Source organism: Heloderma suspectum, chromosome 4, assembly GCF_057233095.1.
Source record: "Heloderma suspectum isolate Gila_16-S chromosome 4, 16-S_ref, whole genome shotgun sequence".
Taxonomy (NCBI): domain Eukaryota; kingdom Metazoa; phylum Chordata; class Lepidosauria; order Squamata; family Helodermatidae; genus Heloderma; species Heloderma suspectum.
Genome location: NC_139461.1, coordinates 214,899,716 through 214,971,804, shown reverse-complemented (window position 1 = coordinate 214,971,804; position 72,089 = coordinate 214,899,716). Strand labels below are relative to the sequence as shown.

The 72,089-nt window shown below is 43.2% G+C and overlaps 1 protein-coding gene across 1 annotated transcript; it reads right to left on the bottom strand.

Moving 5' to 3' along the window:
* Nucleotides 1-39,796: 39,796 nt before the first annotated feature.
* Nucleotides 39,797-63,455, bottom strand: PTGER3 (prostaglandin E receptor 3). The gene is made up of 2 exons (XM_084852230.1): nucleotides 62,083-63,455; nucleotides 39,797-40,717 (listed from the first exon to the last, which is right to left on the bottom strand). The coding sequence occupies exons 1-2, from the start codon at nucleotides 62,944-62,946 to the stop codon at nucleotides 40,430-40,432; spliced, it is 1,152 nt and encodes a 383-aa protein (XP_084708356.1). The 5' UTR covers nucleotides 62,947-63,455; the 3' UTR covers nucleotides 39,797-40,429.
* Between the last annotated feature and the right edge of the window lie 8,634 nt (nucleotides 63,456-72,089).

Below are 72,089 nucleotides of genomic sequence, written 5' to 3'. Positions count from 1 at the left end.
AAGAACTACAAGACCAGACACTGACTGTGTCTCACCTTCTTTTAATAAAAAATAGATCCCTTAATGAAGGGTTGCCCATGGAGCCAGGTGAAGCCATGTGAAAAGATGAGACTCTTTCCGTTCCATTGAGTAAACTAAAATGGCTATGTTTTTCTATACATGACCAGTTTATTTTTTTTTAATATAGTTAAATTTTTAATCTAAGATTGGATGATCTCACAAATTGATGTCCAGGCAAGAGAGTTTAATGTCACTAAGGCATTTCTGATGTGATATTACTACATATTTATTCTCAGAAAAATTGTATTTGAATTTTGAGAACAGAAAATATCGGCACAAGATAATAAATGTTATAGTTATGCTCAAGATAATAAATGTTATAGTTATGCTTTTTTCCTTTGGTGTTGAATATATATCGTAATAGTTTCTCTGCTACAGTCTATTAATGTTTTCATTTAAAAAAATGAATAATAAAAGATGTTCATCCATTTGATTCTTTCCAAGGGTGCCAAAATACTGTGGCTACCCTTGAGTCATATCTTCAGTATTGTGTTAAATGTCCATGCATTGGAGATGCATTGTGTGATACCAGTTGTTTGTACAACTGCATACTCTTGATTTTATTGCAAGGTATATTTTACTTTACTTTGAAGTATTTTTCAGACTCACTTGTTTGGATTTTTTTCAGAACACAGACATTCCCATTTGATATATGCTATCATGAGATAAGCATTCAGATCACCCAATGATGACACAGCAGCAACATGATATGCTTCTCACCACTCACTTTTTAAGTAAAAGACTAGCATGAAATTATGCCACATGTATATCAGAAGAGCGAACAACTGAAAACATAGCATGTATCGATCTATCCTCATCCTTGCTTGCCAAAGAAAAGCTATGTTGTATGACAGGGGAAAGATTAGAGATTGTGTTTTTACTTAAAGGGCCACAAGAAATGGAATGAGCAAGGTAAGGGGTTTAAAAACCTGGAGGGATTTTTTTTATAGGATAAAGCCATCAACAGCTAGTAGTCCTGATGGCTATGTGCTACCTCCAGTATCAGATGCAGTATGCCAATGTACACCAGTTGCTGGGACACATGGGCAGGAGGGCGCTGTCACACTCATGCCCTGCTTGTGGGTCCCTGGTCGACATCTGGTTGGGCACTGTGTGAACAGAATGCTGGACTAGATGGACCCTTGGTCTGATCCAGCAAGGTTCTTCTTATGTTATTACCATTCTGCTAGAAAGAACATAGCAATATGTAATATACATTAGCTCTGGGGCAGAAGGGAGGACAGAGAGTAGCACTCATCCATTAAATAAGTGCTGACCACGGAATGTGATGGACTGGGCGGGAACTGGTATTGCTGCTCTCTCCACACTGTGCCTCCTGCCTCGGCCACTTCCAGTTACATCCACCATTAAGCATTTGGTCCCTGCTCATCAGTGGCAGCTGAACAATGCAGTCTGTCCTTTGTATGTACCACTCAGTAGTATATGAAAAGCCTCCCTAAGAGCTTTTCTGAACCTAGGGCTTACCCATGCATTATATGTGGGGTAAAAGCTGTCATTTTGTCACATGCAAATCTGCTGTAGAAGGCAGGTCATATTTGCCTTGTTACCTTAAGGGAAATTCTGAGCATTTGGTTCCCCAGCTGATAGTATAAAATCAAAAGGCTTCTATTCCCTTCAGGTAGAATGTGTGCACATGCATGGCAAAGGCAATCATAACCTAACAAACATAGGTCATGGCAGCAAATCAGTGTTGTGCACTGCAGGTTTAAATGTGGAAAAAAAAGAATCCATGATGCAGTTATCACCTCTCTCATACCGCTGACAAATCAAAAGACAAGTAGATCAATAAGACATGTGTAACCTGCTGTAAATAGGAATGGACTTGTCAAAAAGTCAATTTCTTCAACAAAGCTTTTTCTGAACAAAGGTGGCTTCATCCAGTGGAATACTGGTGAGAAACAGTGATTTTGTCCACTGAGAATATTTTTCTCAAAAAAAAATGGCAGAGTGCACACAAGCCCAAGGCTCACTTTCAAGTTATCTGAAAGACTGTTTTCTCCTGTACCAGCTTGCCCACACTCCGAGGACACCAGCAGAGGCCCTTCTCACCTCCCACCACCAAGGGCATGAGTACAAAGGAGAGGGCCTTTTTAGAGGTGGCCCAGCCCCTCTGGAATTGACTTCAACCAGAGATTCATCAGGCCCCTTCTTTGTAAGTCTTCAGGAAGGCTCTGAAGACCCACCTAGTTTCTCCGACCTTTCCATACTCTGTGGGCTGCAGCAGGTTTTATTGGTGATATCTGTTCTTGTATTGAATATTTATATATTTATATATTTAATATTTATTGGATTTCGCATTGTTTTGTACTTTTAAAAATCCTGTATGCTGCCTTGGGAGGGTCCTACCCTTGAAGGTGGTGTAAAATCATTTAAAATAAATAAAAATTAATAGGCTCAGCTTCATGATGCTAAATTGTTTAGTGTTGTGTCTGAACCAGACCATTGTTTATAAAGGCCTTTTTTGATTTCACCACTTTTGTGTGTGTGTGCTGAAATTCAGTAAGTGCAAAAGCTACTTCGTTCTGCCAGAAAATTCCTCCACAGGCTGTTTTGTGTTAGATCCAGATAGACAAAGGCCCAGGGATTAGAAATGACTATATACGAAACCTCAGCATAGACTTGGACATTTTCATTCTGTCTTACTGTAATAATAACTGAAAGCAGCTTGAGAAGGGCGGGCTAGCAAGAGCAGCAATTAAATGTCTTGTAGAAGTGAATCAAGATCAGTATATTTGAAATAAAATATTAGAACGGAATGTTCGTAAGCAACTGAGTGTCCTTCCTCCATGGCTAAATTCAATTCTGGATTGCATCAACATAAGACAATTTTGTGGCTTTCACACCCAATAACTAAGTGGCAAAAAATGCAACAAGTTGTGGTTAGATGGTGGCACTAATCACCAACTAATGTTCTTACTGAAAAGATAAGGGCATGACTCACATGTTGTACCAAATATGTGTTTCTATGGAAATCTGTTCTGTCTTGTAACCACATCTATTTTTGTTTTACAGAACCCCTGATGGAGAACCCCCTTCTGTGCCTCTAGCACTGGAAGAGGTAATATCTGCACTTCAACACTTCTTTTCTTATTAACTCTCTCTCCCTCTCTGAACTCTTCCCTGCTTCCCTGACTACACAGCTACTACCCGTGTGCCCATGTAGCGTTCTCACACTCATCACAGAGGAGCAGAAATTCCACCTGCTGAGTAGACCAAAAGAAGACAGAAATGCACATCTGGTTTGCCGCCCTGTATGCCTAAGCTTTAACTTGATATACTTTACTTGGGCAAAGTAGATCTTTCAGGGCCAAACTCAATGTCCTTCTAATCATGCATAGTGGAGCTATGTGTAGTTGTATTCCCTACTCTTCTGCAAGCATGCACAACCCCAATTCAGATTGGAATTGTGGTGCTTCGGGAGAGGAGGGGTTACGTTTCCTGACTCCCCACCCATGGTTAAAAAAAGAAAAAAAAAAGGTCTCCATTAGAATCAGTGGTGGAATTTTGTAACAAAAACAGGTAGGGGAGAAACCTAAGCTCCCCTCTCCTGAAGTGCCATGGCCACGATCTGAATTGGGGCCACAGACATTTGTAGGAAAGTAGGGGATCCTTCACATGGAGCTTTTATCCTGCTATTGAGATTGCTCACTCATAGAAGTTTGCAGGTCCTTCAGATGATGTTGTGAACCTCCTGCACTAAATGACCTTTATTCCGTTTTTTAATAGATAATGAGCTGGCAAATTACCCCGTTTGTGTTCAGCTTGAGTTCCCTCTGTGAAAAGAAGAAAAGTGGCAAGAAGAGGAGCTAGATCAATGAAACACATGGAAGGCTCAGATAAGGGGGAGAAGGGGAAAGGGGAGGGGGAAAAGGAAGTGCATGTAAAGGGAGTCCATCAAGATCCTGCATTTAAAATGGAAGCAGAAAGCCCTGTTTTAAATACAAGATTTTAGGCTGGTGTAGAGATGCTCTCTAGAATACAATCACACATAATTCCATTGTCCACGATTATGAGAACATTTAATTTGGCCTTCAGAGTTGAGCTGTTACAAGTATATTTAAAATGGCAGCAAGGCTGGCATTGCACAATGTGTTTATCAGTCAATCAGCCAGCCAACCAATCACGTGTTTGAGCAAAGGCCATTACAATATTCACGGACCAGATAAATATCCATAGGTTAATACAAAGCAAAGCTTGCTATGTAAATATATCCCACTGGGCTCAGTCATGACACCTGGGCCAGTAGATCATCATAGCAATCCACATTTGTTGGTAGGGGCAAAGGTTCATCTCTAAGCTTCAGTGTGGCTACTAAGAAACAAAGTTACCTTTACAGTCATGCATGTGTTCCGATCACTTAGTTGCTGTTTACATAACAACAAATGCACATTAATTGCATTCATGCGATTAACATCACTCCTAGTTTGGCCCTGATATGTGTCTCCTAGATGTTAGAGGATATAATCCATATCCTTGGTTGAGACTGAAGGTGCTTGGCAACTTCCATCCATCCTGTTTCCTTCCAGTTTGTCTCCCCAAAATGTTGCTAATATCATGGCTCTATTTTAGTTTTAAAAACTGCATCTCATGAAGTCCCTGCTAGCAGACACATGATATGCCATCTTCAGGCAACGTGTAGCTATTAAGTTCAGCAAGGTCTGTTGAGTAATTGCCTGTTGTTGTTTTTGTTGTTTATTCGTTCAATTGCTTCCGACTCTTCGTGACTTCATGGACCAGCCCACGCCAGAGCTTCCTGTCAGCCGTCGCCACCCCCAGCTCCCCCAAGGTCGAGCCCGTCACCTCCAGAATATCATCAATCCATCTTGCCCTTGGTCGGCCCCTCTTCCTTTGGCCTTCCACTTTCCCTAGCATCAGCACCTTCTCCAGGGTATCCTGTCTTCTCATGATGTGGCCAAAGTACTTCAGTTTTGCCTTTAATATCATTCCCTCAAGTGAGCAGTCTGGCTTTCTTTCCTGGAGTATGGACTGGTTTGATCTTCTTGCAGTCCAAGGCACTCTCAGAATTTTCCTCCAGCACCACAGTTCAAAAGCATCTATCTTCCTTCGCTCAGCCTTCCTTATGGTCCAGCTCTCGCAGCCATAGGTTACTACAGGGAAGACCATTGCTTGAACTATGCGCCTGAAGACAAATCTAATATAACACACCATGGATCTACCATTTTCCTGAATGGAGAAATCCCAGTGATGTTACCACAAGCTTAATATGTAGGAAAATGATAAAATAAACTCTTAAGGGCACCATCATAAATGAATCACTAATAAATAAATACAAGGTGGGCTGAAACCATCTTACCAGAAATGCCCCCTTGCTGTAATGTAAAATTTGGGAATACAATGTTCTTCCTCATGGTCTCTGTGCATCGCACATATGGGCTCTGCACCTGTGCGGAGCCTCAATTCATTTGATAGCTGAGGAATTTTTGGTGGGAACCCTCCCCCACCATCCCACTGCACATGTCTCCAGCAGGTTCCTGCCCATTGCCTCAGTTCTTCTTCGACCGTCATTGTGTGCGCCTCATTGAGAACACTGTCTTTACAGACTGCATTTTTTCAAACAAATTGCTGAGGTTTACTTTCCTTTGTATCCCTTCTATTCTTCTGTCATTTTTTCCTACTTTATCGTTGTTTTAATTTATTTCATTTAGCAATCTCTTCGTGATCACGGATCGTCCTTGAGGCATATGGCCTCAAAGGTGCCCTTTTGTAAATGTGTGAGGTGTGTGAGTTAGCTCCCTCTGGCAGACAGACACTCTCTGCTTATTGTGCTTGGGAGAAGGGCATGTGGTAGAAACTTGCCCATATTGCCAGTCTTTCTCCAAACAAGTGCGGTGTAGTAAAGTGGACAAACTGTGGGTGGAACTTTGGAAGAGAGCCTTAGAAGCTGTGGGCTCACCAAAAACCAAAATGCCCCAGACTCAACAGCCAGCTCCACCCACTGTTTCACCTGTGGAAAATGTACCCCCACAACTGACTATGGTTTCCCCAGCTCAGTCCTCCCATGAAGCACGTACTGATCCACCAACTCCAGGGCGCTTACTTTCCCTTACAGTGCCTAAGAAAGCCAGAACACCAAAATCGTCTTTGGAAGTACAGAAAACAACGACAACAACAACATGATTCCTGGGAGCCAGAAGAACACTCCAACAAATCTTTGCCATCTGTACTGGCTCCTTCACCTCTCCTAAATTCACCCATTTTCATAGCCTTGGCACCACTGGTACTGACACTACAGGGGATTCAAGAGCAGATCCCACTGCCATTGACATTGGAGGGTGAAATTAGAGATTCCACTCCCACTCAATACTGTCCAGGACTGGATGATGATTTCAGATGTCATCATCTGGATTGTTGTTCAGTCGTACAGTCCTGTCCGACTCTTCGTGACCCCATGGACCATAGCACACCAGGCCTTCCTGTCCTCCGCTCTCTCCCGGAGTGTGCTCAAGTCCATATTCATTGCATCAGTGATGCTATCTAGCCATCTCATCCTCTGCTGTCCCCTTCTCCTTTTGCCTTCAGTCTTTCCCAGCATCAGGGTTTTTTCCAGAGAGTTTTCTCTTTGCATTAGGTGGCCAAAATATTTGAGCTTCAGCTTCAGTATCTGTCCTTCCAATGAGCAGTCAGAGTTGATTTCCTTTAGGATTGACTGATTTGACCTCCTTGCAGTCCAGGGGACTCGTAAGAGTCTTCTCCAGCACCACAGTTTGAAAGCATCAATTCTTCGGCGCTCAGCCTTCCTTATAGTCCAGCTCTCACAGCCATACGTTACTACTGGGAAAACCATAGCTTTGATTAGACGGACCTTTGTCGGCAAGGTGATGTCTCTGCTTCTTACTATGCTGTCTAGGTTTGCCATAGCTTTCCTCCCAAGGAGCAAGCATCTTTTAATTTCATGGCTACAGTCACCGTCTGCAGTTTATCTTGGAGCCCAAGAAAATAAAATCTGTCACTGCTTCCATTTCTTCCCCTTCCATATGCCAGGAAGTGATGGAGCCAGATGCCATCATTTGGATACCCGATCCCAAGAGGGCTCACAATACCAAGACAGGTCTCCAGATTCAGTCCTCTCACATCTGTATGGAAGGAACCAGAGGGAGACACACTATTACCCTCCACCTTGTTGGGAGCGGTCTCGGTCCCCAATGTATAATTGGATAGGCACTCGCACTGAACTCCCCCTCCAAGACATACTTACTGGGATGGGTGGAGACAGGAGAGAGAATCCTATTATAATCATATACACTACCTTGGGGCAGTCTCACCATGGGAACAACCCTGGGATTGACAGGCTCCATTGGCATGTCTTTCTAAGCCTCCAGATCGCAACATGTTTGTCCCACCATTAGTACTAGCTACTCGGCAAACATTGGATTTGCTCCAGAAATCAGCAGTTCCACCTGCACAAGTGAACAGGGCACCTTCACCAAACCCTCCCACAGCCATTTCTGTGCAGGCTAACTTTCAGAGACCAAAACATTTGTCTTCACCTCAATCAGATAGAGGGGATTATCAATCTGACACTACTTCCCTCTCTTCTGTAGTGCCATCTATCTCATCTCCAGATGCAGCAGTAGGATCCAATGAGGACGTATCAGCATCTGAAGATATGGGACATTTTTCAGATCAAATCCTCAGGATGGTGCAGTCCCTTGGCATAAACACTCAACAGCTACACAAAAAATTAAAGATCCTGTATTTGATGCCATTTATACAGAGACTTCCACACCGGTTGCTATTCCATTCCTACCTAACGGTACAGCAGTCTTGGAAAACACCGTCTTCAATGGCCCCCACCTCAAAGAGATTAGAAAGCATGTACAAAGTGCAAGAAAAGGATGTTGGCTGTCTTTTCTCTCATCCAAGACCTAATTCTGTAATTGCTGAATCATCACAGGGAAGTTCCAACAAAGTGGACTTATCATTAGTGGACAAGGAGGGTAGGAAGCTTGACCTTATGGACAGGAGAATCTACTCTTCGTCTGCATTAGGTCTCTGTGTCTCCAGCTACCAGACCACCATGGCAAGGTACCAACTCTTTTTGTGGGAAAAAGTAGGATCATTCTGTGACTACCTCCCAGATGATCAAGGGAGCTGGCCCACCTGTTTCAGACAGAGGCTATGAAGTTGTCCTGCCAACAGATCGATACAATAAGGCACTAAGAGGACTGTGGTGCCAAAGCCATGGTAGGGGCAATACCTCTAAGGCATCATGTGTGGTTACTGTCTACAGGGCTCTTGCAAGAGGCACAGTCGCGTATAGAAGATCTCGAGTTTGATGGTGATGGATTATTTACTACTGGTACAGATGATGTGATGGAGTCGGTCCCCAAAGTGAGGGAAACAGCTAGAAAAATGGAGTTGGGGCAGAAACAACAACCCCAGCTGTACAGCTATCACCGATGGCCGCAACAGTCTTTCTATCAGGCACACCAATCATCAGAACTAGGGCTGTGCACAGACCCCCCACTTTGCTTCGGATGCTGCTTCAGGCCCTCTTTATCAGCCCCACTTCAACTTGGACTGATTCGGGCACTCTCCACTTTGACTTGGTTCTGGATCCAAAGTGAGATTCGGATATCTCGACCACTCGGTTTGGGCATTTTCCCATTGACTTGCATGGGAAAACACAAATGGCCATACCTTTTTCAGTTTTCATGATAAATACATGAAACATGGGGTCCTCTCTGCTGCCATGGAGGGGATCCCACCTGACAAACATCAGACAGTTTGGGCCAGTACTCTTTGTGCTAGGTGCAGCTGAAATTTGAGTTTTTCCACAAAAACTCTCAAAGCAAAGAGCTACCTCTCAGCACTGCACTGCCGCTGCCTCCTGCCTGCTCATCTGTCTATAGCCATGTTTCCATGACAATGGAAGGAGAAGCTAATGGAGGAGTACTGGATTTTAATTTAAAAGGAATCAGCTTTGATGTGATGTGGTCCATGCAGGGCTCCACGAGCAGGTTCTCCGCACCAGTAAAAATCGCTTCACAGAACATACTTCCTGGTGGGGCTGGGGGTTGGAGTAAACATCATCTGACTGGCAGGGGCTGCTCAACCAATAAGAGAGGATCCCCCCTCTCCCCCCTTTCTCCTTTCCCCTGAAAGTCCAGATGCACCTGCATTTCAGGAGCAAGCCTCACTGACCACAATGGGGGTTACTTCTGGGTAGACAGACATAATCTTGTGCTGGGAACGAGAGCAGTAAACACAACAGAGACTGGGTAAAATGAGAATCCATAAAATAAAAAAGGGGTCCCTATGATTTCATATGATTTTTAAAGGGGAGACCTACAAAACCACCATCCAATCACAAAGTACATCTGCCTCCGTAGACTGAACCAGAAAAATCACAGATCCGCCACTCATGGGCACAGCCACAGCTCAAAAACATGGATCCTTGGGAGGGATCCTCTTGATTTCATATGATTTTTGCGGAGCAAATCCCTCAAACCATCATCCAATCACAGAGCACATCTGTCTCCATGGACTGAACCAGAAAAATCATGGATCCACCACTAATGGATGCAGCCACAGTGGAAAAAATGGGATTCGTGGCAGGGATCCTTAGAGATCCTCATGATTTTTACAAGAAAGACACCCTCAAACACCATCATATCACAGAGCACATCTATGTCCATGGATTGAGTGACAAAAAACATAGATTTGGGGGCTTCATAGCACCTTCATGTTATAAAGATGCTCAATTCAATATGGATCCTCTGAATTTTTACATTGGGTCCCCCCCGCCCCACCCCACCCCTCCATCAAAGCACAAAACTCATTTTTGTCCAAGTATGCACACTAAGAATCCCAGATCTGCTGCTTCACCTCAAATGGTGTGAAAAATCATATGAAATCAAGAGGATCCCTACCTCGGATCCCTAAGGATGGACGAAAGTCCCTTACCTGGTCCCGCAGCTTGCTTCGCGGTGGGGGGGAGGCGCTCCAGTTCTCCCCCTGAAATTCTTGGCAGGGGGGGAGGCGCCCCTCCCCTCCCAGCTGAAATTCAGGCCGGGGGGGAGGCGTCCCATCCCTCGCCGCCGAAATTCAGGCCAGGGGGGAGCGCCCCGTCTCCCCGGCCGCGAAATAAAAAAAGTAAATTGGAAAAAAAAAAGTGATAGGCTACGTAATGATTTACGTAGCCTATCACGGCTAGATTTTCAAAGTCAGCCATGATAGGCTACGTATATCGTTACGTAGCCTATCACGGCTGACTTTGAAAAAGAAAAAAGTGCGTACGCAAATGGCGGCGCCCATGGGCACCACCATTTACGTTCCTTATTTGGGCACGGGTTGCCCTTATTGCATTGCCCTTATTTTCGCCGTAGTCTACGTATATCTTTACGTAGACTACCTGTGCCCAAATAAGGAACGCAAATGCGTACGCATTTGCGTACGCGCTTTTTTTTCCCCCCCAAAGTCAGCCGTGATAGGCTATAATGATATACATAGCCTATCACGGCTGACTTTGAAAATCTAGCCGTGATAGGCTACATAAATCGTTACGTGGCCTATCACGTTTTTTTTTACTTTACTTTGTAATGGCGGCGGCGGCAGCTGGTCAGAAGACCGGCCGCCGCCCCCGCCGCAACGCCACCGAAACGCCGCCGGGACCCGCCGCCGAGAGGGACATTTGCATGAGGTAAGTCCCATCCCGGGGGGGGGGGTGGAGAATTTCCCCAACAATTTCGGGGGGCCGAATGCATTGGCATTCGGCCTCCCGGAGATTCGTGAAGAAATTCCCTGCCATCCCTATGGATCCCTGATTTTGTGCCATGGCTGTGCCCACAAGTGGTGGATCTGTGATTTTTCTGGTTCAGTTCATGGAGGCAGATGTGCTTTGTGATTAGAAGGCGGTTTTGGGAGTCTCCCCTTTAAAAATCATATGAAATCACAAGGATCCCTTTTTTATTTCATGGATCCTTGTTTTACTTTCTTCCAACACAAAGACAGAAACCAGCCCCCATTTTAACCCTCAGGATCTCTATAATGAAGGATCACTATGCCTTGTCAATTGAAGGGGTAAACTGCTGGTGGAAACACCCCCAAGGACTGCTAGCCATCTCCTGCTCACAAGGAGACAGCTAGCGAATTGCTGGGGCGTGCGCCACGCTGCTGGTTGGCTGTCCTTCACAGCCGACCAGGTAAGAGGAGAAGGAGGTACCCATCACTGCTAGCCATCACCAGCTCATGAGGAGGAGACAGCTAGTGAGTGATAGGGACGTGCACCACCGTGCGCCTCACCTCCTCCTCCTGCCTGGGTGATTCACAGAGCTTTTTGCATATAAGCCTATATTCACATAGACGTCCGATCGTCATGTTTTTTAAAACTGTGGTGATTGTGGTGGAGGCAGAGGGACAGGCGAGTGCAGCAGGAGTGGGGTGGGGTCTCACTTCTCACATCCCTAAGTTACACCACCAGAATGATCTCTGTCTCTGAACTGCAGCTGTTTTTCTCCAGTTATTCAATATCCCCCCCCCCTCCACCACTGTCTCTGATTGGAGATTGCTGGGTTTTGTTCAGCCCTGATTTGGCAACTAGAGTTTCCATTCACCAAAGCTCCCTCCATCCCTCCTCCTCCTCCATCCCTCCTCCTCCTCCTCCACCCCTCGGTGAACTTTCTGAAGTTGATACTTTTGGCGCCAGGCTGTCTGGGTTGCTCAGAATGAATCACTGTATCAGACGAGGGGCTCCCTATACAAGCTGCTTCGCTCTGGGCTCCTTTGTTGCTATTCTGCTCCGCCTCATGTCACATGGAGGCACCTCTGAAACAGCCCGCTTTGACTCATTATTCAGGCTTCAAAGCGGTGCACAGCCCTAATCAGAACGTCCAGCCCGATAGCAGCCTTCTTCGGGATTGAAGAGACAGTATTCTTATTTCCACCCAAGAACAACTCGGAATCACAAGGACAACTCAAACAAACTGAGTTTCTCATTCTTCAGCTGCCACCTGCCATCTTTCCTCCTGGTGTGGACACCTATAATGACAGATCAGTGGGTACTTTCAATCATCCAGAACAAATACAGAATTGAATTTGACACCCTCCCTGCTTTCATAGGCATCCGTACCACCTCTCCATCAACAGCAGTGTTGGAAGAAACAACTACTCTCCTTTGGAAGGGAGTTATTTGCCCAGTTCCAATATGCCAACTTCAAGAAAGTTTCTATTCCCGCTATTTTACAGTGTCAAAAAGAGATGGAAGTCTTCACCCGATTCTAGATCTCAGAGATGTCAACTTGTTCATCACACTGAAGAAGTTCCATATGACAACACTTGGGGCCATTCTACAGCTACTGCAGAAAGGAAACTTGTTTGTATCAGTGGACCTGAAAGATGCATATTTCCACATTGCAACTGAGGAATCCTGTCAGCGATACCTTAGATTTGTAATAGATCCCAATGCCTACCAATTTCAAGTGCTTCCTTTTGGTCTTTCAATGGCCCCACGAGTCTTTACGAAGTGCATGACAGTTGTCCACACCAATCTCAGACTCCAGGGAGTACAGGTATACCCTTACCTGGACAACTGGCTGATTGTGTCACCTACCAGGGCCAGTCTTCATCAGAACATCAGTACCACCATACATCTTCAGAGTTTGGCACTATATATCAACATGGAAAAGTCATCCCTCAAACCATCTCAGACCATACAATTCATCAGGCCAGTCTTGGACTCCCTAACCAGCTGTGCCATCTTACCCCACTCAAGAGTGAGAATGTTGGTTGCGCTAGCAAAGGAAATCTGCACCATGAGGAAAGTTTCTGCCTTTACTATACAGGGACTCCTAGGGTTCATGGCCATGACCATAGCAGTGATAGAGTGGGCAAGACTTTGCATGCAGCCTATTCAGAACTGATTTCTATTAGCATTTGACCCATCTTTGAATGCCCATTGGGTGCGATTACTGATACCAGACAGCAGCCTCCAGTCTCTCTGCTGGTGGATGCGGAGCATCAACCTACTGTCAGGGAAGCCCTTTCTCCTGCCCTGGCCTATGGTAGTGCTAACACCAGACACCTTTCCAAACATTTGGGGTGCCCACAATGGGACCCAAAGGATTCAAGGGACATGGCTGGCATCTGAAAAACATCATCACATCAATCTTCTCGAGCTCCTAGCAGTCAAGAAAGCTGTGAAAGCATTCAATACTACCCTTCGAAACCAACTCATCCAAATTGTATCAGATAACACTACAGTGGTAGCCTATCTGAACAAGCAAGGCAGATCTCGGTCCTGATCTTTAAATACTCTGACTCTAGAGATCTGCTAGTGGTGTATCCAAAGAAAGGTAGCTTTAGTCACTATCTATATGGCCAGAACCGACAATACCCTGGCAGATGTTTTGAGCCATTCATTCCAAGGAATGCATGAATGGCAGCTAAACTCTACAGCCGTTCACACCATATTCAGTCAGTGGGGCACATGGTCAGTGGACCTTTTCGCCACCAGTAACAACATGGTACTCAAAACCTTCTGCAGCAGAGCAGGCTCCAGCCAGGGCTCACTAGAAGACACTTTCATGATCAGACGGATGGGACAGTATTTTTACCACTTCCCTCCTTTTCCTCTCCTCACAGAGGTGCTGGTAAAGTTAGCAGTGGACAACACAGACTGCATCTTAATCACACCATGGTGGCCTGGGCAGGTGTGGTTCGCCCCACTACTTCTCAGAGCGAGGGGAAGGTTTTTTCAGACTCTCACCTTTACTGAACCTTTTAACTCTAGATTGGGGCTGGATACATCATCCGGATCTACACATGCTACCATAAACATGTCTTCTCATCTTCCTCCAGAGGCAGGGGCAGTATTGGAAGCAGCACAAAAGCCAGCTACAAGACTCTCCTATGCCCCAAAATGGGCAGCATTCATTTCTACAAGAGGATGGAGTGGATCCCTCTTCATGTCTACTGTCACTTGTTTTCAAATTCCTTCATTCCCTATTTGATCGAGGCTTGAAATGGTCATTGATAAAGGTTTACCCCGCTGCAATTTTTTTTTACAAGCATTGAACAGAGGGCAGTGTTTCAATTTTTCTCACCCTCTAATGTGTCAGTTTCTTAGAGGAATAAAAAATGTTGCTCCTCCATGCGCTCCCCAGTCTTGGAGTTTCTCCATTGTGCTGAAAGTGTTGACAGCAAAGGCATTTGAACCAATGGCCACCACAGATCTCAGGCTTCTGTCTTGGAAAGTTGCTTTTCTAATAGCCATCCCTTTGGCTCGTCGATCCTGTGAGCGCTGCGCATTAAGGATTGATTCCACATATACTATTTTTCACAAGGATATGGTGGTCCTGTGCCCTGATGTTGCATTCCTCATAAAAGTAATATCTTCTTTTCACCTTAACCAAGACATCGTTTTACCTACCTTTCCATCACCTACATTGCCATTGGAATCAACAATGCACACCTTGGATGTTCACCAGGCTCTAGCTTTTTACAAGTCAAGGACAGAGCCTTTTAGACGATCACCATTACTTTTTGTATGCTATGGGGGCAAGAGGAAAGGCTTACCAATTTCCTCTCAAAGGCTTGCAAAGTGGATAGTACAAACTATAGAACTAGCTTACACTCTTGCTGGCCTCCAATTTACTGGAACAGTGAATGCACATTCAACTCAGGGAGTTGCCACCTCAGTTGCATTTGAAAAGGGAGCACTGTTGCCTGAACTCTGCTGGGCGGCAACTTGCACAACCATCCATGCTTATCTGGCATTACAACCTTGATGTTGGGGCTCGATCAGTCTGCACATTTGGGAGGATGGTCCTGTTATGGATCCTGAGCTAAGACACTGACCTGCCTCTGGTAAGCCAGCTTGCTATTCACCCATATGTGTGATGCATATGGGAGAGGTTGCTTACTTGTAACTGTGGCTCTTTGAGTGGTCATCTGTGCATTCACACAACCCACCCATAGTCCCCGCTCGGTGTCTAACTTGAGTTCAAGATTGGTACCAAGAGTTTTCCTTTGGTTCTGTGGCTACAATGTTAGTCTCAGGGAACGTAGGGAACAGGTGGGAACCCATTGGGGACATGCACAGTAGGATGGTGGGGGAAGGTTCCCGCCAGAAATTCCTCAGGTATGGAATGGTCCCGAGTCGAGCCTCCACACAGGCGCAGAGCCCATATGTGTGAATGCACAGATGACCACTCGATTAACCACAGTTACAGGTAAGCAACCTGTCGTTCTGTGACAGAAAGTCTTTGGTTCTGACAAGGCTTAACATTTTGCGTTTAGCTAAAACAAGAAGCTTCTATCTCTGGCAAAACTGTTATTAGACAAAGAAGGTCTTCCTCACATTAGGAGAATCAAACCTTGTTTACTGTCTCTTTAAGAGGCTGATGATGTGTGTCATACTGCTGCGTTGGTGCTGCCTCGAGATCAAGATATTAGATATATAGCTTTGATTAAGGGTGGATGGATCTGTCAGTCTCGTTGAGTTTTTGAGGTCAGGCTCCTTCCATCTCATTTATGCAAACGCTTTAGTGAATGGGGGAAATGCGCATTTTCGACTGGTGATTTTTTATTTTACATATTTTTCTACCACTAAATTTGCATGAAATTCCAGAAAGTAAAAAACTGGTCTGCAAGTCCGCGGAATCTGTGGAACTCGGGAAAAGCCAGGCCACGACAGAATCTGTGGGTCAGATTCATAGAAATCCGAGCTCATTTGATTCTGGTGTGGATTTCTCTGACATCCCTAATAACAGCAAAGATTCCCCAGCGGGCTGCTCCCCCTCCCAATTAAGGGGGGGGCAGTGTGTAGCGGAATCCCCACTGTTATCTCCAGTTGGAGATTACAGCAGGAATTCCTCCAAGGGAGGGGGTTGGAGGCCAATCCCCACCCCCTGGAGGAACCCAAGGAGGCCCCATGGGCTGGATGCAAAACTTCTGTAGGGTGGAGGTTCCATATCCTGCTTTTTAGCATTTTCTTTTCACTGAATGTATCAGACAGGCTAATGTGCTTAATGATAAAGCTTCTAGCATGCTGGATTTAACTCATCAAATTAATCGGAAGACCATTTTGATCTACAAGAAAAGAGTGCCATTATTTGCAAAAAGTGTATTCTGCTGTCTGCATCTAGGCATTTGTTTTATGCCATTTGGTAATAGTGATGGGCTGGACCTACACAGGGCTTTTACGCCAGTGCACTGTTTCTAGCTCTAAAATCTGGTGTTTCTGAGACTGCTTTTCTTATGGATTATCCTACTGTGGTGCTTTCACGGTGCTTTGGGGATCTATGTGAGCTGAACTGCCCTTGCTGCAGGCTGCAGAAGGGACAGTGGTGGTGGGGAGGGGAAGAGCAGAGTCGGAAGTAACTACGCAGAAGTAACTTCAATGGCACTTTGCCGATTACAGGAGCAGAGGGTAGAAGTGGGGAGTGGGAGTGGTGAAGAGCAAGCCTTAAGCCTGCCCTTTTAAAACTAAGATCCCTATTTGGAAGTAAATTCGTCCTCTTTTGCAGTTCACTGCCCACAAGCAGGGTGACGAAAGAGTGGTGGAGAGCAAGCCTCAAACAGTGGGAAAGGGAAGGAATGGAGGGCAGTTAACCTTCGGCTTCTCCCTATCAGGGGTTTGGAAATCCGTATCTCCTATCTGCACACCCATAATACATTGTACTTGCTTTTTCTAGATAGTGTAGTATCAAACAAACTCAAACCAGATGTATGGGAAGTTCCCATGCAAATGAGCCTTTTATTTCCTAAGATAAGTATCTTTTCTTTACTTTGCATTGGTTTTCATTGCTGGATTGCCTAGTGTAATTGGCTTATGACTGAAAAGCCCAGACTCAAATCTGCTCAAGAATGGATTCAGTGGACTAGGACAAGTCTTAGCCTCAGTTCCCCCTCTGTAAAATGGGATAAACCATTGGGGAATAAATAAAGAAGGAGGTCCAAGGGTATGGTCCAAGTGTATATGATTCAGCCACCATGCTGAGAGCTAAGCATGTCTACATCTGGTTAGCACCTGGATGGAAGACTACTTGGGAATTCCATTTACACCATGTTGAGTTCCATGATGGAACTCAACATTAAGGCAGCATAAAAATGTACTAAATAAACAATGATATAATAAATGTATAGTATATGTGATTTGCTTATCTCAGGGGCAGTAGACTTTTTTCTTTTCTTTTCTCTTTTAAAGCACTCAATTTCATTTATTGATTTAATGAACAGCTATATACGCAAATAGTTTACTGAGCATTAGCAACCCTAAGTGTGGATTTGAAGGTAGTATATTAGGAAAAGAAATAAACAAAACTAACAACCTAACACTGTTGTAAAGTTATAAAATCTAGGATATTTTTCTGTTATGACTCAGCATGATATGTTGGTAGGTTCAATCCTTTTTTAATTAAAGTAGCAGGTTTTATAGACTGCAAATTCACACAGGTTAGGGAGGGGAAGCCTCCAGTTTCACCCTAGTGACTCATTTAGTTTAAGGGGTAGTAGTGGAAAGAGCAGAATACAGCAGAATAGAGTAACATCTCAATCCAGGAGACTTTCCCCCAGTGTTGTATGTATAGCTGTACAATGTAACCTCTAAGACCACACTTCTTGATTCCAGTTGAATTGTTGGTCTCATGTGGACACGCCACTAGATTGGCTTTGAAATGAACTTCTAAATAAGAACATATCTCTAGGAGAGAGCTCTGTCCCGCATTCCTAATATAATTACACTTTGGAACTGAGTTCATTTCAGTCTTTCAGGCCATGCACCAATTTGACACATGTTCCATTAATAAAAGAAATACTAATAAACCCAAACCAGTCGAAGTGCAGTGGCAAAATGAACAGTTAAATGTCTTCACTATATGACTTATTCCTGAGGCTGATGCTCTGTCAACTCTGCTAGCTCTCTACTTTCAAGGAGGGTTAAAACAAAAACACCATAGACAATCCTTAAAAAATGCTACCCCACACCTGCCATCTGAAATGGTACCATTGATTTTATTGTCCCAGGATTCTGCCTCCTTATTCCCACCTCACTCTGCTACATGCGTGGATCCAGGTTCAGGTGTAGATTTGAAGATGTATACACAGGTTATTTAAGTGTATGGCTCATGGGGAGCAGGAGATAATTGGCACTCTCCCTGAACCACCATTTTCCATCTGGCTCTGCCTTCCCAAGTCACTATTTTACACCTGGCTTAGGTTGGTGGGCCTCAGTGTTCTAGTAAAAAGCCAAGTAGGTCTCACAGACTGGAAGTCTATCTATTTCTGCAGTACTTGAACAGTGTGCATGAACCCTGAGAAGCTGGGGTGGGGTGGGCTACCCCCAAAACACAAATGCTGATGCATGAGGGAAGATACAGAAGGCTGATCTACACGGAAATCTGTAGCAGCACATATGTGTTTTTCACCTGACTTGCCCCCCAATTAATATCTTCATATCTGTCAAGCAGAAGAGCAGTAGAAACTACTAGAATATGATGTACTCAGTGCAACTTCCAGGATGTTCATACTAATGTTTGTCCGTTTCTTTTTTAATTTCTCCACTCCAGTATTTCATCAAGGATATCCCCTGCTGCTTTAATACCACAGGTGAAGACTAATGCTTACAGTGCTTATTTCTTGCACTTGAAGTTATCTCTAGAATGAAAGCAATGGTCCATTCACCTGCAGACATTTTTTAAGACTTCAGAAAGGTGCTGTGGTTAGAAAATGAAAGCGATGAACATCTTTGCTATGATCCAGCGATGGAAAGCAATGCATTATCCATTAGCTACAAATTGGTGGGCATTGCTTTTAGATGTTGTTAGTCATTCATACCCTGAACAGGAACACTCCACACTGCAACATTTTGTTGCAGGTCCAACTTATTAACTAATTGCCAAATGAGATGATGTGAAATGCACGAGTACCTTTTATGTGCTTTTTTTGGTTGTTATTTAAGTAGCATGTGGTATATCAGAATTGGGGCAATGGTAGAAAGGGAGGGTTGACTTTTTCCTCTGTGCCACAGTTCTGCCAAAAATATTTTCCCCAGGAGGGAAGCTGCCATTGGCGCCAAAATTCTCCCAGGCCTTTAAAATGATTTTCACCTGCTGCTTGCTTTATTTTTAATGAAATGCTTAATGCTGCATTTTAAAATCACATTTCTCCTTGTTTTCACTGAGTTATTTATCTCTTTCAAAGTTATTTATCTCTTTCAAAGTAAGAAAAGTTGTTCCGGTGTGTGTGTGTGTGTGTGTGTGTGTGATAGCAACTTAAGGGGATTTTTTATTAGGACTGTGATATGGATGGAAAGTAAATCTCTTCCCTGTACCCATGTGTTGTAGTCCCAATCCTGCTTCCTTCTACCCATTTTTTTTTTTTTTTAATGCGTGTTAAATGCATTTATGCATTTCATGTATTGTCTGGCTTGGCCCTCAGGTTCCTTATTCAGAGAACGTATCTAACTTGCCTCAGAAAATGGTCTGGGACCTTCAGTTAGTTCAAAATATGCCTGCGAGAGTGCTCACTGAGACTGGGAGAGGTAAGCACTGAAGGCCAGTGCTTCACCATATTCACCAGCTCCTGGGCCTTTTCTGGGCCCATGCCAATGTTTTGACCTCTAAGGCCCTTCATGGCTTTGGACCAGGGTACTTGAAATACCACCTCTCTCCACATGTACCTACCTAGAACCTGAGATCTTTGGATGTCCTTCTCTGACTGTCCCCCCTGATTGAGGTGTGCTGGATGGCTATGGGGCAGAGGCCCTTTTCAGTGGTTGTATCCCATAAGTGATGTCCTTTCCAAGAATCTCACCTGGCATCTAACTTGAAGTCATTTTGGTTCCAGCCACAGACCTTTTTATAATTTTATTTTCCAAGGCCTTTTAATCTGTAATAGCTTTGGCTGTTTACCCTCTGCAACTTGTGTTTTTATGCAATATACTCCCAACTGTTTTTATTATACTGAATTTTAAATTTCTTGTTGTGCAACGCCTAAACAAACAACCATCTTCTGGACATTTGTGAAATATATTGCAGTTTGTCAGCATCTATACTATGAATGTCAATGTACCATATATCTGGCATTAAGAAAATATTTTAATGCAGTTATAATTACATAGGCTCCCCCAAACAACATAGAATCGTGTAACAGTTTAAAGACTAACAAATGTAGTATGGCATAAGTTTTCATGGACTACATCTGACAATGCAATCTTAGACTTTTCCACTCAAAAGTGAGTTCTGTTGGATGCAATGGGATTTACTTACAGGTAAATAAGTATAGGATTGCAGCCTGAGATGTTATCTCAGATATAACGCAGTTGGGACAATGTAAAGCAACAGTAAACAGAACCTGCAATGTGACTGATGACTGGCAGTTTCACACTGGACTCTTGCTCAAGTCCTCTTCAAGCTGTGAATTTGGCCTGCTCTTTATCTTTTATATGTGCCTTAGCTCTCACTTTCTGGTTGTGCTTGAACATTTGGTTGCCAGTACAACAAATTGTTTCTTGTTTGATGACTCTCTCCCAGACATTCAGGTTATAGTGCAACAAGCATTAGAACAGACCTCTTCTCTCAAGGAAGTGCTTTTGTTTCAGGGATATTGCATTTTCCCAGCATTCGGATAGCAATATTAGTGTTTCTGGGAAGTTACTATTCCTTTTACCACCCGGTGAAGTCACTGTGCCATCTAGGAACTGTGCCGTCTAGGACATGGTTGCGCCAGGTGATGAGATACTGCCCATAATATCACTAATGGTGAGTGATAGAACTTCCACACATCCCTGTGCGTGTATCAAGAACATCAACAACCAAGCTGCAAAATCAGGTCTTACACAAGAGATGAAACTTAATAGTCACAAAGCAGGTTATGGAGATGTGCCTTGTCACTTTCACCATCTACAAGGAATCTTTAGACTCTACCGTGGCACTTTAGCTGAACAGCCCACCAAGGTGAAACCGATGAATGAAATGGGTGATGAGAACAATGCATTCACACATCCACATGCACACCACCCACCCACCCATCTACACAAGTCAGCGATTGAGGACTGTTATGAAAAACAGAGTTTAAGAATGCATGGACACATACTGAAAAAAGATACCATACACAAGTCAACCCAAAGTAAATGAGATTAAATCCCTAGGTGTCGACAAGCCAGGATATTTGGGATCAAACGATGATGATGCACTGATTTCGGTGGAAATAATGAACTATGTTTCCTGTGCTAAAAATAAATGCTTTAGATACAGCAAACCAAGTGTTGTACCAGAACCAGAGCCAGAATGAAGGGTGGTATTGTTGGCCATCTACTGAAACCCACTGCTGAAACTGGGGACCTCTGGCCCTCTTGCTCCTTGCTGTTGTTGTGTGTTTATCTGCCCTCTCCAAGCATGGTAAAAGTGACAAGAGAAAGGAGAAGGAACAGCAACCCCCTTGCCCTTTCCTTCTGGACAGTTGTGTGGATTGGGCTGCAGAGGGACAGGGGAAGCCAATGGTAACAGTGATACCAATGGTAAGATGCCCACTTAGGGCATCTTACCCCAAGAGCTCTCCAAATTGTGGAGCCAACACTGATCAGAGCAATGTCAAAAACATGATTTACAGCAGGGCAGGCAAATTGCTGCCCATAGCCCACATGTGGCCCCTGCCCCCCTCCCAGTGTGGCCCCCTTTTGGTGCTCTGTAGCTGCCATGGAGTTGTTTGCCACCAAATTTCAGCAGCAAAACAGCATTTTTTCTTTTAAAAAATGGGGTGGGGGGTGGGGGGTGGGAGTGGACTGCATAGCAGCCTGCAGCCCATGGGGTGGGGGAGTTCTGTGAGGTAAAAATGGCCCCCGGACCTCTCACAGTTGCCTACCCCTGATTTACAGTCATGTTGCAAGGGGTTTCACTGGCATTCTACTCATATACCCAAATATAAAATTTTACCGACATTTTAAATAGCTGAAAATCCTGCTCTTCTAGTGTAAAGGCATTACACACAGGGCCTTCTTTATCTCTCTTGATTCTCTAAGCATTGACTCACATCAAGCGGCAGCCAGCTTATTTTCTTGCCTGAATTCGAAAAGAAAAATGGTTCTTACTGAACTGCTGTGCCTCACATCATAAGATTAGGTCTATAATTATTGTTCTGTTTTTCCTGATTAATTAAAGTGGTGTGTTACTGTGTTTTTTTTTAAATCAGAGTATCATAACACCCTGGCAGGCCAAGTGGCATGAATGCTAACAAAACATAAAGATCTCCATTATGGCTGTAATACAAACCATTAGGTAATGTTTTTTGTTGGCCAAAAGAGAAGCCAGCCGTATTATGAGGTCTTATCTAACTTCAGTCAATATAAATCGGAGAAGCTTACAATGTACTGTAGTTCTCCTTTTAAATTTGATGTTGGTTAATAAGAGCTCAACACAGAAATACTAATGGCCGAAGTGATGCACATAGACTATTAAATATACAGAAGATGGTCAGTGAAAAGCATGCTGGGTTTGGGTCCAGAAAAGTAGGGTTCAGATCTCCAGCTCATGAACACATTCTTCAGTCAAGCCATTGGGTTGATTCCAGATCTAGTCATACTTTGAGTAGAGCCATTGAAAACAATAAGACTTAAGTCAATCATGGTGATCTTAAATCCCCTTGATTTTACTGGGTCTAGTCAAGTATGACTAAATCTGAAACCACCCCATTATGTCTCTGAATGATGGTAATTCCACAGTTTATTGGCAAGTGTGATCACTGTGTATGTACTAGTGTTACATCAATGGTTCTTGCACCAAGTACATTTTTGGGTACATGGATGGGATCTTCCATAAGTGTACACACACACACACACACACACACACACACTTACTTTCTGCATTTTATGTATTTGCTGCAGAAAAAAATCATTTACATGTAAAATGTAGAGCAGCATCTGTAAAATGTATTAACTGTATTAACAACATTCTTTAACAGGCTTGTTGGTTAGATGAAGGAGAAAAAGTTTGCTCGGCATGTTGCACATAAAAATGATAGCAGTATCAGCTGTGATTCAGCAGCTCTGCAGTGCTCGTGGTATGCCTCGTCTGCAAGAATCTCCCTGCTCTCTTCTATAAGAATGATCTGTACATGCAGTAGAAAATCTCTCTGTGTGTACTGTATTTAGAATGTTCATAGAGGAGAATGGGAACTCTTTGCAAGCACAAGTATGCCCATTATAGATCACAATAATATGATGAATTAAAAGTACTTGTTTTATATATACATGGGATATAATGGAATGTCTACACTATAAATGTAGTTTATAATTGTAGTGTAATAGCTCATAAATTGTCATGGCTTCCTCTCCAAGGAACCCTGAGAAATGAACTTTGTCTTAAAGATTAGTTTTTAGGTGGGAGCCATGTATCTCTAAAAGACAGCATGCTCTACTATACTACATTGACCATGATTCTATTGGGGAAGAAGAATAGCAATTGAGTTGCCTTCTAAATTAGATTTATAGTTGTCCCATCCCAAACCATAAGACTCAAGTTAACACTGTCAACTTGATTCCTCATTGCCTCTTTCCATACCTCTTGTTTCCTACCCTTCTACATGACACACATAGGCTCAATATTTAGGTTTTATACATGATGGAGTATGGGACCTATTCTGAAGGGCTTGGACTCTCTTCCCCTTCCCTGCGAACTTGGGCCTACACATGTACACTAGATGCAGGGGTCATGTGAGTGGGGTCTGCTCATGTATGTATTCATTTGCTTGTTTATTAAATGAATTACTTTCAGGACAAGTTGCTCTCACAAGGCATTTTACCATCCCTCCTCCAAACATATACAACATATTTCTAATTCCAAACATTTAATTAAGACCAGCAGCAATTATTTGATTTTTCCAAAAACAGCACATAAATCAAACACAGAGTGGAATAACAATGTCTTCAGAGTTTTCGTAAATACTGTATGTGTCTCTCTGAGAAAGGAGTTACAAAGGCCAATTTTTCTTCAAATCAGCGTTGTGAGTGCACAAAGTTATTACGATAGATTATGATAGACTTGTGCAGTGAAAGCTACATATTTGTTTCCCTTAGCAACAACAGTAAAAATACAACATACAAACACCATTAACTGAAGTACTGTTGGAGGGAGTGACGTAGAATAAAATTAAGGCATAAACAGTGTATGTGCTCTATTGATCAGGAGCTCTTTTCTTTAAGTGCTTTTAATGTGATTATTTATAAAGGGGCTAGTGAAAGTATTTGCTTGTGTGTGACAGGAGGAAATGGTTGGGAGCACTCTTCTTTTTATGAATCCTAAACTAGGGTAGGGAGAGCAAGACTGATCTATTATGCAACCAGTTACATAATGTGAAAAAGAAAAATAAGCTGCTAAATGTCCTGTAAAAACCGATATTGGAACAAAAAGTGGATTCTAGTATATTTTCATTTTTATTTTAGTAGTAGTATTTCAATACTACTGTAGAGATTAACAGCCTGTAGAGATTAACAGCCAACAGAAATACCAGCAGAATTAAATTGCCTTAAAATGTGGCGGTATCTGGTATCCAGTAGCGTAGTGGGAAATTCAGAAGTGCAGGGTCCCTTCGTGACAGTCACAGCCACGCCCCCTCACAGCCACACCCCCTTCTAAGATTGTACAACCTTGTAAGATACACAGCCTTCAACTGGGATCCAGAAACAGTGCAGCTGAGAGTAAGGCAGTGGTATTTCAGTTGGACGTCTGAGAAAAAATGCAGGGGTGTTAAAATCTTTTTCACTCACTCACAATCACAAACATTTTAGGTTTTCAAAATATGGTACTCTATGGAAGCTTCACCCTCTCAACTCAGCCCTCATGGACAGATCCCTTCTCATTTAAACAGCCCCCTTGCACATTCCCTTAGTGCCCCAATGTTAACAATTAGCCTTCTCTAATTTCCTTCATTATATTTCCCCCTCTTCCTCCAACAGAAATGTCCACAGCTGGACTGAACTACACACACGTACAGTTGGACTGAACTACACACACACAGTGGTGTAGTGGTAAATTCGGAAATGCAGAAGCTCATTGTGACAGTCTCCAAGGGAAGTCAAAAATTTCAGGCAGCTGTGTCGATCCATATCAACAAACCAGTTCTAGGAGTTTTCATCTCCACCAGGAGCACGTCTTTGGTAAAGCAAATAGATCTTAATTGCCCATTCCAGACCAAGTCATCCCAAATACTTTGCATTCCAACATGGAACAATATATAGTTGCTTGGAAAATTCATTCACCCCACAGCTACAGTAAGGATCGCAGCTAAGCTCAGAGGGAACAGGGAATTCTGAGGGGGGTGGCAGGTGACATCAGAGTCCCTGCTAATGAAACAGTGTTGGGGCTGTGTCCCTGTGAGCCATGCCTCAACTACACCACTGCTGGTATCACCATGTCTGTTGTGTTTAATCATGATCTTTACAACTGATCAATGTCATGGTGCTCTCCATTCTACCTGTGTACCATGTCCTATTGGCAGAAGCAATCTCAAGAACTGCTTACATCCTCTGGAAAGGCTGTAGACAAAAGTGCTTGGTTTCAGTTTTAGTGGTTCGGGTTGAGTTGGATTGTGTTCAGATTTTTATCTTGTTGGATTCTGGAGTAGTGGCTGAGATCGGGTGGGAATGTTAAAATCATCCAAATGGCATGAAATTTGCAGGCACTCTATTAGGTCCCCAGTGAATCAGTCCGGTTAAATGTTTAGATAGGGTTTTAGATAGAAACAAGCTTTCTGTTTTATAGAGCATTAATTTTAAAAGGTGCACATCCTATAACCTTCTCTGTTACCTTGAATGGGAGACCCACCCACATTTCTTTTGCTTGTAACTTCTTGTTGATTCAATTGGCATGAAATTACTAAGGACTGGATCTACCAGATTTCAGACTGATAGGGTTAAAGGTCTCCCGTTTCTAGGCAATTTTGGCTGCAATCCAATCAATAAGCTCCATTGGACATGGTGGGATTTACTTTTGAGTAAACTTGCATAGAAGTGCACTGTGAAAAGAGTTCACAACACAGCCTAAGTACTGTCTAAACTAAACAGAATGTTCAGTACATCAGCTTCACTGCTTTTTCTCTCTTATCCCTCCCTATAACCTTTCTGTGAATCGCACACAGCACACTAGTCAATTTCTTTATGCCTCCAATGCCTCCGACGCAAAGCAGTAAAAATGAATGAGTGAATTTTTCTTTCATTTTCATTCAGATAAATTCCCACTCATTTTTACTATAAAAAGCAGTTGAAGAAAGGGAGCTCATTCACTTATTTCCTTTCACTTAATACTGCATCTCTTAGACAGAAAAATAAACGTATGTGGTGGCGTGGTTTTGTTCTCCAGTCAATTGACCCATACTTCATTTTTCTCAGAGAACAGCATGAAGAGAAATGGAAGCTTGATTAGATGGTTTCCCCTCTTTTATTCTCTCTTCCTTCTTAGAAATGGCCTTTATGTAATGTAGGAGGAAGATCAACAAAGGACTGATAGCTAATCAAAGCAGTAACAATAGACGGGATGACCTCAGGCCAGACAACATTTCTGAGTTTTTTAGGTGGGACTCTTCCCTGATGGCTCTGCCTTGTACTTGACACAGAGAAGGCAAAGAACAATTTGTACAAAGAAGGAAATATGGTGTTCCATGTTTTCAGTTATTCAGATTGTTAGGGGACCAAAGATGGGGATGCTCGGTTTTTCTTTGGTATGGAATCAAAGGTGCAGAGTTCTTGTTATTAGCCTAATGCCATGTGAAAGCTCTGAAAGCAATAAAACATGTACGTATGCATGTACTAATGTGATTTCAAATTGGACCTGCAACAAAATTTACAGCGTGGAGTGCTCCTGCTCAGAGATACAGCCAGCCAGCCATGCCATCTTCCAGGATACTGCATTCTATTCCTTTCCCCACACTTTTCATTCCCTCATCCAAAATAACAGACAGCATTCTGTGCCCACTGAGCATACTCAGTTCCCACTATGCTGTTGGAGGAGGGGGGTTGTTGTTGTTCCATTATTGTTTTCTTCTTTTTTGTACTTCTGCAAACCTTAGGATTACCCTTTTGCATGTGGGTAGTGTCATTTTGGCTACATAAGGATCAGCATTTCACCCACAAACATAATTAATAAAGAGAACAAGTGGGAGCCGCAACAAAATGTTGCAGTGTATTCTCCCTTCCAAAAGGAGTGCTCCTGTTCAGGGACTGAGTCAGCCATTCCATCCAAGCAGAATATTCCATTTTTCTCTTCCCTCCCTTACCCTGCCCAGGTTCCATTTTTCTTTTCTGTTAGTATACATTTAGTTTATCATCACTTGTTGAAAATCTGCCCCATTTCCCGTCTTGCTTTACTTCTTTAATCAACAACATATACTACAAGTGAAATTTTGAACACTTTTCTTTAAAAGTTAGCCTTTTGAGTGTCTCTGACCTCTGGGATATTCCTACTGTGTCTCTTTCTTCTTACTCCCTCTCTCTGGCCCTGTGCCCTAACTCCATATCTTCTCTGGCTTTGATCTGGTTTTGAAGCTTGACTTCACTCAGACCCTATGTCATCTCTCCGGTCTTTGATCGAGAGGCTGCCATGAATTTGAGGTCTGGGGCTCCTTATTCCAGTCTTCTTTGTTTACAAAGAAGGTTCCTTGGCTTCTTTCTGCTAGTCAAGAGACTGAGTTCTGCTCTTGAAATGCCTTGGCAAATGCTGGCTTCATTTGACAGCCTAGAATATTTTAGACATATTTTAATCTAATTTCTGGAGTCACTGAGATTCATGAGGACAGGGCTTGACCTGGACAGTGAATTTTACATTTGAATTCGTTATTTTAAAGCTATCCTGCCAGCTCCATCCTCTTAACACTTTGATGGCCTTTGCTGAGCATGAAATTTCTCTAACACTGACAGACACTTGAGAGTTCGCTGTTGCTCATTTTTCACCCTTGGCACCTTTCCCTCTTTCTCAACACAATTTGTCAACATTTTCTGATCAGCTCATGTGAGCCATTTTGTATCAAACTATATTTATACCAGTGGTGACAGTTTATTTGAAATCATATAAAAGGTTCTCACAAATGGGTTTTAAGATCTTCTTAACCCACCAAAATGCCCCCTCCTTCGAGATCAAGTTCCTGACCTCAGGAGCAGACAGCGCAGTTCTTTCCACACTGGTTGCAAGGAGGAGGTGGAGGTGAGGCAGAGCTCTGATTCCCGGAGCTCAGATTCCCAGAATCCCACACTGTCAAGGGACCATAGGATCACTCCTTTCGCCACTGAACATGAAAAGTGGAGAAACAAATTACAGCCTTACAGCCTTGATATAAACAAGCATCGTCCCATTAATTTCTGAGGTAAATTTAAAATCTCCAGCTGAAATCAAAGGAATGTGCAAAATCTTATGGGGAGGGGCTGTAGCTCAGTGGGAAAGCACCTATTTTGCATGCAGACGGTCCCAGGTTCAATCTCAGGCACCTCCAGGTTGGGCTGGAAAAACTCCTGCCCGAAATTCTGGAGAGCTGCCGCCAGTCAGTGTCGACAGTACTGGGCTAGATGGACCAATGATCTGACTCAGTATAAGGCAACTTCCTATGTTCGTGTCTTTGGCTAGATTGTCCCCTGATGCTTGCTCCTGCTAGGAGCCATATATCCGTGGAAGCAAGATTCCTCAGGCTGATTACTGTGTGGATGAGGAATACTACGTCTGATTATCCAGCCAGTCTTGTAGCCAGGATGTGTGGCCCCATCAGATGATCGCTGATAGCAGCGTAGGCAGGTGGCACTGATTTTGATGGGCCTGTGAATCCATTTTGTATTTTAGTCAGAACCAAATGGGATGCTAAAGGAGCTTTCCAAGGTGCTGAATCCTTAATCTGTTTCAGTTACAATACTGAATCAGTGGTCCGTCTTACTGGTTCATCCTTACCAATCGGGGTGCACTTTTGAACCCCGATTTTTACCCACCAATAAGGATAGTGCCAACAAGATGTGCCTTCATTTGAGGAATGGGGAGGCTGGATTTGCAGATAATCAGTGTGGTTACTGATTACTAGATACACATAGCCCCTGCTGCTGTGTGCATGAATAGGTGGGTTGGGACCTTAACGTTTAGGGTTTCCTATGGGTGGTAGAGGTACTATATAGACTCTAAGACCACAGGTGATTGTTACTGAGGAACTCAGCTGTGCTGGCATTTTCAGTACGCTTCTAATACCTTGAGCTTTTTTCTACACGAGGCTGTCAGTCCACTGTATCTACTTTTGGTTTCATCGCAGAATTGAGATCCAAGGACTACATGAGGAATGTTTCCTTTCCTGTTTTTCCACTACATAAGCTCTAGGTGGCACTGTGGTATAGCAGAATAGTGTTAATAGGCAAGAGGAAATTGTGCTTTAAGAAATAATCCTACATTTCTCCGCTCTAAAAAAAACTTGCAGAAAGTGCTGACTATTCACAGAAGCAAAACTGGAGTATCACAGCATTATCTAAAGAACCCTAAACAACTGTAAGTAGGGAAAAGCGAGCATATGATAAATGCCTCATGTACAAAAGCCCCTTGACTCTAGAACCTTGCACACTGTCCAGGTAAGGTTTGTCAAAAGCTTGGACATTCAGAGCAACAAAGCAGATGCACATGGGCTGTCCAGCTCATACTTAGAAGGAAAAAGACAGCTAAAGAATGGCTTTACCAACTAGTGAAAGACAGACAGAGAAGGGGCCACACACACTTTACAGGGGCAAGGTGCTCCATATTATAGATCACTCAGCACCAACAAAGTACAGTTGTTGAGGATGCAGAGCGACCATGATGGGCGATTGAAGAATGGCAATGCCTTGTTAGATCCCCTTGACCTCTATCTTTCTGAGTACAAAAGAATAAAAACAGAGTTGGAGGAGGAAGGCTATTACTGTAATGCACTGTAGGGGGGACAGGGGGCGCTGCCCTGAAAGATGCCCCAGAAACTTCAGTTGACGCATAGAATGCACAGAAAGGAGACTTGTAGGAACTAGATATCTTGATCACATTACACCTATTCTGTGCCAGCTACATTGGCGGGCTATACATTTTTAGCTGTTGCAGCTTTTATTATGTATTTTTTGTAAGTTGTGTTTTACATTATGATTTTATTCTTGCAATATTTTGTGTTTTAATATGTTGTGAGCTGCCTTGGAAGGAGTAAGAATGGGTTAGAATTTTGTTTCAGTTTGTTTTACCAAACTGAATCAGACTTTACCAAAATTTGCAGATGTCTTCAATTTGGGATGGAAAGGATTTGAGATTTTAAAACATTTAATGTGGGAAAAACAAAAATGGACAGATTAATTCATCCAAGCCCAGGGTTTTGAGTGTTTACCTCTTAGGGAGCAATCCTATCAAGATCAACGGTTGCCCCCAACCCCAGAGGCGACCGCCTATCCAGTGCAGGGCAGGAGGAGTGGTGAGGAGCGGATCTCGCTCCCCCAGCACTGCTTTTGCGTGGGACCTCGAAGCATGGGAAGTGGCAGCCAGATGACACATAGGATGTGTTGTACTGGCTTTTCCAGCCTCCCCACCCCAGCCCACCCCCAGGAACATCTGTTTTCATCACTCTGTGTTGCTCTTACGAGTGCGGACCTGAGCTGCACTGCCTACGAGGTGGCGTGGAAAGGGATGGGGGTCGGTTCTCCGGGAACTGACTTCGGAACGTGGGCTCCGAGGTCGGTTCCTGGGAACCAACCTATCCTATGGCCATCTAGCCACTGACTAGCAGCCATAGGATTGCACCCTTAAACATCTGGGCTTGCAACCCTGTGTATTAAACCGTGTTAGTGCTGGATCACAGTTGCCATCTGTTTTTTTTTCTGACAGGCTCCTCACCATTAGAGGCTACATGGCAGGCAGGCACGAAATGGTCTTTTCCATGCTGGGAATTATTGTACCTATTATTGTACCGATTGTACAATTATTATTGTACCTATTGTACAATTGAATTATTGTATCTATTATTATGGAACCTATTATTATTGTACCTATTGAATATGGCCAGTGTAGATGAGTAAGAATTTCTTTTCGGTTTGGTTTTGATTATAATTTACCCAGTTTCATAAATTTCTTCATGTTGGGGACAGAAAGGACTTGATATTTAAAAAACTCAAATGCATGAGAAAAGAACAGAAACTGACAGATTTGTCCATCCCTAGAAAGGCAGCCTATAAATACTGAAATAAATAAATAATAAATAGACCTGTTCATTCACAGTTCAAATGGAATGCTGCTCAAATAAATGTTTGAACTGTGCCACAGTGTTCACTCGTGACACTAAAGATGAATAAGCGTGCAAGCCTATCCATGTTTAGGCAGAATAAAGTCCCACAACTCCCAGCACTCCCCAGCCAGCTATAGGATTGCACCTTAAACATCTTTCTTGCAATGTGCTGATATGCTTGTATATTGCCAGCATGGGAAAGCAGCCATTTTTTAAATGCAATGCACATACCTGTTCTTGCCAGTGTTGTATGTTTTATATGCATATTGCAGACAGGAGTCTGCAATATGCAAAAAATTGTCTCTTGAGTCATAAGCTCCATCACCATTTCTTCATCTCACTTTACTAAAGAAAAAAGTGATTGTTGTAGTTTTAGTTATAGTATAAATAAAGAAGAGACCCCACTTCCCCACCATTTTTGTTCTCCCTTTGTAAACAACCAAGAGCTGAGAGAACAGGTTCCTTGTTAGATAGCATTTCTGCATAGCTGTTGTTGACAGAAAAGGCTAATCGAGATAAATTCACTTGGGAGGTCACTCTGACATGTTTAAACAACCTGTAGATTAAAAACATAATACAAGAACATACATTCAATGAATGACTAAATCTTTGAAATGAGAAATAGCCTCTATATAAAAAAAATCACACAGAAGTTTTCAATAACTTTTTTAAAAAGTACAGGCCAATTTGGGTTATTCTGCCTTAGCATCTTACTCATTAAAACTGAAAGAGCTTTTGGGCAGGGAGCTCTAGATGGGAATAATGCAATCTTAGCAGTAGGACATTTGGTCAGTCTACTTCTTGACACTGGCTGCTGCTACCAGGTGCTGGTGAATATATTCTGTAAAATTCAGACAGAAAAGAGTGACCAGGTCATTACAACGTTAGGTCTATTTCAAATCTGCTGGGTAATTACAGTGAAATTTGGATTTTTCCTAGAATAAATGGAATTAAAACTGATTTTCTCCCTGTGAAATTATTCCTATCTTTTCTTGGATGGCACCAGAGTTTAACCCCATTGGATCTGGGGTTTTGAATAGAATGGACATGAGTCACAGACCTAAGACAGTTTTCTCTTGGGAAGGCATGGAAGGTTGTCTTTAGATGAGACACTTGGTATTGAGTTAACTAGGGCCATGGTTTTATTAACTTTAACATAACAGAGAACTGCAACAAATCTTATGACTGTACAGGATACCTTAATAATGCAGGAGCTGCCTACACGCTTTCCCTGCACCAACATAGTGCAAGTCCAACCTGGCCCTGAGTCTGAGCTAGCACGTAGCCCTTCCCCATTGAGCCACACCTTTCAGGTGGTGGAGGGTTGAGTTGCTACCTCAAAACATGGCTGCACATTTTAATTTCCAATACGTGTGCTGATGTGTTTCAAGAAATTTATCTTCGACAAAGGCAACTGAAACAAACACACAATGCAAAGAATTTTTTTAAAAGCTTATTCACATCCATTAAGATGAAGTTTTGTTTTTTTTTTTAAGTTAACTGTCTCTTTAACAGCTGAGATTGAAACAAGCAGTTTGCTTAGCAAGGAACAGCTGACTATAAATCTTCCTAATATGTACTTTGGGCAGTCGGTAGTATTTTGCCACCCAATAGTGAGTTAGAAGCAAAGTGTTCTGAGTATCATTTGGAAACTCTGAAGAATTTCAGTAAGTTGTACCCGTTTGGTACATTAGTTTATAGAAGTTATATATTTCAGTTGTTTCTATAAGCTGAGCAAGTCTTTAATTATTGTTTTGAAAATTGTTTTTATTGTAATTTACAAACCTATATACTTTTGCATGCCTAGGGAGTCCCCTAGGCACCTAGAAACCAATACCTTGTTTTTGTAGTCATATTCCAAGCTCATAGGTATTGAACCAAACTGATAAGTACTAAACCACAAATTATCTTTTGATTGACAAATCTGAAATCTGTAAAATCTCAAATCTGTTTTAAGCATGGATTGCAAGGACTATGGTAATATTTTTAACTGTCCACATGTATTAGTGTTATTTCTCAAGTTTGGTATGTAATCTTTTTTTTTATAACAGTTGCAATCTTATATTGATCTTCTTCAGTATTAAGTCTTGTTAATCCCAGTAGGACTTCTGTCTGAGTGAATATGTATAAGATTACACTGGATGTCTGGGTCAGCCTTGTACCTAATGAAGGAACAGGTGCATTCATTTTCATGTCACAAGCACAACAAAAACAGAAAGAAATTTAAAGCAATACCTAGATAATTTTCCATTTAAATACATATTCCCATTAAACTGAGAAAATCTCAGTAAGTTGTAGAAACATGTTAGCCAAATAGTATGGCTTTAGTTATTTAAATAATGTAAGAGCTCATCTACAAAAAAGTAGGTGCTTCTGTACATCCACTATATACATTGAAGTTCCTCCTTTTTAGCAATGGCTTTAGAGCAGGAGTGGGCAGAAGGTAGATCTCTAGGTGGTTGGGACGTCAGCTCCCAGAAACTCTGGCAACATGGCCAGTGGTCAGGAATGCTGGGAGTTGAAGTCCAAAACATCTGGCCATCTACTTTCTGCTCACCTGTGCTTTAAAGAATGACTAAATCACCATCTGTTCCTAAGACACTGTGACTGAAAAGAGAAACAAGTTAATGGATGCCAAGGAGAACATTAAAGTATTCTAATTATGCTTAGGAAAAAAAAATTCTAAGCATATGCAGTAAGGGCTTTGTGACTACATAAACACAAAGCATCCATACTACCCCTGGGTTATACTTCTCCAGTAACTTTCTGATGTTATTGTGCACTGGCATGGGCTGTGCCTAGGAATGTCAGGGAATTCTGCCACAGATCTCGGTGAGGCCGAATGCCAGTGCATTCAGCCCCCCGAAATCCGTGGCAGAATGAAGCCCCCCGCCCCCCCCCCGCGAAAGGCGCGCGAAACGGGACACCTACCTGCTGCCGTTCGTGCCGCTTTGCGAATGGTGGCCGCGGCCGCCATTCGCTTCTTCATTATAGCTGTGATAGGCTACGTAAATACTTATGTAGCCTATCACGGCTAACGCAGGGACGCCATTTGCGTCCCTGCGGAAGCTGTGATAGGCTGCGTAAGTATTTACGTAGCCTATCACGGCAAAAAAAAAGGAAACACAAATGGCAGCGGCTACGGCAGCATTCCCTTTTTCACCATGATAGGCTACGTAGCCACCGCCATTCGTGTTCCCTTTTTTTTTATGGCTGTGATAGGCTACGTAAATATTTACATAGCCTATTACGGCAAAAGAGAGGGACACAAATGACATAGTGGCTGCCATTTGTGCCCATCTCTTTTGCCATGATAGGCTACGTAAATATTTACGTAGCCTATCACGGCAAAATACAGGGACGCAAATGGTGGCGGCTACAGCCGCCGCCGTTTGCGTCCCTGTGCAGGCTGCCCAGTGGCCGGATGTCCAGCTGTGGGAGGCCCCAGCCGGCGGCTCCGCGGAATCGCCACAGAGTGGAGCCGGCCGGAGAGAATTTCGGGGGGAGGGATGGAGCGCCCCCCCCCACGAATGTCACCCTTCGAAAAGGTGACTTTCGTACATCCCCAGCTGTGCCAGCTTTCTTTTGGGTGCCACAATGAATTTTAAGATTTCCAAAGAAAACAGATTAGGGGGGAAAAAGAACTTCCTCCATCTGGAGAACTTAAATACTCCAATTGCTTCAAAAAAGATTTTCTTTTCTTTTTTTATTGATTCACTTGTGCCGAAGTAAGGCACAAGTTGATTCTGCTTTTCTTTATACTTTGGTCTATTGAACTGAACTTCTGAAAGCTTCAGCATATTTTTCTTCGTTCTTATTGTTGTAGATCATGACTTAGCTATGCCCTTCCTGGCACAACCCATTTTAATGAAGACGTTTCTACCTGTGCTGACCTACACTTCAGACATTTTCTGATGTATTCACATGACTAGTGTGCCGTGCCACAATATATGGCAGGGGTGGGGAGGGGAGTATCTTGTAAATTACATATCTATGTATAATCAAGAGATGGATGAAAGAGTTGTTCTCCTGGCCCTCCACTCCATGCTTTGATCCAAAACTGCACAATCTGTGTATGTATAGCTTGAACATACATAGGCATTCTGCAGAAGCTTTAATCAATGCATGGAAGTTGGGCGTAGAGCTAGTGGCAAGGGTCTACCCCCAAAAGAAAAGTACTGCTGCCCATGTCAGTGTTCAATTGAAAGTTACTGGAGGAGTTGAACTCAGGGGTAGAATGCGTGCTTTGCATTTATATAGACCCAAAGCCCTAATTGTGTATGCTTAGATTTTTTTTTCCCTAAGCATTATCAGAATACTGGAGTACAGTGTCCAGTTCTGGGCACCACATTTTAAGAAGGATACAGACAAACTGGAGAGGGTTCAGAGGAGGGCAACCAAGGTGATCAGGGGACTGGAAACAAAGCCCTATGAAGAGAGACTGAAGGAACTGGGCATGTTTAGCCTTGAGAAGAGAAGACTGAGGGGAGATATGATAGCGCTCTTCAAATGCTTGAAAGGTTGTCACAGAGAGGAAGGCCAGCATCTCTTCTCGATCATCCCAGAGTGCAGGACACGGAAAATTGGGCTCAAGTTACAGGAAGCCAGATTCTGGCTGAACGTCAGGAAAAACATCCTGACTGTTAGAGCAATACGACAATGGAACCAATTACCTGGGGTGGTGGTGGGCTCTCCCACACTGGAGGTGTTCAAGACGAGGCTGGACAGCCATCTGTCAGGGATGCTCTGACTTGGATTCCTGCATTGAGCAGGGGGTTGGACTTGATGGCCTTGTAGACCCCCTCCAACCCTACAATTCTATGATTCTACTTTTTTCATGTCAAGTGTCAACCTGGCAACAGCCCACACCCCAGCAGAGGCCCACTGACAAGATCCCCCTGGAGTCGCTCCTCCTCTCCACCATTGCTACCTGTTTGTTCACCTGCCTTTTGCTCTGGCCCAGACAAGGGTGGTGGTGAGGAGGAGGAGCAGTGAGTGCCGCCGCCTACTCGCTCACTGGCTCTCTGCCTGTCAAGCAAGCGAGCAAGCATTGAGAAACAGGATGAGGAGCAATAGCAGCTGGTTGACAATGGTGGTGAGAAGACAGACTCATGAGAGAGGGGGCCCATTGAGGGTGACTTGCCCAAGAGCCCTGAAAACCTGGAGCCAGCACTAGCCAGTGGGCACAATCCTGCTCTCGCCCGATCCAGGTGTTTATACACAGGCAGGGCATTTGCACAGAACGTGAATCAACTTAGGATAGTTGTAAGTTGGTTGATACTTTGTCACTGAGGCTTGAACTGTTTAAGAGTGGGTTTGGGCTGTTTGCTCCAAGACCAAAATCCCTTTTTCTTTGTGTGTCTGGATTGCCAATATTCTTTTTTTTTTTCCTTCGTTATCAGAACAGCATGTCTTATAAAAATTACTTTACCAGCCATCTGTATTATAAGAGCTCCACTTACCTTACAGCAACCTGGAGCAGTCCACTTCTTGGTAGCAGATTCCAGAAGGATATACCATGTTCCTGTCTCCAACCTTCACCTCTGCATCCTACGGAACAGAGTGAGCTCTGCTCCACAGCAGGGATAGTAGTGGTACCATTTTGCAGTTAGAGACTGCAAGGTCTGTGTTAGAGACCTTTTCAATTCCTTACAGTGGCTCTACTCAAAGTAAGTCCCACCGAGTTCTACAGGGATTACTTTCAGGATATAAGATTTCAGCATAGGATTTGGGGGTCCCAGATGTAACAGAGGACAGGCTCCTGCACCTTTGTTATGTAGAGGAGATTCAGCAGGTGACAAGTGGCCTTTGTTGAAGCTCCCTCTTTTACACAACTTTCAAGGACAGTCCTGTCCTCATTTGCATCTGACCACCCCAACAGGGTTGCGGCCTTCACTACAAAACTCCCCATGACTAGAGTAGCAGGAAAAAATTGTTCTGTGACGACCAATTCCCTTATCTCTGCTGCTTATGGACTGAATAATGACAGTTCTTTATTGTTTCATCAAACTGAACTCAGAAGCAGATAAATCTGGGAGCCAAGGACGTGGCTTATAAAATATCAAAGTGCCTCTGTGGGCATCTCTACACCAGCCTAAAATCCTGCATTTGAAGCAGGGCTTTCTGCTTCCGTTTTAAATGCAGGATCACAAGGACTCCTTTCTTCACCCGCTTCCTTTCCCCCCTCCCCTTTCCCCCTCCTTCTCCCCGTATCCGAGTCTTCCATTATCTTTCATGGATCTCGCTCCTCTTCTTGCTGCTTTTCCTCTTTTCACGGAGGGAACTCAAGTGGAACACAACGGGGTAATTTGACAGCTCATTATCTGCGATCTATTTAGAAATGGAACAAAAGGCATTTAATGCAGGAGACGCCTTGAATGATCATGGCGTCATATAAACAGTCCACAAACTTCCATGAAGCAGTAATCTCAATCTCAGGATAAAAGCTCCGTGTGAAGAAAGCCTATGTTTATTTGCTCTCAGTTAAATTAACAATAAGATGCCAGAATCATGAGGTCACATATTCACTGCAAAAGCTTTGATGTACAATGGCTCCTGATTATTTCATATCTGTTCGTCTCTGTCTTCAACTCTCACACGGTGATGATGATTATAGACATTACAGCACAATCCATGTTTACTTGGATGTAAGTCCCACTGTGTTCATTAGAGCTTACACCCTAGTAAATGCATTTAGGATTGAAATGTATGCACAAACATTACTTGTTCTTTCCATATGGTTTCTGCTGAGGTTTTTTCTTCTTAAGTAGTATTTGCCTTTAACTAAAGAAATATGACTTCATGCAAATATGTTGTTTTAGGCTATGGCTTCCTGGACCTGATCAATACATAAATAGGTTTGAGAATCCCACATATGCCACTCTGGGCTCCTTAAAGGAAGAGTAGTAATGTAACAACTGAACTGAGAAACACCTTAGCATGTAATCACACATCAATCAATGTCTGTCCCTAAGATGTAGGAGGTTTACAACAAAACATTCAGATGTGCCTTATTTTGCCCATTTCTAATAAATCTTTGCTCCCCTTGCATAAGAATGTGCTTTTAGGTTTACACTTTTTTTTTTTTTTTTTTAAAGAAGTCAGAGTTATTGGGGGAAGAGGGTTCATGAAACCTTTTCCTAGCTCTTGGGGGTGGGGGTACAAGCTCACTCAAGGATATGTTTTTCATATTATATTGGTTTCACCCCAATCTAAAAGCTTCCACAGTTGAGAAAACCATGTCAAAAATTAAAAATTATTTCTTGGCTTAAATCCTATGTGTGTCTACTCAGAAGCATGCCCCACTGAGTTCTATGCTCCAGGTAAGTGTGTATTTATTGAACGTATAGGTCACTCTATAGTTGAAGCTCTTAGGGCAACATAATAACAAATGCAATAAAACCAATAAGATAAGCAATAACTGAACACAAAAAAGAATTAAAACAAATAGGATTGCAGCCTTAAAGGGCTTGTTCCTTCTTGACCTGTGCATTTTAAAAGTAAAGCTTCTCTTTTGTAATGCAATGTCATAATTGCTATTAGTAGATAGAAAATATGTATACATAAGTTATTTTCAATAACCTTCTCTCCCTTCAAGGTAGATGATACAGGCCAACTTTAGCCTGGGAAATAACTGTTAGTAGGTTTTGCTGAAGCAATTGCAGAGATATTTTAGATTTTTAAGTTAGTCATGACTAACTTAAATTCCATTTGTTTCATAGGGCCTATTAAAGTAGGATTTATGTTGGATTTTACCCTAGATGTTTAGTCTGGAATTGATATCCTTTGTTCACTCACCTTTGATGAAAAAATCCAGAAAACAACGTTGCCATCCTGTTGCATCCCAGTATTTTCTGTGTTGCCCTCGTGTCTTTTTTCATACCTGATTTCTGGTGATTTTTGTGAGAGCCTTAAAACATCATTACAGTGCAAGCCCTTTCCAATACGGACTTGCTAAATTTTATTGAAACTTCTCAAGGCTGTTGTACCTTTAATTAAACGCTTCCTCCTCCAGAAAGAATAGTTCCTTTGCCTCTAATTGCTTCCTGTCTAGTGTGACCATCATTACTAATGAATTGTCTCTTAATTGTCCCATAATTAGTCAGTTCTGTTTTCCATGGAGGTGAGCTTTAATTACTGCCTTCCTTTTTCTTTTCTTTAGTTGCAAAAAACAGTGCAGAATAGGAACTAATTACACAACAATTAAAGAGCAAGTCATCAGCAATTCAGCAGTAATGCTCAGGCTACACTGAATAAGAAGCAATTAAGAAAAGCACTGTGTCACTAACACTAAGGGCCCTAGCATAGAAATAACCATTTTCTCAGTTACAAAATATTAGAGTTTGAATTCTAGGATAACGTCATGTCCCAGCAAAAGAAGTGCTTCATTAGGAGAAGACACATGAAGAGAGCTTCAGCTATTGGGCGGTATAGAAATGAAAGAAATAAATATCTTCTGCAGTAACCAAATAACAAGTATGACTTGTACAAACAAATGAGAGTATACAAGTAACATACTATCATTTGGAATGGCCTTTAGTGTTTATTAAAGATGAATAATTATGACGGCAACTCCATGCATTTGATAGGTCATTTGCTACCCCCACAGCTTTGAGGAAACATCCAAACCAGTAATATACACAATAACATTTTTATTCTTTAACCAAACTCCACCCTTCACTGTTGGAATCAACATGAAAAAGTACCCTTACTTCCCAGTTAAACTGGTATGTAATAAAAGTATGGAAATAAAAGGAAATATCTGGCAATAATTTTAGAGTCAAACTAATATGCAGTCTTCAATATATTACTTGACATTGAATCAAACCTCCAATGTAAAGATCTTTGATTTTATCTCCTATGCAGAGGGAAAATCCCTCAGATGTCTTTGGCATGTGCACAAAAAGTTGTATCCTTAGTTATGAATTTCAAAAAGACATACGACTCATATGTTTTTTTAATAGCATGTTCATTTCTTTATAATTTAACTTTCTGGCAGACAAAGAAAACATAATCATCTGCCATTTTAAGTCCGCTGAATATATCACTTCCCTGCAACTAGCTTACAGGGAGAAATGGGCATGTGTTGGTTGCCCCCATTCACAGTAACGTGAAAGATGTGAGAAAAGTTGTGGACATGCAAGGAGCTTCATGCTGCGGTGTGTCTGATTTTGTCTGATAGCATGAAGTGCCGCCCCTTCCAACTATCCTGAGAGTGGCAGGAGATGGCGTTTGCTACCTGACAAAACTTTTGCAGGAGGATCTTCCTAAGGAGCAGGTAAACCCAAGGGTCCAAGATCTGATTCAGGGAAGCCAAGCGGACAGCAGTTAAGAAGAAATTGCACTCTGGCTGCAGTTCTGTGCTTTGGGTTTGGTTGCAGGATTCTTTGCAATGTGCCATAGAAGTATGGTTGAAGGTCACTTTCAACATCATAATCTAAGAAAACAAGAAAAAAAAACATGTGCTGTAGAGACATTCCTTTACATGGAACCATAGTTGACAATACTGAGATAATTTGATGACATTCCCTAAAGCCACTGGGGTTTGAGTCTACTGTCCTAGCTGCTGAAATTGGTCTTTAACAGTCTTATACAATCCACTTCCAAATCCAAACCTCATTCCAAAAGGTTGCATTTATGGATCAAAAATGTTGCATGTGTATTTAAAAAGATAAGCACAGATAAATTGTGTTTGTCAAGACACCATAAATTTCCCAAGACTTGAGGCAGAGCACAGGGGTTTTTTGTTTGTTTGAAATTCAAAGCACTGAATTAGAGGCATTCTTTCCACCCATTTCTATTGTCCTACTGATCTCTGATCAAAAGGATTTTACAAGTTTTTGATGCACTATATAAATTTGCTGAACCTGTGAACAAACAGTCATGAGATGTGTACACACACCATGAAGGGGAGACATGCGATACTGGTCTTCAACTATCAGAAAGGCTGTCATGCAGAAGATGGAGCCAACTTGTTCTCTGTTGCTCCACGGGGCAGGACTACGTGGACATTACAGAAAAGCAATGGGTGCAAATGGCACAGAAGCAGATTTTGGCTAAACACAGGAGAAACTTCCTAAGAGTGAGAGCTATTCTGTAGTGCCTCAGAAGGTGGGTTCTCCTTCACTGGAGGTATTTCAGCAGAAGTCGGATGGCCATCTCTCAGGGATGCTGTAGATGCACCCTGAAATGCAGAGCCTAGATGAAAAACTACTTAGGGCTGCTGCCTTGGATTCATTCATTCTCTTGATCCTTTGTGTAGACAATATTGAGTTTTGTTGAACATTCTGAGACTTGTTTTTATTCAAACCTAGGGACTAGATCTTTCCAAGGTCCCTTCCAACTCTATGATTTCTCCAAGACAGGACTTTTTTTCTGGCAAGCTGACAAACCTGTACTTGATGTCAAATTCCATCTCCGTTAATGAGCAACAATGACGTGTCTGTTGTTCAATAACCTGTATGTCTGGAATATCCCTAGGAAAGCCTTTCCCATCACTTAGAAGGTTTCATTACTTCTAAGTCATCAGGCACTGCCCTATGTCTCTGTTGTAAGTCCATTTTCTCCATATAGTAACCATAAAAGTATTAGCCTTTGCAACAATTCTGAAATCCAACCCTATTTTACACAACTCAGACAAACATGGGGTAAATTCTCATGAAAGGCAAAGAGGTATTTATTTTTCCATGGATTAATTGGCATTTGTTTTCTATTCCCCTCCCCTCTCAAAATACAGCTTCTGTATAATTTAGCGCCATTTAAAAGGTAATTGATAAGCGTCACCAGAGTTACAATCTGCCAGATTCTCTTGTTACGGAATATTTTCCCTAATTAAATGGTAAAACAATTTACATAATAAATGGTAAAAAAAAAACCTGTAAGGGCATTTGTAGGCCAATTAGTATTCCCAACTCCCAGTATATAATATATTTAAAATGAAGAAAAAACCAAATGAGAATTAACATTTTAACTAACATGGAGAAAAAGCCCTTATGGCTGCTGCCTTGGGTTCATTCTTTTGGCTGACCCCTTGTGCAGAGAATATTGAATTTTGTTGAACATTCTGAGAACTATTTTTTATTCAAAGATCTCTTAAGAGACCTAGCTCACATTCACACTAGTCAGGTGTTTCAGAAGCACACCAAAAGCAGGATCATGCCTATTCCCCCCCGCGCCCTTGCATTGCCCATGTCATGGGAGTAGGTCTGAAGACGGGAGGTGCCCTACAAACATACACGCTCCTACTGATGAGTGAGAATGAGAATCCTATATAATGAGGCTTTTCATTTGGGAGAGGGGGAGCAGGCTCACCTCGGACCTTCCACCAATGCATGACAGTGAGGTGGGGGAGAAGGGGTGACAACAGGGACAGTAAGCATGGCCTGGCTCTCCCACTCCACAAATGTTAACTGCATGCAACAGAATGTCCAAATAGGGCCACTGAGAACCATTTTGCTCAGTGTTTCAATCCATGGCACCATTTTACCTAGTCTAACTTCCACTACTTCCTTTCACTCAGCCAGGCTGGGGCTGAGAAAATTTGATGCAGAAGACAAATTTCACACCCATCCCATAACGCTGGGAAAGATGGAAAACTTTTTTATACAAACATACATGTACAGCTCCACATAGAACAGAAACCATTAGTGGTCTGAGCATAAATGGTCTCCCAAAATTCTCTACTTTTTGGCAAAATGTGTGCATAGGGAATAATTTCACTGAATATTCTACTGGGGAAGGAGAATTTCTCCAAAATGTTCTTGGGGTGGTATTATGGAGCGGGACCCCAACCCTCATCCACAGAGGATCCCAGCCCCTTGTCCTCAGAAGAAGAGGCTCCAGAGCTCATGGGAGAGCACTCACTACTAGCCTTTCATCTCCCCAGGATGCAGAATGGCATTACAAGGCTTCCATCTCCCCAGGATCCAGTTCTCCAGAAAAGCCCCTATGGGTCGGCAACCCTGCATCCAGAGAAGGTTAAACTCCTGTCTTCAGACACTGAGGACTTGGGCCATGAGGACACTAGCATGCCACAGCCACTGCCATGTCATTGTAGCCTGAGATTGCTAAAACAGGCCAGGCTGGGTTGGCTCTGTCTCTATAAATGCAACTACATTCTTATTTAAAGCACAGTCTTGTTCTGCTCCTTGTTGGAGCAACATACAGCTAAGCCTATTCGGCTTTCCAGCACCAGCACTACTCGGAGCTTTCCATGGTATTCTATTCCTGTTCCTGCAGCCTGGCTTTGTTGACCATTCCTGAAACCTGACCTTGCTGAAACCCAATCCACAGGGGACCCTAGCAATCCAGGCCTCACCAGCATCTAAATGACACTAAGCTCTCATCACAGTAAAGGCAGAACAGGACAGGCAGGGCTCACATTTAGTAACAGTTGCAGCATAGCTTCATTCTTTTTTCCTAAGGAGTTTTTTGTTTTTGTTTTTTTCCCTTCTACTGCAGGTGACAGCTGCAGCAACTGTGTTGGCAGCCTGCCCCACTTTTGTTTCTTCCATAATTCCCTGGACCTAGCGTACTTTCTGGGCATTTGGGGTGGGGGGAGTGGTGGCTGCCATACAAAATTGGCCGTTTTCTGAGAGGGGTAAGAAAAAGAAAATTCCCAAAGTGTTCTCAAAAAATCACTTCTAAGAAATTTTGACTTTGTTCTAACTGAGCAGACATTCTTTGTGGCTTTAAAAAAGGGCAGTTGGAACTGCTTCATCGCACACCCAGCATCATACATTCTCTGTACTGTAAAATCTCTAAACGTGGGTTGAATGGAAGAGCCATGATGTCAGCAAGTGGTAGAACAATATGGTCATTACTTGGTGAGTTCCATGACTGATCTCTAACCATGAACCTAATGACTTGCCTCTAACTACACAAACTGAATTAGTTTCATGTGGAAGGAATCAGTACTAATTAATTCCTAACAGGAATTGGTTAGGTTCAGCGGCTGTGAATAGGTTTGGCACAGTAGCATTGCAGCTCCTCCCCACACCAGCAGCAGCCCTATAGAAACTGGGTAATGTTCACATGGGAAGAAACCACAGTGTGGGCTCTTCCCACATGGTTTGGGGCATTCAATTTAGTAGCACATGAAGGACCAGTTCTGCCATACTACCAGAGCGCTATACGAACCCACTCCTGAGAGTCTGTTGTAGTGAATTTTTTCTTGGAAGAGAGACGACAAGTATAAATAGCCAAATCAAACAAAGAGGAGAGAAACTGTGAGCACGTGAAAGAGATATCTGTCGTTCATTCTCCTAGGAATGGCAAAACTAAAAATAGGATATTAGCTGCTTTCTCTCAAGCTAATGCCCTGAGATAGGCTAAAGTCCTACACAAACTGGCTGGGATATTTAATCATTATCAAAACACAAAAGAATTATGACCATTCCTAACTAATTCCCCAAGTGTATATTACTACTAATGCGAATCAATGGTATTTACTGTTCTGTAATACGTTTATTTGCTTCAAAGCAGAGTTGTTCTGCTTGACAACTCTGAAATATGTCACAAACGAAGTCCTCTCTTTTCCTCTCTTAAACGTGTGGAGATATTAAAATAATAGTATTTATTACGAGTCCCTTTTCATGTGACATTAATTTGCTTTCTGTTGCATAATTTTATAGATTCTAGACAGACTATTACACTGAATTAGTGGAAATAGACTTTTTTTTCAGTAAATGTTATGTGCTGCTATAGTAGTCAGAGACCTCAGCAGACCATCTAAACACTTTGAATGGAAGACACTAAAATATATATAGTTAAATTTTCAGCTGAACTAAATCAGTCAAAATAATCTTTGCTATGCCTTATGCATATCTGTCCCAAAATTAAATTAATCTATTAATGAAATAGGTCAATTCGCTTAGATGTAATCAACTCCTTCTGTGCTGCAAATACATAGCATTGCTCCAATCTGTTCAATCTCTAATCTATCTCTTACACAGAGAGGGGATGATAGTAAAATAGTTAAATCTAAATAAGACGTTGGAAAGGGTGTCAGTGTTTAAAATAGTACATGAAATTAGAAAAAACACACACATACCATCTCTTGAAATGCCTTTAAAAATGGAATAAATTGAATTGTTCAGAAGTCTTATCGAGTAAAGGATTCATTCCTATGTTCCATTTCAAATGACAAGCTGGTCTATATCCCTCATCATGACTATAAAGTTATGAAACTATGGTAGCACTATGTGGTCTAAAGGCTCAAAAACCTTTAAAATTATCGTAATGTTTATATCTTGAGCCACTAGCTACTGATGTTTGAACCTGCTATTACCACTATCACTACTGTTAATATACATTCTTCTTTACAGACTAGTCACAGAGAGATGCCTTCGAACAGTGTACGGCTTAGATCACCCTTCCCCAACCTGGTGCCCTCCAGATTTGTTGGACTGCAACTCCCATCATTCCCAGCCAGCATGGCCATTTATGGATCCTCTTTCTGCTGAAAGGGCCTCCAAGGTGAAATAGAACTTTTAAAACCATCTCATAACAAACTATCAAATTAAGTACAGCACAAACCTCCTTTAATACATTCAGAGAGTAGATTACAACTATTTAAAAGCCAGCAAAAGCCAGCAAACACAAAACAGTCCACCTAAAGCTAGACAGAGAGGGGGGCAATTTGACTTCCTTCAGGAGGGAGTTTCATAATTGGGGTGTTGCCAGAGAAAAGGGCAACAGGAGATGCATCTAGGGAAAGGGAAATATAAATATATGATAACTAGAAGTAGGAAATATGCTGAGATTAAATGTAGTTATAAATAGCAGCAGGGTTACTAATAAATAATGCCCTTTTAGTAAAAGTGGATACAGGTGCAAGAGGCAACAGGAGGTACTGAGGAGTGCTACCTGAGGAGGCTTTTATTGTGCACTCACTCTGCCTCACCCATGGATTGTCCAGCCAACATCATCTTCCATTTGTAACCCTCCTGTGTTTTTCCCTTTGCTGCTTCCATCTTTTTTCTTACCATAAAAAAATCTGCTAAGGAAGGAAACACAGAATAGGTGCATAATGTCTCTGGACTGGTAGAGCTAGGAGCCGTCTGTCTGGAAGCATCCTGAGGCTGAGCAGATGTATTATAATGTTGTTGTTGTTGTTCAGTCGTGTCCGACTCTTCGTGACCCCATGGACCACAGCACGCCAGGCCTTCCTGTCCTCCGCTCTCCCCCGGAGCGTGCTCAAGTCCATATTCATTGCATCGGTGATGCTATCTAGCCATCTCATCCTCTGCCGTCCCCTTCTCCTTTTGCCTTCAATCTTTCCCAGCATCAGGGTCTTTTCCAGAGAGTTTTCTCTTCGCATTAGGTGGCCAAAATATTTGAGCTTCAGCTTCAGTATCTGTCCTTCCAATGAGCACTCAGGGTTGATTTCCTTTAGGATGGACTGATTTGACCTCCTTGCAGTCCAGGGGACTTGTAAGATTCTTCTCCAGCACCACAGTTCGAAAGCATCAATTCTTCGGCGCTCAATGTGGGCTAGCCCAATTTAGGAAATCTGTTTGGTCTAACATTTACATAGATCAGCGGTGGGCAACGCATGGCATGTGGGCTGCACTGCTGAATTCGGTGGCAGCAAAAATGACGTGTTTAGCACTATAGAGTGCTAAAAGGGTCAGGCTGAGCTTGAGAACAACTAAATGCAGCCCTTTTAGCACTACCAAGCATTACAAAACAGTTTGCTGCTGACATTTGGTGGCAAACTGCCATTTTTTCCAATTATTTGGTATGGGGGGGGTGCCCTGTGGACTGTGAGGCACCCCACAGAGTGTGGCCCATGGGTGCAGGGGGTGAAATTGGCCTCTGGACCTCTGACAGTTGCCCACTCCTAACACAGACGCTGGTATTCCAGGGCTCCCCTTCAAGGATCACTGCCTTGTTGTGGCGAAGGGGCTTGCGTAACTCAGTGAAGCCATAAGCTATGCCGTGCAGGGCCACCCAAGACGGACAGGTCATGGCGGAGAGTTCTGACAAAATGTGGTCCACTGGAGAAGGAAATGGCAACCCACTCCAGTATTCTTGCCAAGAAAACCCCATGGAACGTATCACAAAGCTAAAAGATATGATGCTGGAAGATGAGCCCCTCAGATCGGAAGGTGTCCAATATACTACTGGGGAAGAGCAGAGGGAATTTCCAAGTAGCGCCAGAAAGAGTGAAGCGGTTGGGCCAAAGCCGAAAGGACACTCAGCTGTGGATGTGTCTGGTGGTGAAAAGAAAGTCTGATGCTGTAAAGAGCAATATTGTTTAGGAACCTGGAATGTCAGATCAATGAATCAAGGTAAGCTGGAGGTGGTCAAACATGAGATGGCAAGATTGAACATCGACATCTTGGGAATCAGCAAACTAAAATGGACAGGCATGGGCGAATTTAATTCAGGTGACCATTATATCTACTACAGTGGGCAAGAATCCCTTAGAAGAAATGGAGTAGCACTCATAGTCAACAAAAGGGTGGGAAAAGCAGTACTGGGGTACAATCTCAAAAACGATAGCATGATCGCAGTACGAATCCAGGGCAAACTATTCAACATCACAGTAATTCAAGTCTATGCCCCAACCACTGAGGCCGAAGAAGCTGAGGCTGATTGGTTCTATGAAGACCTACAACACCTTCTAGAACTAACACCAAAAAAAGATGTCCTCTTCATCATAGGGGATTGGAATGCTAAAGTAGGAAGTCAAGAAATTACCGGGATTACAGGCAAGCATGGCCTTGGTGTACAAAATGAAGCAGGACAAAGGCTAATAGAGTTTTGTCAAGAGAACACGCTGATCATAGCAAACACGCTTTTCCAACAGCACAACAGGCAACATGGACATCACCAGATGGTCAATATCAAAATCAGATTGATTATGTACTTTGCAGCCAAAGATGGAGAAGCTCCATACAGTCAGTAAAAACAAGACCTGGAGCTGACTGTGGCTCCGATCATGAGCTGCTTCTTGCAAAATTTCGGCTTAAATTGAAGAACGTAGGGAAAGCCACTAAACCATTCAGGTATGACCTCAATCATATCCCTTATGAATATACAGGGGAGGTGACGAATAGATTTAAGAGATTAGACCTGATGGGAAAGACTAGAGATCTTTTCAAGAAAATCAGACATCTCAAGGGAACGTTTTGTGCAAAGATGGGCATGATAAAGGAAAAAGAAGGCAGGGACCTCACAGAAGCAGATGAGATTAAGAAGAGGAGGAAAGAATACACAGAAGAACTATACAGGAAAGATCTTAATGTCCCTGATAGCCATGATAGTGTGGTCACAAAACTTGAGCCGGACATCCTCGAGAGTGAAGTCAAGTGGGCCTTAGGAAGCATTACTAACAACAAAGCTGGTGGAGATGACAGTATTCCAGCTGAGCTATTTAAAATCCTCAAATATGATGCTGTTAAAGTGCTGCACTCAATATGCCAATTAATGTGGAACACTCAACAGTGGCCACAAGACTGGAAAAGGTCAGTTTACATTTCAATTCCAAAGAAGGGCAATGCCAAAGAGTGTTCAAACTACCGTACAATTGTGCTCATTTCACATGCCAGCAAGGTGCTGCTCAAAATCCTACAAGCTAGGCTTCAGCAGTATGTGCACCGAGAACTACCGGAAGTACAAGCTGGGTTTCAAAGAGGCAGAGGAACTAGAGATCAAATCGCCAACATTCGCTGGATCATGGAGAAAGCAAGAGAATTCCAGAAAAACGTCTATTTCTGCTTCATTGACTACGCTAAAGCCTTTGATTGTGTGGATCACAACAAACTGTGGCAAATTCTTAAAGAGATGGAAGTACTGGATCACCTTACCTGTCTCCTGAGAAACCTGTACGAGGGTCAAGAAGCAACAGTAAGAACCAGACATGGAAAACTGATTGGTTCCAAATTGGGAAAGGAGTACGACAAGGCTGCATATTGTCGCCCTGCTTATTTAACTTATATGCAGAGTACATCATGAGAAACACCGGGTTGGATGAATCACAGGTCGGAATTAAGATTGCTGGGAGAATTATCAACAACCTCAGATACGCAGACAATACCACCCTAATGGCAGAAAGCGAAGAGGATCTAAAGAGCCTCTTGTGGAGGGTGAAAGAGGAGAGTGCAAAAGCTGGTTTGAAACTCAACATTAAAAAAACGAGGATCATGGCATCTGGCCCCATCACTTCCTGGCATATAGAAGGGGAAGAAATGGAAGCAGTGACAGATTTTATTTTCTTGGGCTCCAAGATCACCGCAGACGGTGACTGTAGCCATGAAATTAAAAGACGCTTGCTCCTTGGGAGGAAAGCTATGGCAAACCTAGACAGCATAGTAAGAAGCAGAGACATCACCTTGCCGACAAAGGTCCGTCTAATCAAAGCTATGGTTTTCCCAGTATCAACGTATGGCTGTGAGAGCTGGACTATAAGGAAGGCTGTGCCCTGAAGAATCGATGCTTTCGAACTGTGGTGCTGGAGAAGACCATTACGAGTCCCCTGGACTGCAAGGAGGTCAAATCAGTCAATCCTAAAGGAAATCAACCCTGACTGCTCATTGGAAGGACAGATACTGAAACTGAAGCTCAAATATTTTGGCCACCTAATGCGAAGAGAACTCACTGGAAAAGACCCTGATGCTGGGAAAGATTGAAGGCAAAAGGAGAAGGGGACGGTAGAGGATGAGATGGCTAGATAGCATCACCGATGCAATGAATATGGACTTGAGCACACCCCGGGAGAGAGTGCAGGACAGGAAGGCCTGGCGTGCTATGGTCCATGGGGTCACGAAGAGTCGGACACGACTGAACGACTGAACAACAAAGTCCAGGGCTAGTGGAAGATGTATCCACTAGAGATACTACAAAAGCCTTTCACGTTCTTTAAATCCTTTTTTTGGTTCTGCCCACAAGCAGTGTTTGGATGTATGGCAGTATTTGGAGAAGCAGGATGCACAGTACCATGGCCCATTGATACATGTCAACGATTTTACCATCTGTTCTGCATGTTAGACAGGAAACAAAATACGAAACAGCTCTACTCCGTGGGCTCATAGGAGTTGAGTGTGGGAAAGTTTGTGTCTGATCTCATAGTTATAACTCCATCTCTGAAATTTAAACTAGCCATTTGGGAGATAAAAGACAGAAGGATTTTTACATGTGTAAAATTGGCTCAGCACATGAAGCCTGGAGAATCTGTCAGTCACATCTGAAGAAAAAGAAAAAGAAAAACTAAGCCCAGGGAAACAACCCACAGGAGATAGGTGCAAGTGTCGTGGGCAGCCATGCTGGTCAGCCCCCCCCCACAACCCCAGTCATCCCAAATGTGCAACTGCATAGGTAGACAGGAGGTGATTTTCTACTCTTACATATATGCCTTTGTCAGGATTGTGCAATGGCCACATGGGCTGAGAAGAAGCAAAAAAAAAGGGGGGTTGATGGGGTAAAAAAAGGAGGGGTGGCTCCTATGTTAGAAACAGAGCAGAGTCATATCCTAGCACTGACTTCAAGGCACAAGTTGTCCCCCTCATGCTAGTGCTTTATGCTATACATGCTAGGAAATGAAATGTAATAGAAGCATATTTGCTTCTACAATTTTCTATTCCAGATTTTCAAGGTAGTACAGAGTAGTACAGAGACACAAATGGGAATGTGTCATCTGCTATTGTGCCAAGTCCAAATTATTATGGGAATTTCTGCTCATGATTCACCTGGGTTTCTTTCCTCACACTCTCTCTCTCTTTTGTTCTTGCTGATATTTGCCTCAAACAGATTTCATTCAGCTGTTGATTGAGTGAGGTTGTGACTAGCACCAAAAATAAAATGTGAACACAAAAAGATCTAGGGAACAGCAGTCACGGTAAATGAACAAAAGTTAATTTAGGAGGAAGTCTCTTTTCCACTTGGAGGTTTGTATCTGTTTGCTTAACCTTCACAAAGCTACTATTTTAGGGTACACCAAGGTGCAGACAAGGGTGGTCTTAAAATATGTTTCTTTTTCAATATTCACCTTGAAGTCATTTGTGCTAGATAAAAATCAGTGGAATACAGCTTTACCTTGAGGCAACATTACTAAACACTTACAGTTTGTACACATATGTATGGGTCGTTGTATGGGGCAGCAGCAGGACTCCCCAACATCATACCTGCACCAGGCCCCATAAACCCTCTTGGTGGCCCTGCAAAAGGTGCCATCGGGGGTGGGGGACCAAAGGCACTCCTCACCCAGGACGCTATTTATCCTAGGGCTGGCCCTGGGTGCAGATTTCTATAGGGAGTCAAAGTTCATAGCAAGTTTCAAAGGCCTAATGTTGGGTATACTCAAGATTAAACTGCACCCCGCCCCCTATTTTATGACGTTTCTTGGCTTACTTTATTTAACCTTACATCAGCCAGAGATACTTGTCTCTCCTCTTGCCCTTACATCTAAGTGCTGTCATATACTGGACAGTGCAGTATCTGTTTATATGTTGTCAGGTTTCCAAAGATCCTAACGTGTTCCAAACTAGAACTGTGCCACAGTCCGAAATCAGGAGATGACCTGCATGAAGAACAGGTAAGAAAGCAAGTCAAGCCACACATGTACCACAGTCACACATATACAACTTATGGTCAAGGAATTAGACAGGTAGAAAATGTTTACCCATTTTACAAATGGGGAACACTAAAGCTCAGACTAATCCAGTCAGTGAAATATGGCAGCCCTTTTACAGAAGACAGCACACAGATACAAGAAGCACCCTTTCATCCTCTCTCACACACACGAGTGAGACACATACATCTGGCCACAGGTGACAGTACAAACAGAACACAAGGCACAATCAAACCATGCACGTGACAACCCCCTTTTCTCATGCAGGAGGACAAAACACACAGCCATGTATTTCACACCCAGAGATAAGACACGTAAAACATGTCCAATGCATAGCCAGCCGACGTGCATACCACCAGGGCAACGAAAGGAAACTGCAAACTTGAGCTGCCCAACAAACCTGAGTTGTTGGGCTCCAATTGTAATTTGTACAGCCTGCCCCAAAGGACATTCCTTGGGTGCCATTAGCAGTGTAGTCCTGTTGTGGGCCTGAGGCCCTGAACTCAATAGTACCTCCTTGTTGCTACTCAGATGGGCAATCAGGGTCATCTTACGGCAGAGGAGGAGGATGAAGTGGTGTGAGAGAGGTCCCAGCATCCTGCGTCATCTTTCAGGGCAGAGTCAAAGATGTAGGCTTCTAGTCCTGACTCCTGGCATCTGCTTCTGAAGCAGATGGCCGGGCTCATCCACCTTGCTCCTGTCCTCTTTAATGCTTCATGGCAAACAGCATCACTCACCCCAGCCATTGGGTAGAGCAGCAATTCTTAACAGGGTGTCCAGGATGTGATCAGAGGTCCCTGAATGTTCCAGCTAGGTCTGACCCTTCTCCTTCCCCTCTCCAGTTCCTGGGTGTCTGAGTGGAATCCCCTCTGCCCCACCGCCATGTATAGTGCCCTAGGTGACTGCTAATGCTGCCTATATTTTTGAGCAGCTATGAAATATTGACAGCTTGGTCACTGAACCCAGTTGAGCCGAACCTACATATCTATCACTTATTACAGATCCAGAAAAAAAACTGTACAGTTCATTTTTTTAATTAACTCAATTAATCCTAGACAAATTATTTTTAACTATATAGGACAAACAGAATCCCACTGTCTTGGGGGCCCTTCAAATGTTGTGGGAGCTTCTGCTGTATGTGTCCTTCCTATACTACTCCATTAATTTAAGAAGCTCTAGGTCATGTAGGAAGAGCTAGCAATTGCCTCTTCTTTTGCTGGCATGGCATTCTACCTCCTAGGAGCTGGGGCAGTGCTGGCATGGAAAGGAGCTTTCTCATAGGCGCTTTCCAGGGTAACTGGGGAGTTTTTGACACTGAAGTGCTGAGAGAAAGGCATGTGTTGTAGCAGTTCACATACTACTGAGTCAACATCAGGATAATAATAATGATAGCAACAACAACAACGTTCCTCCCCCCCCCCCCCCATATAAGTTCAGGAAAGTATTTGAGGGCTGCTGTCTTCATATGATCATTTGAATGCTGCAATGACATCTATACCATTGCAGATCTTCAGGACTTCAGAGAGACCTCAAGACATCAGACCTCCAGATGTCATCAAAAAAGAGCCTTGGATCCTAGTGAGGAATTGTCAACTACATACACGGCTTGCCCTGCTACGCTGCATAGTAAAATGACTTCACGCTACAGGGGGCATCATGGGCGTGCGGGTATATGGAGGCAGGAATTAGTGCCTGAATGGTGCATCAAGCCTTAATAACATAAAAACATCAGAAAAGCTATCCTGGATCAGACCAAAGGCCTATCTAGTCCAGCATTCTGTTCGCATAGCAGCCAACCAGGTGGCCACAGGAAACCTATGAGCGGTACATAAGTGCAACACCCTCCTGCTTGTGTTCTTCAGCAACTGGCATACAGAGTCATGTTGCAGGTCATATGTAGCCATCACGCCTAGACACCAGATAGCCAGATCCTCTGTGAATGTGTCTATCCTCTGTGAATGTGTCAAAAAGAGAGAACAGACCCAAAGGTCTCTCTAGTAGCAAGTAAACTGGTAAAAGTAGTTTTTAATGTTTATAGGTTAGGGCAGTAGTAGGAAACCTGATGCTCTCCAGATGTTTTAGACTACAACTCCCATAATTTCTGACCACTGTCCATACAGGCTGGGGCTAATGGGAATGGTAGTTTAAGACATCTGGAGGTTAGAGTGATGGTCAAATCATTATGCAGTACCAAGTTGGTGATCAGAGAATTCATAGATCTCTGAATATTTTCTGTTCCTCCACCATCATCTGATCCTCTGTTTCATGTACTAAAATTATTTTGTGATACTGCTGATTTCCCATAATCTACACAGATGGACAGCCATCTGTCAGGGATGCTCTGATTTGGATTCCTGCACTGAGCAGGGGGTTGGACTCGATGGTCTTATAGGCCCCTTCCAACCTGACTATTCTATGATTCTGTGATTCTACACCAAGCTAATCTCCTCTTCAGTATCTCATGAGACATTAGCCAGGCCAGCCTATACATTCTCCTGTACGGATAATGCAAAGTGGATGAGCTGCTTTATGCACTTTAACAAATAAGGAAAGCTACACCGTCTTGCCCTCTCCTTTCTACAAATGTCACTGCAAACAAACCAACTGCTATAATGTACAAGATTTTCCTCGCTTTCACAGAACAGGGCAAAAGCAGTCTTTCTGCCATATGCTACTGGCAGTTTCTACCACAACCTCTCTCTTTTGAAGTTTGTGTTATGAGGTCAAACATTTATAGAGCCATTCAGGAAGCTTCTTTGTACAAATTACTTACAATGTTTGTACAGGGACCTCTGTGCAGTTGTAATTTCAAACAACTCTGAGGCTGCTGAGTGGACATGTGCAGCAGGTGTGCACCCATCACAGGGCAGTGCCTGGCTGTCTTATGCTTTACTGTGCTTGTTCTGTACCATTTATTATTATCATCAGCATCCCACTTCATCTTTATCAGAGATAAACCCCGAGCAATCAACAAAATAAAAACAGTATATGCCAATATGGAACATTTAATAAATACAAAAATACTGAATAACACCCCCCCGCCAGCCCCCCAAAGGGTGCAGAATACATAATAAAATCCCATTCCTAGCTAATCTTGAAGATAGATTATTGGGTAGGGTAGGCCATTGGCCTGATTATGCAAACTCATTTTTCCTGCTCCAATATAGAAACTAGTGCAACTGTATTCTCGTCACGTTACTGCTATAATCTTTTCAAATTGGCTAAACCTCAGTTTCCTCTTCTGTGAAACAAGACCAATAATTGTATCTTAAAGACCACACAAAGGAAGTCCATTAATGTCTGCCAAGAGAGCTGGTGGCCTTTAATATTCCCTAAAGCTTTACAGACTGGATTTGCCTCACCTCATGATGCTATTTTTGGCAATACTGACAGTACCAAATGGAGTGCCTGGACATTTGCTGAATGCTTGAAAGAATATTTTGAAAATGTTAATTGGTAACATGAAATTTTGATACACTATTATACATAAGGGAGGCTATTGCCCCCTATTAAGAGAATGCCACTATATATCATGCTTTATCAGTATACATTTGTTAAATCACTCATTGTGAACTTTAAAATAAATCTGTTCATTATTTTATAATAGGTTCCCCCCCTTCCAATACAACCCCCAAGTGGCCAATCAACACTGCTATTTGTAGCAACTAAATACCCGCCTCTTCCAAAAAAATGAAATCTTCTGTTGAATTTTCTTATCCTGGCTGTGATGTGAATAAGCAGTTTTACCACATGAAATTCATGGCAGCTAATACACAGGGGGCGAAAGCTTTGCTCATTTCTCCTTACTGTTATATGATGTGATCTTTGATGCAGCAGATCACGAAATGAGCTGTTTTATGATAGAGCTAGCTGAAGGGAGGGGGGCGTAATTTGAAGAAGCAGCAGCACAACATCTGAGCTTCGTTCTCCAACTTGTACATTTTTGCTGAAGGATGAATTTAATGGACCATCACCTGCTACCAAACATCTTCTATGGTCAAATAACCATTAGAGGTTGCCAGAGCTACTGTAGCTGCATTGCTGGAGAGGGAAAACTGGGTAACCACTGGAAGCCCTTATCAGGCAGAACATAGGCAGTGTCTTATAAGCCACAGCTCATTTTGGCTTGGAGAGCCCAGCTTCAAAAGCTGGTATTGTGTGAGAAGTGGTACACATCACTGTAAAGCTTTAGGTTTGCCATAAACTTTGAGCAGATGAGCTACCAAAAGAAAAAAAAAGGGGGGGGCATAGAGTTCATCTTAGTGCTTTTGCAAGCACTGATTTTGCAGGCATTGAGTTGCTGCAAATGAAAGTGCTGGCTTACCATCTCGGGAATGTATTTTTATTCTTAGAGGAGAAATTGGTGGTAGCTTTATAAATTGGCAATGGTTAGCATAGCTCAGATTCCTTTCATTTTGATAACGTATTTCTACTGATTATATTAGAAGGCAAGTCTTACATCAAGTAGTAACCATCTTATCTACTACTGAACTTTACATTCAGGCTGCACGTGGCATTCAGGCACGTGTTTAAGCAATCATGCGTAACCTGGCCACTTCTTATTTTGGAGAAAAAGGGCTTCTCCACATGGAGCTTTTATCCTACTATTGAGACTGGCTACTCACAGAAGTTTGCGGGTCCTTTAAATGACGTCATCAACCTCCAGGGCATCTCCTGCGCTAAATGACCTTTATTCCATTTTTTAAAAGGTCAGAGATAATGAGCTATCAAATTACAGCACTTGATTTCTTCTTGAGTTCCCTCCGTGAAAAAGGAAAAGCCACAAGAAAAGGAGCTAGACCACATCACCATCTAGCAGCTGTATAATGAAACATGTGGAAGACTCAGATAAGGAAATGGAGGGGGGGAAAGGGTGGGGGGAAGGAAGTGCATGTAAAGGGAGTCCATCATGATCCTGCGTTTAAAATGGAAGCAGAAAGCCCCATTTTAAATGTAGGATTTTAGGCTGGTGTAGAGATGTTCAAAGCAGCCACAAGGCCCCAATCCAAAACACGCTCCAAAACTGGAATGGGACCCCATGTTAGTTTTCTGATGAAAATTCCCCCTATCTGGCTGCTTTTTGAGGTCAACAACAAAAAGCCATTTGCAGTAAACTTTTGGAAGCAAAAAAGCAGCGAGAGGGAGTAATTTTCAGCAGGAAATTGGGTTGGTGCCCTGATACAGATTGGGAACATGTTCTGGACTGAGGCTTGTTTGATTTCATTCTCAGTTTCAGACCCTGAACTAGTAGAACCAATGCCCCTACCCTCTCAGTACAAACGACAGGCATGGGGCCAAAGTCATTGTAACAAACAGCACGAGAAAGGACCATTTCACACATTATGGGAGAAAAATGCATATTCTTAAATGCATTTTTTACATGTATTTCAAAACATGAGCATGGCTCCCTCGTATGTTACTTTTAAGCAGTCCAAAGAAGACTTGGCCAACGTGAATGAATTCCTATGAGCTGGGCAGGCCTGCAGCCAGATATTTTGTGGTGAGCGAGCCAAAGGATATGTCAGGTGAGGGAGAAGAGTCAATGCAGAACAGACAGAAATTAAATACTCATAACCTAATACATTTGCAGAGGAGCCCTATATATCTCTGCTGCTGAGACATAAGACATATCTTTGTTAAACCTCATCCATTGCTTGGTAAGTTAGTTTTATTATAGTTTGCTTCCATTATAATAATTGCTTTTGCAACTAAACCCTTTGGGAAATTAGCGCTGTAACGTGTAATCAATTAATACATTAGATTAATCTATTAAAATGCAATGAGTTCTTAAAAAGGTGCTTCCTGTTAGGTTTTGTTTTTTAAAAAAGATCTGAATTATTTTAAATATAAAAACTGTGGGTGGAAAGTGTGATCTTAGAAGCATCAGAACATAGGAAGCTGCCTATACTGGCAGTGGCTCTCCAGGGCTTCATGCAGGATTCTTTCCCTAGCACTACTTGGAGATGCTGGGGATTGAACCTGGGACCTTCCTCATGCAAAGCGGGTGCTCTACCACTGAGCAACGGCACCTTCCAAGAAGCATGCCCCTGTTCTCTCGTACCTGGAAAGTACAAAATGGGGCCTGCTGTGACATCATCTAAAAACAAACCATACTTTTCTTCAGAAGTATCATTTTAATTGATATGTAAATTTATGTAGAACCAATCAAAGTAATTGTTAAAACTCGTATGATCAACTAAGATTTCCACTAAGACAGATCTAAGGGAAATAGTTTGTAACTTCCATCTTGTCACCTTTCTTCAGAGTTGCTTCCAGTTTTCAGTCACTGATTGCTATCATCCTGCTTATTGCCTTTTTCTTCTATCTCAGCCACTTCTTTCTTCCTCGCTTTACAAAGCACTCAGTCACCCAGAGTATCTCTCTGGGTCAAACTAGATGCGGTGTTAAATGCGTCTTTGCATTTAACATGCAAGTTGGGCGGTTTTTATAATGTAAATAACATCAGTTTGGGAGGGTGATAAGTATGGGGTTTGCAGCAGGTGTGGAGGAGGAATTTAACTTTCCTCACCCGCTGCATTCCCAATGAAAATCCCTTCAGTGTGAAGTTGGTATTTGCTTTAGTGGGGAAATCCCCAATCTGGTACCAATGGAGGACTTCCTTCCAATGCAAGTAGCACTTCCAGAGGAGAGATTTGGCTCAGGACTGCAGCAGAGGAGGAAAGGGTTAAATCCCCCCTTCACTCCTGCTGTGAACTCCATAATAATCAGCTACAAATTTCATGTATTCTTAGGCAAATTATTTTGCTTTTCTCTACCACAATAAAAGATGGATGTGTCACCATATACTGCAGCACTATACATGAAAAATGCAGATATATGGCAAAGGAACATAACAGATAAGTCACCCTCGTCCAAAGAGATGTGTTTCTCCTTAGGTGCTAGGAGGCAATTCCAGCAAGATCTTTCCTAGCCAGGAACTGCCTTGTACATCCTCACAAAGCCTCCATCTGCTTACATCTGGGTGGGCAACTTGTGGCCCTCCAGATGTTTTGGCGTGCAACTCCAATTAGCCCTAGCCAACATAGCCAATGGTGAGAGTTGATGGGAATTGCAGGTGAAAACATCTGCAGGGCCAAAAGTTGACCACCCCTGCCTCAGATGAATGATTGGAAAGAAAGGCAGACAAATGCTCTGATGAATTAGGAAAACTAGCAGGCAGGATTCTATGTGCATATCCCTCCATGAATTGGAAATTTCTCTCTCTCACACACACAGTGCAAATAATCTCCCAGACTGATATAATAGCTAGGGCTATGCATACATAGCCTTGTCAGGTTTTTAGCAGTTGGGTTGATCTGTTGATCAGGAAGGGAATTGTAGAGCCTATATTTACTTACCACCCACCGGCCTTATCCTGGAAAAAATGGTGCAATTGCCACTTATTGGGGAGAGCGAGTGCAATGTTTTGGATAGCTGCATCTGATAAGCACTGCCATTAGGTACATCCAAAGTGTGTGCTCAGGTCTCTTTGTAGGCCCTTATGCATAAAGATCAGCCAACCAGCCAGTGTGGCATAGTGTTTAGGGGGTTGGACTGGCATCGGGGATGTGTGGATTCAAAACCCAGGTCAGCCATGAAACATAGTGGGTGACCTTGGGCCAGTCACGATCTCTTAGCCTAACCTATCTCACAGCGTTGTCATGAAGTGGAGGAACAGGGAGAAATAACCATGTCTGCTGCCCTGAGCTCCTTGGACACAGGGAAGGATAAACATGTAACAAATACATCAAAATAAATACAGCACACACATAGTCATAAGTGGCAAGGGAATGCCAATTGTGACATTTTGTTCTTCTTGCTCATGTAAACATCTCACAGCAGTTACTTTTCTGCTGTCATTGTGGCAACAACTACTTTGGAGTTACCGGACTCAAAATTCATTTCTCTTTGTGCAGTACTAGTCGGACTGGAAGAAAAGCAAAATGTTTAGCTTACTGCTGATTATATTTGCTGAACAGTATAAACAGGGGCTGAAAGACTTCAAAGCTGAAGCATTTCTTTGCTAGACCAGCCTAATATAGAACTAAAGTACAATTCAAAATAGATGTGGTGGTAGCGGAGGTGGCGGCAGACCCATCAGGCAAATGGTGCATGCTTGACGCTAATTTCTATGAACTGGGGGAACATAAAATGCAGCATGGGTGGGCATGAATAGGGTGTATAAGCCTTCCCTAACCACACTCCCCCGCCACAAAAAAACCCCTGTTTCTCCCCATCTGTTTTTCTGGTGGTGAGGCTCCAAGACCAAAAGTAGCCCTTGCTGAGAGAACAGCAGCTGAGGATGAGCAGTTTTTCAAAATATTACTTATTTTTTAAAATGGGTATCCCACCTTCCCACCAAATGGTGCCCACAGTGGCCAACAGCTGTGAAATGCAAAGTAAAATACAAAGCAACAACCATCCACATAAAAACACAGTAGGTAAAACATGTCAATAAAATCAATAAAACCAATTTAAGACAGCACCCAGTTAAACCAGTTGTAGTATGTTTACAGTGGCCATAACAAGTCAGTTTATGAGGCCAAAGGTTATAAAAAGATGCTACAAAAACACTTTGCCAACCATGTTGGCAGGAAATGCAAACAGGGGCAGTGTTCAGTCCCCGCTCTAACCAACCCATGCCATACTTTAAGTTTCCCATTTTATAGAAAAGTTATTGTGAGTTGCATTGTGACACACAGGTCGTCATAACATCTAGTTTAGTTTAGGGATTATTCCACAGAAAAAGATGACAATGGGCCTGTGACCGGGTCACTACATGACGGCAACATATTCTTCCCCAAGTTCTTCTGAGAAATTATCACAAAAGGCTACAAGTCAACCTGGAACTCAATGCTAGTCAAATGAAGCCCTCCATTCTTCGAATACTTCTACATCAGGAAAAGCCATGTGTGACTTAAAAGCTGTAGCTTAGCGGTAGAGCACCTCCTTTGCATGCAGAAGGTCCCAAATTCAAGCCCCAGCATCTCCAGGTTTTTATATTTAAAATAATTCAGATCTTTTTTAAAAAACAAAACCTAACAGGAAGCACCTTTTCCAGCATCTGGAAAAATTCTTGCCTGAAACCCTAGAGAGCCACTGGGCTAGATGGACCAACTGTCTGACTCAGTGTACGGCAGCTTCCTATGTTACACCCACATTTTAGAATTAGTCCTGTAAATTCTGTGTTCTCTCTAGGTTAAACAGAAAACAGGTGATAGTTGCTGTTTTCCTAAATAGTTGAAGGGAGTTCATAGCTTGGTGGTGGAAGCATATGTTTCACCTACGGAAGGTCCTGGGTACAATCCCTGCATCTGCAGTTAAATGGATCAGGTGGCAGGGGGTGACAAAGACCATGCCTGAGATTCCAGACAGCCCAAGTCAGAGTGGCCAATATAGAGCTAGATGAACTAACAGTCTGACCTGATATAAGGTAGCTTCCTATGTCCACATTTGAGAGAGGCAGAGATGCTTGTGGTATGTACACCGGTTCCACTTCCATCTCTGCTAAAAACAAAAGGCTTTTGGTATTGCTTCAAATGCCTGCAAAACTTGTTTGACCAGAAGCACCAGTGGGATAACAGAAACGGGTGCGTGGGCACCATGGAAAGGCAAAGCCTCCCTCAAACTACTTTCAACTAGTGTCTCTAGCTTTATGCAGCCGGGAATATGCAGGGTGTTCATCTCTTCAGAGAACTTGAGACAGTTTGAGAATTTTAAGAAACTGGAAGGCAGCATAACAGTTTGCTGCATATAAAAAAGAATAAAAAGTAAATTCTCAGTTTGAGAATTTTAAGAAACTGGAAGGCAGCATAAAAATTTGCTGCACATAAAAAAGAATAAAGTATTTGCACAAGCTGCATAGCATAAAATAATGGTCTGAAAAAAAGCTTCAGAAGTATGCCCCCACCCCCCTCTCTCTCACACACAGAGAAGTAGTATCATGATAAAAACTTGAACAGTTATCAGTGGGCAGAAAGCAGGATCAGTATATATATACACTGTAGTTCTCTGCTAAAATATTTGGTGCAAGCTCAAAAATGTCATGCAAACTAGATGTCCTCCATTTATTTAAATTTGTGCAAAAATGTATAATTTCTCTATTTTATTTTAAGAACATATTTCAAGTTGACTTTGTGGAGCTCACTCCCCTCCACCTACAAGGGAAAAGCATCAGGCACCCATTCCATAGTGGTCAGACACACAGAGAATGCAGGCAGGCAACCTACCAAGAGTGGGGACCAGCAGGCAAAGAGGACACACATGATCCCCAGCAGCTGGATCAAGGTCTCCATGGTAATTCTGCCCCACTGCCTCCGGGACTGAGATGCTGAGCTTTTGGACCAGCACCGACACACCAAAGCAACGATGGTCGACACGTTACACACCATGGTGATGGCGAGGGAGAAGAGGCCCAAGAAAGCAAACGTGGAAGCAAAGATGACATTGCCCACCCGGGGACCGCTGTGGTCCTTCATGTTGATGAAGCACCAGGTGCCCGGCCACTGCAGCGTATACTTCCCGATGCTCAGGACGGGCAAGAGAGCAAAGGCAAAGACGGCCAGCCACACACTGAGGAGGACAGCCTTGGTCACCCGGGTCTTCATGTGGCCCGTGTACCAGTGGGGGGCGCGGATGGCCAAGGCCCTCTCGATGGCCATGGCGCTGGCGATGAAGAGGGGGCAGAGCCCAAAGACAGTCATGCTCAGTCCAAAGAAGGTGCACAGGTGCAGCGAAGGGTCCACCGCCTCCCACTTCCTGTGGGCCAAGTAGACGGCGATGACGATGGGGCTGGTCAAGAGCTGCCCGGTGAGGTCAGTCAGGGCCAGCGAGCCGATGCAGAGCAAGAAGGACTTCTTGCGCTGGTTCTCCTTCTGGTGGTAGGCCCTGTACACCAGCAGCATGGCCAGCCCGTTGCCCACCATGCCCGTGATCATCATGATCAAGGGGAAGGCCACCGAGACGGCGCCGCACTCGCCGGGCAGGGTGGCGTTGCACTGCGCCCTGGCCACGGCGGGGCTCTGCAGGGCCATGGCGGAGGAGGCGTTGAGGCTGAGCCGCTCCTCCTGGCAGAGCCCGTCGGGGAGAGTCATGCTGCCTGCGAGAGGGCCGGAAGGAGCGGCGGCGGCAGGGGCGCGCGAGGAGCGCAGCCGCCCCAGCCCATCGCGGCGCGCCTGGATCTCGCCGCCGTCGGGGCTGCGCGACGCCACGCGGCCAGCCTCAGTGGGCGAGCGGGAGGCGAGTCGCGGCGCTCTTAAAGGCGCCGGGGGCGGAGCCCCGCGGCCGCGCCAGGTTCATCTATCCATCCCGGGCAGCGGCGGGCGCCGCCAAAAAATCAGCCGCACGGTGGTTCCGAACTTTGGCCCTCCCTCCACGGCGAGGAGGAGGCGGCGGGTTGCTGCTCTCTTGCCGACGCCGGGCTGCCTGCTCAGAGCCCGCTGGCCGGGGGCATTTTAAACTCCAGCGGGGTAAAGCTGGAGCCGAAACTGCCAATCCCAGGAAAGTGCCCGGGCGTCCCAAGGCCCCTTTCTCGGCCACGAGGGCTTTGCTCCGCTCCGCCTTCCTCCCCAGGTCTGCCGGGTCGATCCCTGCTTTGAACATCAGCCCTTTCGGCTTTCTCCGTTCTTTTTCTTGCGAAGTCCCCCGCGTAGCGTAGCGTAGGGTTAAGCCGCCGAGTTGCTGAACTTTCGCCGCTCTTGTTCATCCCGTCCCTATTTTGTAGTTTTTCTCCATCCGTGAGGGATTCGTTGCACTGGTGGTGGGATGGGGAGTTCCTAATCGCAGCTGGCAAGTCGGAAAAGAAACCTGGCCGTCGCTGTGAGTTTGAGGCAGAAAACAAGGGCGTGTGTGTGTCCCCCCACATGATTGATTGATTATACAGAGGTATATATAGACAATGATGCCATCTAGCGGGAAAGGACCCCAATCAAGTTCATAGGCTTGTAGCCAATGTTAGTCCTACTTAGAGCAGACCCATTGAAACGAATAGGCCCTTAAGTTAGGCTTAACATTGGAAACAAGTCAGAGCCGCCAATATCTAGCCACGTGCTGGTTAAGGCGTCCCCTCTCAACTAACAGCCGAACTCGCGTCCACCCCCCCCCCCATCCCTTTTACATTTAAGGTAAAACTTCAGCGATGCAAGATGATCATTATGCAGACGACTTGCTTCACTGAAGGAACAGCATGGCCTGGGCTTTCTAGCTGCATTTACCCCTAAACAGACACTGCATGCTTTCTGGGGGGGTAATGTTAAAGTACTTGGTTTCTGCATTTATATATACAAACTGGTGCCCCAGAATTCACATATAGGCCTGGTTATTCCTCTTTAACAAGAATCATACATTATGACCTACACTAACAAATACACTAATGCTAATTGGTGGAGACAAACAATACAAAGTCTTCAGCCATTTAAAGTAATTCCTCCATCTTTAGACGTCCTTACGTCACAGCTTCCCTTATTGCTGTATGTAATATCAGGGATGGAGAAGCTAATATGTATATGTAACTAAGTGATCTGGCAGGTTTGGAAGCTGGGACTGGGGAGCTGTCTGTCAGGAAGGAGGTCCCTAGATCGAATCAGGACAGGACCGGGAGAGCACAGCCTCATTGGCGGGAGTAGGCTGTTAAACCGAGAGAGAAGGTGGTAGATTCAAGTTAAGCCTGTCTTTGCCACACACAGAAATAGTTGTGCTATCTCTAAATGACATAAAGATTAAAGCTGGTGTAAGTAGGGGCTGTAGCAAGCTTGTTCCTTTCGCTCGAGTATACATTCTGTATGTTGATCCTTCTTTTCCATCTGTAATCCACGTCTTCCTGCCCATGTATAAATAAGCCCCATTTTTAATATTCTGAGGATAACGTGGTGTGATTTTACAGATTCCTTTCTCACAAACCTCCCCCATAATGCCTTATCCTCAACTCTGATTACTGCATTTAGATTTATAAAGATTAAAGGTGCTCCTGGCCCAGCCAGGGAAAATGGCAAACAGGGAGTGATGGCACAGTCAGTGACAGCAATACCCAAGGAGACCTTGAGTTATTTATTTAAAATATTTCTTGGATGCTGTTCAGGGTAGAAACCCTCCAAAGGCAGCATACAGCAATAAAAAACATATTAAGATGATAAAACACAATAAAAACTTTGAATCGCATTGATTTATTGGTATTGGAGAGCTTCCTAAATCACCTGGAGGTGTTCTGCCTTACAGTAGTCAGTTTTGTTAGTTTCCCAACATCTGATGCAAATTGCAAAAATAAATTTGTAGTCTGCCCAGAGCACGTTGGTTATATAGTACATATATAAATAAGTAGTAGCCTCCAAACCCTAGAATTCTGTTCCTTATTGAAAAAAGCAAATAGTTTTGGCAACATCCTGATCTCATTTGTATCAGGAAAAGCTATTGGATTTAATAGAGGATGACACCATCAGTACAGAAGAAAGTGATGTCAGTTGCTTTTGACTGCAACAAGTGCACCATCTAGTGATGTGTTAAGCTACAAATGTGGTCCATTAATTGTTCTGAAATAAGTTAGTACGTAGTAAGATCATGTATCAGAAGCTGTGTTATCCTGTTAAATCTGAAATACTCCATCTTATGCAATTATTCCATCTTAAGCAACGATACTGCAACAACTCAGAAGAGCTTATGGAAATAAAATGAGGCTGTTTTGCAAAAGCAACTCAAGTGTATTATTCCAAAAATTACCCTAAATGCTTTCCTTCATCACTAGCTTTAGCAAATGCTTTGAAACAATGCCATCGGCATGAAACACCCCTTTTACTTAAACCAAGTTTTTAGTTTGAAATTCATGGTTTAACAATTTGTAACTATTAATATTGTTGCCTTTAGCTCCAAATATGAGTCTTTATATCCATTTTTGTTTGCATAGGTTGCAATAGTAAACACATTTGGAAATAAACCTTATTGAAAGAAATATGGGTAGGCTCGGACTGTAAACATTTTTATGAAGATCTGTGTCAATTCCCGTTTGCAAGTTTTCCAATGAGACTGAGAGAGCAATCCTGTAGTCCTTGGGAGAGCATCCCAGGGACCACAGGAGTGCTTGGAAAAACCCTTCTGAGGTCAGAGACAGCACTCCAACCTCGAAAGGGAGAGTCAGAGATATACCCCCTCCCTGCTGGTGTGGAAAGAACCGTGCCAGCTGCCCTCGGAGGTCAGAAATGCGACCTTGGATGAGGAAAGGGGGTGTTCCAGTGGGTGGGGAGAGGAGACGACTGGAGAGGCCAGGATATGAAATATCCTAATGCAGCTAGCTTAAAGCCGAAAGGACGGCTAGTGGCCGATGGTGCTGGTGGTGAACGGTAAATCCGATGTTCTAAAGACCAACACACCATAGGAACCTGGAATGTAAGAACTATGAGCCAGGGCAAATTGGATGTGGTTACTGGGGAGACGTCAAGTTTAAATATAGACATTTTGGGTGTCAGTGAACTGAAATGGGCCACTTCATATCAGATGACCACCAGATCTACTACTGTGGACAAGAGGACCACAGAAGAAATGGAGTAGCCTTCATAATTAATAAGCGGCTAAAGCAGTGCTTGGATACAATCCAAAAAACGATAGAATGATCTCAATTCGAAATCAGGGTAAGCCATTTAACATCACAGTGATCCAAATATACGTCCCAACCACAGATGCTGAAGAAGCAGAAGTAGATCAGTTCTATAAGGATGTGCAGCACCTACTGGATAATACACCAAGAGATGTTATTTTCATTACAGGACACTGGAATGCTAAGGTGGGTAGTCAAACGACACCTGGAATTACAGGCAAGCATGGTCTGGGAGAACAAAATAAAGCGGGACATAGGCTGATAGAATTTTGTCAAGACAACTCACTGTGCATAACAAACACTCTCTTCCAACAACCTAAAAGACAACACTATACATGGACTTCACCAGATGGTCAACATCGAAATCAGATTGACTACATCCTTTGTAGCCAAAGGTGGCGGACAACTATGCAGTTGGTAAAAACAAGACCTGGAGCTGACTGTAGTTCAGATCACGAACTTCTTATTGCACAATTTAGAATCAGACTAAAGAGAATAGGGAAGACCCACAGAGCAGTTAGATATGAGCTCACTAATATTCCTCATGAATATGCAGTGGAGGTGAAGAATAGATTTAAGGGACTAGATTTAGTAGATAGGGACCCGGAAGAACTATGGACAGAAGTTCGCAACATTGTTCAGGAGGCGGCATCAAAAAATGTCACAAAGAAAAAGAAAACCAAGAAGGCAAGGTGGCTGTCTGCTGAGACACTAGAAGTAGCCCAAGAAAGAAGGAAAGCAAAAGGCAACAGTGATAGGGGGAGATATGCCCAATGAAATGCAGAATTCCAGAGGTTAGCCAGAAGAGATAAGGAATTATTTTTAAACAAGCAATGTGCAGAAGTGGAAGAAGATAATAGAATAGGAAGGACAAGAGACCACTTCCAGAAAATCAGAAACATTGGAGGTAAATTCCAGGCAAAAATGGGTATGATCAAAAACAAAGATGGTAAGGACCTAACAGAAGCAGAAGAGATCAAGAAAAGGTGGCAAGAATATATGGAAGATCTGTATAGGGAGGATAATATCGGGGACCGATTTGACGGTGTGGTCAGTGAGTTAGAGCCAGACATCCTGAAGAATGAGGTTGAATGGGCCTTAAGAAGCATTGCTAATTACAAGGCAGCAGATAACGGTATCCCAGCTGAACTGTTTAAAATCTTGCAAGATGATGCTGTCAAGGTGATGCATGCCACATGCCAGCAAATTTGGAAAACACAAGAATGGCCAGCAGATTGGAAAAAATCAACTTATATCCCCATACCAAAAAAGGGAATCACTAAATAATGTTCAAACAATTGAACAGTGGCACTTATTTCACATGCCAGTACGGTAATGCTCAAGATCTTGCAAGGTAGACTCCAGCAATTCATGGAATGAGAATTGCCAGATGTACAAGCTGGGTTTAGAAAAGGCAGAGGAACTAGAGACCAAATTGCCAATATCCGCTGGATAATGGAGAAAGCCAGGAGTTTCAGAAAAACGTCTATTTCTTGTTTTATTGACTATTCTAAAGCCTTTGACTGTGTGGATCATCACAAATTGTGGCAAGTTCTTGGTGGTATGGGGATACCAAGTCATCTTGTCTGCCTCCTAAGGAATCTGTATAATGTCCAAGTAGCAACGGTAAGAACAGACCACGGATCAACGGACTGGTTTAAGATTGGGAAAGGAGTATGGCAGGGTTGTATACTCTCACCCTACCTATTCAACCTGTACGCAGAACACATCATGCGATGTGCTGGGCTTGATGAAGCCAAGGCTGGAGTTAAAATCGCTGGAAGAAACATTAACAATCTCCGATATGCAGATGATACCACTTTGATGGCTGAAAGCGAGTAGGAGCTGAGGAACCTCATGACGAAGGTGAAAGAAGAAAGTGCAAAAGCTGGGTTGCAGTTAAACCTAAAAAAACCCAAGATTATGGCAACCAGCGTAATTGGTAACTGGCAAATAGAGAGAGAAAACATGGAGGCAGTGACAGACTTTGTATTTCTAGGCACAAAGATTACTGCAGATGCTGACTGCAGCCAGGAAATCAGAAGACGTTTACTTCTTGCAATGACAAATCTTGATAAAATAGTGAAGAGCAGAGACATCACACTGACAACAAAGGTCTGCATAGTTAAAGCAATGGTATTCCCCGTAGTAACCTGTGGCTATGAGAGCTGGACCATAAGGAAGGCCGAGCGAAGGAAGATAGATGCTTTTGAACTGTGGTGCTGGAGGAAAATTCTGAGTGTGCCTTGGACTGCAAGAAGATCAAACCAGTCCATACTCCAGGAAATAAAGCCAGACTGCTCACCTGAGGGAATGATATAAAAGGCAAAACTGAAGTACTTTGGCCACATGAGAAGACAGGATACCCTGGAGAAGATGCTGATGCTAGGGAAAGTGAAAGGCAAAAGGAAGAGGGGTCGACCAAGGGCAAAATGGATGGATATTCTGGAGGTGACAGACTCGACCTTGGGGGAGCTGGGGGGGGGGTGGTGGCAACGGCCGACAGGAAGCTCTGGCATGGGCTGGTCCATGAAGTCACAAAGAGTCGGAAGTGACTGAATAAACAACAAAGTCTCCTCCAGCTTCCTTCCCCTTTGAAGCACCCTTTGATGAAAGTCACCAAAAATGGAGGACAGGGACGCGAAGATTGCCTCTGCCATTCCTACTGCCCTGTTGGCTTCAGGCCAGTGGGGCATAGGAATCTTGGAAGCCTCTGAATTTGGAGGCTTCTGAGTAGTGAGGGTGCAATCCTATCAATAACAATACTTCACAATTTCAAGCCTGTAGGATTAGGTTGGGCAGAAGGTAGATATAGATCTAAATTTATAGAAAAGTTAAAAGCCAAGTAAAAAGCAACATCCTATAATTTCCACAATAAGCTGTAAAAAACATCTGCGATAACTGGCTGATGTATTCCTTATTCCAGTAAAACCAGATTTGCCTTGGAGGGCTTCATCTGTCTCCAGGGAGATTAGGTTGTTTCTGCTACTAAATCAGATGTATACCTTTTAGCACCGTAGGTGTTATCAGCGCTAGGCTACTTTTCTGTTACTGGAATGATCCACTTTAATTTTATGATACCACTTTTTTTTTATATTTACCAATGATATCTGCATACCATCAACACTGCTTTCCAAATAGCAATAAAACAATTTATAGTAGAAAGTGAGTGCCAAACGTCAGTACGGGAACTATGTGCAAGCACTGATCAGCTAAGCGCTTTAACAAAGAATTCAAAATTGTTCACAAAAGTTTGAACATAAAAATATAAACACACATTGGATCAAAATATTAAATACAACAGAAACAAAACATTAAGATTCTTCAATGCTTGTTACTTATCCAGCTTACTATTCACCTTAAAAAAAAGGAAAAAAAGCATTACTTTATTTCTTTAGAACTTTTACCTTTTTTGTCTATAGGAAGACAGAAATAGAAGATGCACCACATAATTTCCTGTTTTTTCTTTTCCGAGATTAGTATCATTATCCCTTAGAACCACAAACTCTGGTAGCCTTTTGCCAATTGATTGGAAGTAAAACTGAGCCAAATTCAAATCAAATGTAGCTTCTTGTTTTGCATACCTAAGGCAACCCCAAGGAATGCAGGACGGTGCATGCATGTCACATCTAGTAACTAAGATCCCTCTGCTCTGGCCTTGTACATCAGGCTGTTGGTGGATAGCACACACTCATAAGGGAGTCATAATCCACCCCCCTCATTTACATGGTATGGGCCATTATGACTCCTTCTGCTCACCTTAGTGGAAGCTATATGGGGAAAAGCCAGAAGGTAGCAGCAACCCTAGCCTACTTGGGCATAAGGAGAAACTCCCATAATTGACTACTGCTATCACCATCATGATAGCTCAGGTAACAAGTGCACATTGGGGATTAACTTCAACAAAAGCACTCACTTGTTCCCTATAACATCAAACTTGGGTCACTGAGTGCAGTTCCTGGTCACCTTGAACACCATTTTTTGGTGGAAAGGCAGGATACAAGTTAAATAAATAAATAAAACTAAGCAAGCATGAAGTCATACACATCGGGGCAAAAAATCTTAGCTTCCCATGTATGGGGTCAGAGCTAGCTGCGATTGACCAGCAAAGGGATCTTTGAATTGGTGTTGATGCCTCAATGAGAATGTCAACCCAATGTGTGGTTGCTCTGAGAAGGGTGAATTCCATATTGGGGACCATTAAGGAATTAAAAAAAAGCATCCAATAGGTTATAGTGGGAAGAGAATGATGGACCAGATAGGCCCTTGGTCTGACTCAACACAGCCCTTTTTATGTTCAGCTTGGAAGCAAAACAAGCCCATTCAGAAACAAAGTTTCTATAAACTCAGGAAATTCTCTAGGTAAGCAGAAGTTTGTAAACAGCCATCTGGATCGGAATCACAGGTCAGACAGACTTTAACCTCTCCCCCCTAACTATACTAATGCAAAGATCAATCTCCTTGCAACTAGGTCGTGAGGAACCAGTTATCCAGCAGGGTGAGCGCGTGCACATGCAACCCCTAACCTATCATCACTTGCCAGCCTTGGGGCCAAGAAGGTTGCTTTTAAAGTAACTTGATGTTTCGCCTCTAGACAACTGGGCATGTCACTCTAGAATTTTCTTATCTCTATAGGCTTTCAAGTGCCATCAACATTTCTGAAATTCTGGAAGCTAACAGGTATTTGACAGACCATGTTTGAGGGTTTAACCCCCCCACCCCCAGCCTCTTGCTATTAAAAACAGCAGGAAGTGTTACCTGCCCTTAAGCTGATGGCTGCTCAGTGAGGAAAAGTGGATGGGACATACTGGGGCTCTGTGAGCTACAGCAAACAAAGGTTATATGCAGCTTGTGGGTTTCTCATGTGTGCTTTAGACCCTTCTTTTTCTAGGGCAAAAGTGAGAGCTACTTGTAAGAAAAACATGGAGAAATCTAGGATTTTAGCTTGGCTGACTGGATATATCCACCCACAAACAGAAGGTAGCAGCAAAAGGAGGATCTTATTTCATATGAAAAGTATTTTGATTTGTTAAATGTTTAAAATCACAGTCCAGCTGCATGCAAGTAATGGAGTATAAGGCATCTGCATGCAATTGAGTGCTGGATTTGAGCTGGGAGACAATCCAAAAGGACAAATGAACTAGACTGATCATTGCTCCAACCTGTATGCTACCTCTATGTTGCCATCACTTGAAGACATTTAGTTTTGATAGATGTACTTTGCTTTCAAATAAATAAACAGCAGCATTATTACATTGAAAATTAGCGAGTAAATCAACTGAAGGGAGGTATGATCTAAACCAAGGGAGCAGAAGGTGCCAATTCACACCTGGCCATGGAAGCACAGGGCAGCCTTGGCAAGTCACCATCTCTATCTAAAAGGGCTTAACAAACAAAAACGCCCAACTTTCCCTCAGGGCAGTTATTTTATTCCCTTATGTAGAAAGCATTTAAGTCTAGCTCAGGTTGGATCTAGACTACCCATGGAAGGAACACCCACAGGAAGGGGAGAGGTAATTTTTGTCAGTTCCCTTTCAGCTACCAGTACCCCCTCTACCATAAGCTGCTTCATAGGGTCAAGGGACCCTCTAGAACAGCATTGGACGTGGAACTGGAGGATGCAGGGAGAAGGGAGCAATCTGAAAAATCACCTAC

Coding starts and splice junctions, on each gene's coding strand:
- PTGER3 (XM_084852230.1), bottom strand. CDS start 62,946: ATGACTCTCCCCGACGGGCTCTGCCAGGAGGAGCGGCTCAGCCTCAAC. Junction 40,718..62,082: donor CCTGCTGGTCCCCACTCTTG/GTAGGTTGCCTG, acceptor TTGTTTTCTTAG/ATTATGATGTTGAAAGTGAC.